Source organism: Lactuca sativa, chromosome 5 (assembly GCF_002870075.4).
Source record: "Lactuca sativa cultivar Salinas chromosome 5, Lsat_Salinas_v11, whole genome shotgun sequence".
In the NCBI taxonomy this organism is placed as follows: Eukaryota; Viridiplantae; Streptophyta; class Magnoliopsida; order Asterales; family Asteraceae; genus Lactuca; species Lactuca sativa.
The window spans coordinates 33358805-33430893 of NC_056627.2; the positions used below are offsets into that span (position 1 = coordinate 33358805).

A 72089-nucleotide genomic window follows, 5' to 3' on the forward strand; every position below is an offset into this window, starting at 1 on the left:
ACGCATAGCCCAACTCCAATAGGATGGAGTGTTAGAGTCATTCGACCTTAGGGACGATGACGTGTGTGAATCTTGTTTTCTTCGGAAGATAACCACGTCACCCTTTACTGGCTCTTGTGAAAGGGGTGAGGGTCTATTGGATCACATACACACCGATGTGTGTGGGCCCTTTAGCTCCACCACGAGGGATGCTTGTCGCTTCTACGTGACTTTTACAGATGATTATAGCTGATATGGATATATCCACTTAATCAAGCAAAAGTCAGAAACCTTTGAAAGGTTTAAAGAGTTTAAGAATGAAGTGGAGAATCAGCTGGGCAGGAAGATCAAGATGCTTCATTCAGACTAAGGAGGAGAGTATCAAGTCTTGAATTTAACGACCATGTAAAAGAATGCAGAATCGTTTCGAAATTAACGCCTCTGAGAACCCCGCAATTAAATGGTGTGGCTGAGAGACATAATCGGACCTTGTTGGACATGGTTCGTTATATGATGAGTCAGGCTTCATTACCAATAGCTTTCTGGGGGTACGCCTCAGAGACGGCCGCCCATATCCTTAATTTAGTTTACAACAAGAAAGTTGTTAAAACACCTCACGAGATGTGGACAGGGAAAGCTCCGTCGTTGGCACACATCAAGGTTTAGGGTTGCGAGGCTTTTGTAAGATGAGAGACTCACGACAAGCTCGAACCTCGTAGTGAGAAGTGTTATTTCATCGGCTATCCACAGAAGTCTTTTGGCTATCTCTTCTACAGACCGAGTGACAATGTTATCTTCGTTGCGAGGAGAGGGGTTTTCCAAGAAAGAAAACTCATAAGCCAAGAGGACAGTGGGAGGCAAATTGATCTCGAAGATATTCAAGAACAAAGAGATGAAGGAACTTCTAATACTGGCACTCAACCTGAGGAGGAAACTCCTGTTGAACCTGTTGATGAATCCTTACCTCTTCGACGTTCCACTAGGGCTAGTGTTCCACCCCAGTTGTATGGATTCCATATTACTACTGAAGCGGATACATTTATTAGTGATAGTACACTAGTAAATTTGGACGAACCTAGCAGCTACAAGGAATCCATGGCAGACCTAGAGTCTGCTAAATAGAAGGAGGCAATGGACAGCGAGATTCAGTCCATGTACGACAACCAAGTTTGGAATTTGGTTTATAATGTGTCGGGTCGTAAAACAGTCGGGTGCAAATGGACCTTCAAGAAGAAGACAAACATGGATGGGAATGTGCACACTTATAAAGCGCGATTGGTTGCGAAGGGCTTTACTTAAACTCCTGGAGTTGACTATGATGAGACCTTCTCACCAGTTGTGAAGATAAAGTCTATAAGGGTGATGCTCGCAACTGCTACGTTTCATGATTATGAAATATGGCAGATGGACGTGAAAACCGCTTTTCTTAATGGAAAGTTGGCTGAGGGTGTTTACATGAATCAGCCAGAGGGTATTGTCGATGCGAAGCATCTGAATAAAGTGTGTAAGCTTGAGAAATCTATTTATGGTTTAAAGCAAGCGTCTCACAGATGGAATCTTTGTTTTGACGAAAAATTCAAAGAGTTTAGTTTTCTGCGAAGCGAAGATGAGTCATGTGTGTATGTCAAGGTCAGTGGGAGTATAGTAAGCTTCCTCGTATTGTATGTCGATGACATACTGCTGATAGGAAACGACGTCCCGACCTTGCAAGAGGTTAAGTCCTGCCTTGGGAAGTGTATCGCTATGAAGGACCTCAGAGAGGCTGCATATATTCTGGGAATAAGGATAGTAAGAAACATAGAAAAGAAACTGATAGGACTTAGTCAGGATACATACTTGGATAAGGTACTAAAGCATTTTAGTATGGAAAATTCCAAGAAAGGGTAGTTACCAATCCAATGCAATACCAAGCTGAGTAAGACTCAGAGTCCGAGTACAGAGACAGAGATAGCTGATATGAGCCGAGTACCTTACGCTTCCGTAGTAGGCTCTATCTTGTACTCTATGACTTGTACTCGCCCTGATGTGGCCTTCACTTTAAGCATGGTCGGCAGATATCAAGGGAACCCTGGTAGAGCGCATTAGATTGTTGTCAAGAATATTCTTATGTACCTTCGGAGGACCAAGGAATGGTTTCTAGTCCTCGGTGGGAGTGATGACTTGAGGGTACGAGGGTAGAGTGACGCTAGTTTCCAGACGGATCGGGATAATTACCGTTCGCATTCAGGTTGGGTCTTTACCCTTAATGAAGGAGCAGTGACTTGGAAAAGTTCCAAGCTGGAGACTGTGGCTGATTCAACGTGTGAATCAGAGTACATTGTAGCAAGTGAAGCGTCGAAAGGGGCAATATGGTTGAAGAACTTCATTGAAGACCTTGGAGTTGTGCCATCCATAAAGGAGCCCATGGAGATTTTCTGTGATAATGAAGGATCGGTTGCCCTAACCAAGGAACCAAGGTTCCACGACAGATCCAGACATATCGACAGAAAATACCATTTCATCAGACATCGAGTAGAAGAGGGACTCCTTGTAGTGAAGAGGGTATTGTCAGAAGATAACCTAGCAGATCCCCTTACGAAGGGACTGGGCAGGGTTAAGCACTTACAGCACGCTAGGAGCATTTGGCTGAAAGACGATATAAGTTTAGATTAGATAGGAAACATGTAATGGATAAATTTGTACTTGACATTTGATGAATAAATAAAGGTGTGTTATTTATAAGTAAAGATACTATCTTTTGTTGATTTATATCTATTGTTTCAATTTTGCATGTTTTGACTTCCTGGATAATAAGATTATTCAAACAGTCCACAGTCGCTCATATGTTGGAAGTAGATATGAAAGAAAACTGTCATGAATTTGTTTGTAGATTGTCTAAAAGGTTTTAGACATGGAAAAGGTTTGCTGCAAAGTTCATGAGTGCTTATGAATTGTGATTTGAGCATTGGAATAAACCCGTGCTTGCTTGTATCACTTCATGGAATTTATCACGAATGATCGCAAGACGATAATATCATATAGTCTTTAAACCTAGAGATATGGTTATTATTTATTGGTTAGTTATGAATTGACAATGTGTAACGCATCAGTAACTTGATGTTATAAAACACATTGTTGTGTATGATTTAGCCAGTGAGTAATAAATGCATATAAGTCGAAGTTTATCTGTTCCTTTTATTCTAAGAGGATAAAAGCGATGTTTGGCCACTTGATGATTTGGTTTGACTTATATATCGGGCCTGGTCAGGACAAAGTTGATGCGTTCAACTATGTTCTACGTCAAACAAATCAGAGATCGAGGAACAATATGTTGAACAATAAGTATGACTATGTTCCATGTGATTGTTAGCATGATATCTAGAACAAAGGATTAGATGATCCCTTATCTAAAGGACAAGATTTTGATCAGAGTTGACAGCAGCGTATAAGAGTTACAATTGCTAAACCAGATTCTGAAGTCATGTGTGAGATATAGCTACTAGACTTATCCAAGTGGGAGACTGTTGGATTACTGTCTAAGCTCGTAACTATATTTGGTATGTACTTGACCCGATTGTGCATGGTCCTTTTGGGTTGCCTTTAGCGAAGCAACTTGACAAGGTAATTTGATGAAAGAGAGAGAGAGAGAGAGGATAAAATGGTTTATTAATATATTATAAGAATAATATATTAAAGGAGAAGTCATATTTATTTAGTTAGTATTAGTCATAAATTAATTAGGAATTAATTTGGTGACTAAAAGAGACTAATTGAATAAAGGGGCATAAACTATCAAATGTATGATAGTTGGGTTTTGGGCTGGGAAACCTAATGGACTAAGGGGGAACGAAATTATGATGAAGGATCCTCATATTTTCGTCCAAGGCCTCATTCCAGAAGGTTCCTAGGGCTGCTTGGTCACTAAGCTGTCCATTAGGGTTTAGACTGAAACCCTAGCAGCCTACATTATAAATAAGACCCCTAAGCTTTGATTTTCGGCCACATGCTTTTCAAGAGAAACCCTAGGCCGATTTTAAGCATCCTCTCTTCTTTCTCAAAGTTGCCTTCTTGCTTGTGGTGTTTGTAAGCCATTAGAGGAGTTACACTTGTGACTCTAGGCTTAAGAACAAGAAGATCAAAAGGATTTCAAGCCAATTGAAAGAGGTAATCACTTAGATCTGTTCTTATAGTGTTTATTTCGAATTATACATGATAGATTAGGGTTTGAAAATTTTGGATTCATTGCAAGTTCAATGGAGAAACCTAGATCCAAGTATTAGGGTTTGTATGAGCACCTAGGATTGTTCTTATGCATAATTCCCATCATATAGATCTATACGGGGGTAACTCCCCCACGCCTAAGCTGTTTGCTACAGTTAGACTCGGCCAGTCTAGGGCGACAAAATCTAAAGATCAATTCTGGTGTTCATTAGAATGCCAAGACAGACGAACTAGTCATTATCATGCATGGTTATAACGACTCACATAGAGATCCAATTCCATCTAAGTAATCATGGGAAATCATATTCATTCGCTATGACGATACAATAATACAAAACAATCATAATATTTTATCGGAAAACATCGGGTTTTTCGGGGAAACCAATCATGTTCACCTGTACTTTTAATAACTATAATGCAAAACTTCTCATTTACACGTTTTGAAATCATTCACGCATATACTTACAGGATCATCACAACATTTTCATGAAAAGTCTTATTTATTAAAAAAAATATCGGATTTCTGGGTTTTATGAACGACATAAACTATTTTACATTAAACATACTTATGAACTCACCAACATTATATATGTTGACCGTTTTCAAAATAACTTGTATTCTAAGTAAATCGTTAGAACGAGGAAGCATTCTAGTGTGTTGAAAGTTTCTTTCATAGTTGCTAATCATCAAAAACTTTATATTTTTGGATCATGTAATGTAAACCATTTACTTGATGTAAACAATGCTAGTTGTATTATGTAATATTTGGTGATGAATGTGTTATGTTTCATATATACTCATTGTGGTGATATTTCAATTTAAGTCACGCGAGCCCTCGGACATTTCCGCCGTCTGGTTCGGGGGTGTGACAGGTTGGTATCAGAGCTCTGTTTATAGTGAATTGGCATATCTAACCACACATTGATATGCAACTATAAACCCAAAGAGGGACTAAATAACTCTGAACAAAACAAACAAAAGATAATGATAAACCCTCTTACTTGTGTGACTTAGGAAAATGAACATAATACCAAATTAAATAAGATGATCCTGACATCTCGGGTAAGCATGGACTGTTCACAGTTGTATTAAGGGGCGAATGTAGCCTGATCAACTACAGTTCCTCCATAATACAACTATCAGATGCCCTAGAGTGACCGCGATGGTCGGTAAACCTAAAACATATCCTTTTGATTTCCACGAAGAGAGCATCAACACAACTTAAATAACAACTAAAATATCTTAGGAGTGATAGTAGTTTATACACCCAATGCACACACTTCTCACACCTACACCTCCCACGAAGTCAATATGGCGAGAATACAAGAAGATGACCCTTACAATCAAGCTCTTGTAGTCTATGGGGAGATTGAGGTTGGTCTAGATGACAATCCTAAAGAAAACCCTGAAGTAGGCCTTGAAATGGGTCAAAAGGTGGGACCCGGAGTGGGACCGAAAGATTACGTGGTAACTGATTACGAATATGATGATTCTGACCACGAGTCAGATGAAGGAAAGGACGTTCAAGAGACACCTAGTAAACCCCACCCATCGGAACCCCTATCAGGCCCACACACGATTCAGGAAAGTGATACAGACTACATACACTCTCTTGAGAAAGAAATAGCGAATCTCAAGCGTCAACTCTTTGCGACGGAAGCTAGAGCCGTTCGAGACGAGCAAAGGGAAGAAGTAATCACCGAGGAGGTGAACAAACTAGCTGAAATCTTGATACGCCAACTTGACGACTGAGTGTCATCGTCATCATAACTGCTAAGACTAGAATATTTCCTTCCACATAAATAACGAGCAAACCCGTGAAGCACCAGTCTTGCAAATTGGAGTTTACTACATTCCAAGTTGCTGTCACCACTGCCGTAACTGCTGTTATGGCACAACTCAATGCAAACAACACCAAAAGAGGAGGAAATAGTGTCGACAACACCAGTCGAAGTAACGACCACGGAAACCAACGAGTGATCACATATCAAGGCACTCCAAACCCCAAGATTAAGAATAGTAAGCAAGAGTCAGAGAATAATAGAAAAGGATAGCCAACTCAAGGATCCTCAAAGAAACAACATGTTATTGTTGTCAATGCTGCCATGACAACTACTACACCAACACTAGGGAGAACATATGCTGGAAGTCTTCCAAAATGCAATAAATGCAATTTCCATCATCATCGAATATGCAGAGAGATGCAATGTACCAGTTGCAACAGAAAAGGCCACACGATAAGATATTGTAGGACTCATCCCTAACAATACCAATGGCTGACCAACAACAACAACAAGACAAAGGATGAATCCAGTTGTACCTGTTATGGGTGTGGGAAGACCGGACATCTCAGAACAAATTGTCCCAATGCAAACAACCAAGCAACATGAGAAGTAGGAAGAGTGCTGACTATGGGTCAAGGAGAAGCGAGTCAAGATCCTGCTGTTTGTCACTGGTACGTTTCTCGTTAACCACTCATATGCATGCATCCTGTTTGATACCAGAGCAGAGCGAAGCTTTGTGAGTAATAAATTCAAACACTTGCTAAAACAACAACCCCAAAATCTTTATGAAACCTTTACGGTGGAAATGGCTAATGGGAGAACAGAATCAACTGGGGAAATCTATGTAGGATGTACCCTAACCTTAAAACAACACGATTTTCAAATAAACTTGACGTCTGTAATTATTTGGAGTTTTGATGTGATTGTCGGCATGGACTGGTTAAGCCCCCATCATGCCGAAATTATGTGTTGCGAGAAGCCCGTTTGCCTTCATATCCCTAACCACGAAACCCTAATTATATATGGGGACAAACCCTGTACGAACCTTCGTCTTATCTTGTGCATTAAGGCACAAATGTTTCTACAAAAGAAGGGCTTGGCGTTTCTGGCTCACATAGTGGATTAGTCCAAGGAAGAGGTCAATATTTGAGAAATCCCAGTGGCGTCCGACTTCCCGGATGTCTTTCCTGAAGATCTTCTGGGGTACCCCCAGAAAGACAAGTCAAGTTCCAAATTGACCTGGTTCCGAGAGCCACGCCCATTGCCAAATCACCCTATAGGTTGGCTCCTGCGGAGATTCAAGAACTGTCAAGCCAAGTTAGCGAACTCTTGAGCAAAGGATTCATCCGACCTAGGTTCTCACCCTAGGGAGCTCCGGTCCTTTTTGTTAAGAAAAAGGATTGATCCTATAGGATGTCCATTGATTACAAAGAACTAAACAAGCTCACTATCAAAAATCGCTACCCACTTCCGCAAATCGACGATCTATTCGACCAGCTCCAAGGAGCAAGTTACTTCTCTAAGATAGATCTGCGATCCGGATACCACCAACTCAAAGTCCAGGAAGAGGATATCCCCAAAACCGCTTTCCGAACTCGCTATGGAAATTATGAATTTGTTGTAATGCCCTTCAGTCTAACGAATGCTCCTGCCGGATTCATGGACCTGATGAATTGAATCTGCCGACCATTCTTCGACAACTTTGTCATTGTTTTCATCGACGATATCCTAGTCTATTCTCTAATTGAAGAGGAGCAAGGCCGACATCTCCGACAAATCTTGGAAACCCTATGAACCAAAAAGTTATACGCAAAACTCTCTAAGTGTGAGTTCTGGCTCCGTAGTGTGAACTTTTTGGGTCATGTCGTCAGTCAAGAGGGGATACATGTGGATGCTTCTAAGGTCAAAGCCATTGAAGGATGGGCGGTCCCAACGAACCCCACAGAAATTCGTCAATTTTTAGGTCTGGCAGGCTATTACAGCTGATTCATTTAGAACTTCTCCAAAACAGGCAAGCCACTTACCATGCTTACACAAAAGGATGTGCCATTTGAATGGACAGAAAAGCAGGAGGTTGCTTTCAGAAATCTGAAGTGAGCACTCTGTAGTGCACCAGTACTATCACTACCAGAGGGAACAGAGGACTGCGTAGTTTACTGTGATGCTTCGAATTAGGGTTTAGGCTGTGTACTCATGCAGCGTGGAAAGGTGATAGCTTATGCATCCCGACAACTAAAGACACATGAGGTGAATTATACCACCCATGATCTCGAATTGGGAGTTGTGGTCTTCGCAATTAAAATTTAGAGGCACTACCTTTATGGTACCAAGTGCACCATTTTCACCAACCACAAGAGTCTCCAACACATTTTGAATCAAAAGGAGTTAAACATGAGACAGCGAAGATGGGTTGAGCTGCTAAACGATTATGAGTGCGAAATCAAGTACCACCCAGGCAAGGCTAATGTGGTAGCTGATGCCTTGAGTCGGAAAGAATACTCAATTCGTCGTGTGAAGACTCTTTCAGTAACCATTAAATCCTATTTGTCCTCACAAATCAAAGCAGTCCAATTCGATGCCATGAGGGTAGAAAACAAAAGGAGTGAAGCATTATGTGGAATGGAAAAGAACTTCGAAGTCAAGGAGGATGGAGCATATTATTTCATGAATCGAATTTGGATCCCTAAACTTGGAGGATTAAGAGAAGTAGTCATGAATGAAGCCCACAAGACACAATACTCCATCCATCCGGGTTCAGATAAAATGTACTTGGATATCAAGCAACAGTATTGGTGGCCTAACATGAAGGCAGAAATTGGCACTTACGTTAGCAAGTCCCTCACTTGTGCTAAAGTGAAGGTAGAATATCAAAAACTCTTGGGACTATTACAACAAAAGGTAACACCCGAGTGGAAATGGGAAAGGATTACTATGGACTTTATGACCAAATTACCCAAGACAAGAGATAGATTGGATGCCATATGGGTAATAGTCGACAGATTGACAAAATCCACTCCTTTCCTGCCAATAAAGGAGTCATACAAGATGGAACGATTGACGAGATCTACATCAAGGAAATTGTAAGACTCCATGGAGTACCAATATCTTTCATCTCAGATCGAGATAGTAGATTTACTTCATGCTTTTGGCAATCGCTTCAGAAAGCTATGGGAACACAACTCGACATGAGTACTGCCTACCACCCATAAACTGATGGTCAAAGTGAGCAAACCATTCAAATGCTTAAAGATATGCTTCGCACATGTGTGATAGACTTTGGAAGATCGTGAGATACCCACTTGCCTTTAAATTGAGTTTTCGTACAACAACAGTTATCACTCAAGCATCAAAGTTGCTCCTTTTGAAGCCTTATATGGCCGTAAATGTAGATCACCATTGTATTGGGCTGAGGTAGGTGACAAGAAATCATACGCGAAATGATAGACAAGATAGCTCAAATCAAATCTCGACTTCAAGCATCACGAGACCGACAGAAGAGCTACGCTGATAAATGGCAGAAGCCCTTGGAATTCCGAGTCGGGGATCTGGTGTTGTTAAAAGTCTCTCCCTGGAAAGGGGTGATTCGTTTTAGGAAACAGGGATAACTAAACCCACAATACATTAGACCATTTGAGATTCTTGCTCGAATTGGTCCAGTGGCTTATAGACTGCAGCTACCAACCGAACTTCGCAATGTACACCCCGTGTTCCATGTTTCAAATTTGAAAAAGTGTTTATCCGAAGAGACTCTCGTCATCCTGATGGAAGAAATCAAAATCAACGAGAATCTCATGTTCGTGGAAGAACCCATCGAGATCATAGACAGAGAGGTGAAGCGTACTAAGCAAAGTTGCATTCCAATAGTGAAGGTTCGGTGGAACGCGAAACGTTGACCGAAATTCACATGGGAACACGAAGACCAGATGAAGCAAAAGTACCCTCACCTATTCTCGCATTCTCAAATCTAGCTTCAAAAAGAATTTTGGGATGAAATTCCTACTAACGGGGGGATGATGTCATAACTAGCATTCTAGCTAGGAAATTATGTACTCTTGTAAACGTTATCTATAGTAAACTCGTAACCCTAATTCATGTTATGCTTAAAGCTCAACCTATGGAAACACATTCAAACCTAGATTCATCAAGTAAATTTAAAAACCCTAGAAATCCCAGTTTAAGTCCTATATGGACTAGGGTTTTCCTTATTGGGCCTAATGGGCCAATAAGCTTCCATTTTAACTATTTTGGACTTAGAACTCTTAAATGGGCTCTAATTGGACCCACTCTCATGAGACTTAACCTTTTTGGGCCTTATAAGCCTAAAATGGACTAGCTTATCTTTAATGGGCCTTATTAGGCCACAACTAATCCAATTAGCTTTAATGGACTCAAATCCATTCTCTTATACAAAAATTGGGCCGTGAGCTACCTTAAGGGCCCAATAGGCCGTAAGTTTTCCTTATAGGCCTCATGAACTCGAGCCAAGACAAGAATGGGCCAAAGTGATTCTTTCCTCCTTCCTTAGCCCATTTCAACCTAAGTAAAACAAATATATATATATATATATATATATATATATATATATATATATATATATATATATATATATATATATATATATATATATATATAAAAGGATGGATAAATGAGCGTTGACAATTGTAGTGCCATCTCACAAATACACATAGGGTATCCATGGACCATTCTTATGTTTCCATGTATGTCAACTCATCTCACTCTCTTCCCTTTCCCCTCTTCTTGTTTCGGCCGAAGACACACAACACACACACACACGCACTACACAAAAATTCTATCCATTTCTCTCTAAGGCCATCTCTTTTTCAAAACCGAACCCACAAACCTAAGGTGATTTCATACCCCTCTATTTTCGGTTTTCATATGATTTATGGGGGAGAATACAAGAAAAATATGAAGATCTGAGTGTATTTGTATGTTATGTGTGATTTCTTGTGTTTATTTGGTAAATATATGCTAAAAATGTAATATATTTCGAGATCTACAGGTCAAGAAGGAAAAACTACCATACAAGCTTTTTAATAAACACACTACAAGATAAAATTTGTTATTGGACCATTTTTGATAAATAAACAAAAGATGGGGAAAAAGATGACATTCACGGTTTCTACAAGGATCAAAAGGTCAAAACAGCTAAAATAAGAGTTTTCATAAAATGAGGCTTTTTAAGGGACTAAAAATGTAAATTTTAGCCTAATGGGCTAGAATTTGAGCTTTCCAGCTATTTAGGCCCAAAAATTCGAAAAATCAAATTTAGGGGGATGAAATGGAAAGTTTTCTCAAAACAGGGGATATAAACGTATATAAACCTATTTCAGGGGTTAAAATGGCCTTATTTATCAAAAGGGAGTAAAAATGCAAAGATTTTGGATTTTGGGTAAAAATTGTAAAAATTGCGAAAGGTTTGGATCTAAATGTAAATCTTTTAACTAAGGGGTTTAAATTGTCCTAAATAAAATTTTGGGCTTAAAACATCATTTAATTAAGTGTTTAGGTCAAAAATGTCAAGAAAAATAGTTCAAGGACCTAATATGTCATTTTTCATAAAAAGGGCTAAAAATTGCCAACTTTACCAAAATAAGGGGCTGAATTGGTCAAACTAATATTTTAGTCAATTATGTTAATAATAAAATAATTCGGTCAAATTATACAAAACTTTATAACTTAAGGTTTTTAAATAGAATAATAACTATTTCTATAAATATAAGAATTGTTATAAAACAAATTGGTGATTATTATGACATACCGATTAAACAACTTCGCAACACTAATACTATACAAAACAACAAAACATTTTAATTGTAGGGCTTGAAAGATTCTAATTATGCTTATTGGGCTTTCATGACCCATTAACATGACTTCTGGGCCAAACATAAATAATACATGTTTTCGGGCCTCCTGTGACCCAGTTACATGCTTAAGGGACCCTCAATGGCTTTTACATGCTGTTAGGCCTCAGTGGCCCATTAGCATTGCTAGTAAGGTCCAAATAAATCTTATGAAAAATGGGTCAGTGCGTCTTTCGTATACTCGATAGCCTTAAATAACATACATGATTAGTAGGGTCTAGTAGTCCTCTTCTCGTCGTTTGTTAAGGCTTACCTTATCTTCAAGTAAACTAAAATCAGTTCATTAACCAAGGTTAATCAAATTCATTCGGATTAAGTGGGTATTAACAGGCGACACCAATAAGTGTCACTCGTAGTCTGTAGTTGTAATCAAAGTCTCCTGGAGGGAGAGCGAGTGTTTGTGTATAGATCTATACAGGGGTGACTCCCCCATGCCTAAGCTGTTCGCTACAGTTAGACTCAGCCAGTCTAGAGCGACAAAATCTTAAGATCAATTCTGGTGTTCATTAGAATGCCAAGACAGACGAACTAGTCATTATCATGCATGGTTATAACGACTCACATAGAGATCCAATTCCATCTAAGTAATCATAGGAAATTATATTCATTCGCAATGACGATTCAATAATACAAAACAATCATAATATTTTATCGGAAAACATCGGGTTTTTCGGGGAAACCGATCTTGTTCACTTGTACTTTCAATAACTATAATTCAAAACTTCTCCTTTATACAAGTTTTGAAATCATTCACGCATATACTTACAGGATCATCAAAACATTTTCATGAAAAGTATTATTACAGGAAATATGGGAATTTTTGGGTTTTACGAACGACATAAACTATTTTACATCAAACATACTTATAAACTCACCAACATTATATATGCTGACCGTCTTCAAAATAACTCGTTTTCTCAGGAAATCGTTAGAACAAGGAAGCATTCCAGTATGTTGAAAGTTTCTTCCGTAGTTGCTAATCATCAAACACTTTTGTTGGGTCAAAAATATGGTTTATACTTTGTTTTTCTAGGCAAATGTATTTTTCTGTAATGTTTTATGAGTTTACGGTCAGGTTTACGGCTAGGGAGGTGTTTACTGCCGTAAACCCATTTTCGGCCCATGTTCCTTATGTCTATATATATATATATATATATATATATATATATATATATATATATATATATATATATATATATATATATATATATATATATATAGGGGGAGGAGTGTACGGGTAATGTTTTTTTAGTGACGAACAAGAGAATAGAGAGAAAAGAGAGTGTGTGTTAGTGTGTGTGAATCTTGTATCCGGATCTTCATTCATATCAACACATACAAGATTCATCATCTTCTTCTTCTCTTTCTCTTCTATTTGATCTGACATCATCCGTTTGATTTGGATTCCGCACCATGAAACGAATATGATTGATACACAAACAGATTAGGGACTTAAAATTTGTATCAGAGCTTGGATTGTATCAGTCAATTTTGTCAGATTTGGAGCTTATTTGATCTTCTTTTTGAAGGATTCTTGCGTTTTTGGATAGATCGTGGCACAATAAGGGGGATTTGTTCTTCACGTTTTTCATAAAAACGAGTTCTGAATCGAGTTTTGGAGCAAACTGGAGAAAAACGTCGTTTTTCGCGATCTGAAGCAGTGTTTACGGCCTTTGAAGGGTTTACGGCTAGGGTTTCTCAGAGTTTACGGCCGTAATCAATTTACGGCCCAAGGACGTTTACGGTCGCCGGTTTTTGCGGCCCGGCGAGTCTTTAATTCTTTAAATCGGTGTCTTACTAGTTGAGCTACTAAGGATGACTTTAAACATCTCGCTTGTTTAAATCATATAGCTTCACAACAGCTTGCTTACTTAAAAAAAAAGGAAGGAACGTTTATGGGGCTGCCAAGTTTCGAACTTGGGTCCCTTGATTCATCATTCGAGCGCCTTGCCAACCCATCTAGCAAACATCTTGGTTTATTCCTTCGAAATTTAATTCAAAACGAGCCTTTTCTCGGTTCCAAATTTCACAAAACTTGATACTTTTAACCCAAAATTCAATTTCTTTTAGCTTTAAATTCCCATATCATCCAAATAAATAATAATAATAATAATAATAATAATAATAATAAATAAAAAATTTTAGTTTTTACTTTTTGACTTTAAATTTTTTTTTTAATTTTGACTTTGACTTTCAAGTTTGACCTTTGACTTTAAACATTGACCTTTTTCGTTTAATTTTTAAATTTTCAAATTTAGTTTTTTGGTTTTACTTTTGAGTTTGACTTTTCAAGTTTGACTTTTGAGTTTAATGTTTTAAATTTGACATTTAAGGTTGACTTTTGAGGTTTATAATCAAAGGGCATTTTTGAATTTTAGTTTGTCGTTTAGGTTTTATTTTAGCTTTGAGTTGTGCTTTTAATGGCTTTTGAGGTCAACAAAGGAATTGAAGACATGAAAGAGAATCGTCAGTATATGTTAAGACAAAATTTCAACATGTCCAATTACATTCCCGGAGAAACCCTGGAGGCTCAGCTGCAACGATTCACCACACTTACTAATGACATGAATATAGTTGGGATCTTCTTGACTAAGTCGGAGATAAACAAATATATATTGAATTCACTTCTGAAATCGTGGGATATGAACGTGGCTGTCATCATGAAGACAAAAGATCTCAATCGTCTTAGTATTGTTGATGTAATTGAAGAGTTTGATGCTTTGAAATGTTGAAAAACAATGAGTTCCACAAACATCCCGGTCAATGAAGTTTCATGTACTCCATCTTGTGAAGATTCGATTAAAATTCTTTGTGAACATAATGACTTGCAAAAAAGGGAAGTTGAGGACCTAAAATACGAAGAATATTAACTTAGGAAAGGACAGAAACTCCTGAAGGCTGAATTAGAAGCAAAAACCAAAGACTTTAGGAAACTTCAGGAATAGTATAGCAACAAGTGTAAAAATTATGTCTATATTAAGAGACAACTTGCTGCTGTAACTGAAAAACTTGACACTTTGAAATTAAGTTTGGAAAAATAGATGTTAGTTTCAAAAATTATACTGCGTCAAGTCAGATAGTCGAGTCCTTATTTGAAACCCAATTAAAATTCAAAGATAATCAAAACAAGGGTCTAGGGTATGATAGTGTTCCTCCACCTTTTAATCATAACTACACATCCATCCCTATAACACAAGAATAAATTGACAAGGAGGCACATCTTCAATATGGCAAACCAACTGGAATTGTGTTAGGAGGTATTCAGGTTGAAAATACTAATATTTCTACTTCATGTGTAGGTAAAGTAGCAGAAGATGAGAACAATGAGAACACTACTGAACAAACCAATGACTCCTTGAACTCAGAATCTGTTGCTTCGAATTCTGTTACTCCTAACAAACTTACCGTTGAGAAATACAGGCCTCCAATTCCAACGCAACAGAGTGCTTGTTGCAAGTGTGCATGTGGGATCAATAAGATACAAGGCATGGATACGCCACTAGGGGCAGGAAGAGACAACTTCCCAGTGAAGAAAAAGACATGTTTTCACTGTGGAACACGTGGACACATTGCCAGAAATTGTCCTAAAAGCACATACATTCCGTACTACGCACAAGGATGGAAAAACGCGCCAAGTGGGAGATACTTCAAAAGAAACCCTTCCACGTCACGTTCATACAATAGTATCTGGAACGTGCAGAAGGCCAAGAATTAAACCCACAAGGCCAAGAATACAAATCCAAAAGGAAAGAAGGGAATGCCTGCCAAGAAGCCCAATCCAAGAGATGCTCCAATGATACAAAGACAGGTTCGGTCAAAGTCATCTCAACGGCTAACATCAAGATCAAAAGCAAGTATTGAGCCACCCATCAGATCGAAAAAGAAATGGGTTAAACCCAACTACAAAAGGGTTCCAAAAGGCTCACTCTCCCAAATCTTCTAATGCTTCTAATATTGCTACATCTTTTGTTTGTGATAAGCAGGATATGTCATGGGAGAGAGTACCCTGCATTGATGACAAAGGTCGACCCAATTTAAAAATGAACTGGGTTCCAAAGAACAACTGATCCCGCTCTGTGCTGGAGCATCTATGGAGGCATATCATCAACTGTACAACACTCGGAATTTTTTTTTGAGAGTATGTGTCCTTTGCCGGAAGGGAAGAAAGGAAGGAATCACTCATGGGGTTTGAGCTTAACAAGATGAAGAATTTTCAGATCTGTTTTCAGATTATGCATGCTGTTCTCAGACCTTCTGGATGCAAATTCAATCGGTGAATTACGGTTTGCGTATTCTTCTCTATACTCCTGAGTTTATTTTACTCTGATTCGTTTTAAAGACAATTTTTCATTTTCATAACAGTTTTTGTTTGTAAGTATTGTTTGGGAAGTGATATCAAGAAAGTGATAATGGGCAGTCTAAAACATGTGTAAGGGACTGAATCTGAATTGTCTAGACTATGTGTTCAACATGATGGTAGGCACGAAGGATTCGACAGTGTGGATTTAGATTAGATTGTTTGGACTGACCATACGACGCTCGGGTAGATTGGGCAGTGAGATAAACATGGGAACCTACAGGATACACTAAATTAATACGCATCTAGAACAGTGGTTCGAATTTCCCTTCATGTACGGACTTATGTCCTTAATTCTGGTTCTGATAGGGCGAATGGGGGTTCTGATAAAGTAGGTCTGTAGCAAATTATTTTCTTGCTTTCTATCTGTCAGTCATATGTTGCTTCCTCTGTGTAATTGGAGGAGATCCAACCTGGAATGCAACATATGCAACACTATTTCTATGCATCTTCTTTATCTATGAAATTCTTTCTATCTGTTAGCCATATGCTATCCCCTCTGCATGATCGGAAGATCCGACATGGGACACAGCATATGCAACATTCTACCTCTTAATCCATCTATCTCTGTTAGTCATATGTTGTCCCCTCTGCGTGATTGAAATAGATCCGACCTGGGACACAACATATGCACCTATCTTTAAATCTGACTTCCTTCTTAACAATTGTTTACTCACCTAAAGTAAGGAGTCCTTAGGAAGTTCTTGATAACCAGGGTATATATTGGGAAGTGGGGAACACGTTCTAGTGCAACTAAAATTGAACCATTTAGAGGTTGTCTGTAGATCTCGCTGCTTAATTTAAGTGGACAACAATACACGTGGTCGTCGTCAGCTAAATGATTTATTTAGAAAAGTTTGCCAATACTCTTTGTGTTTAAGTGGACCACAATACCGGCAATTGACCAGATCTATTCATGAAAGTAAAGGTATTGATAAACAAGTTCAGCCTGTCTCACAACTTTGATCCCAAATATTTTTCTTTTTGTTAAATTTGTTCATAGTTTTCCTCTATGCACAAATTTAGGGGGAGAATTAAAAAAAATTCAAAAATCAAAGAAAAATCAGAAAATTTCTGAAATTAAACAAAAATCAGAAAATTAAAAAATCCAAAAATAGTGTTATTTTTGTTTTACCTTTTGTTCAGAAAATATCAAAAATCCAAAAATATTTTTGTTTCTGTTTTTTTTTTTTTAATCCAAAAATATTTATGTTTCTGTTTTAATTTGTGTGCTAAGTTTTTTTTAGTTTTGTTTTCTCTTGAAAGGTGAATTCAGGTGAAGATGAAACTCATAGAGTTTGTGTCAAAGATTTCTGAGCCAAAGCTTCATCTATGATCATCAAAGAATTTTCATTCGAAGGAGCAAGAAATGAAGATTTTTCTTTCAAATTCGATCTTTCAACCCCAGAAGCAAGGTGAAGCTGAAATTGAAGATTATGTGACGGATTGCATTGAAGCCTCATCAATCAATCTACTGCTATCTATGAACTTGCTGAAGTGATCCAGAAAATTATTTCTCTCTGAAGTTTTCTCTGAACATTTTCAAGCTGAAAGCACCAATTTTCAAGAATCTCTACAAGAAGCCTCCTCAACCAATGTGCATTAAATGTCAAATTCTGAAGAAATTCCCAACTGCTCAAGATGAAGTCATTTATTGAAGATTCATTGTAACACCCAAAGTTTTGAAGGCCAAGAAAGGAAAGAAAACCCTAACTTTAAAGGGGGACTCGGTGAGTCCAAGGAGGAACTCGGCGAGTCCAAGCGGGATCCGGGTCGAGGAGTAAGTGACCGACTCGGCGAGTCAAGTCTGTTTGAGGAAAACCCTAAATTCGGGACTTTGGGCCTAGTTAAGCGCCTCATTCTCTCCCCTAGGGTTCCTTTACAGCCCCTCTAACCCAGAACACCAAACCCTAGCCGCCATATCCGTTTTTGAGCTAATTATTGTCTTGAGGAGTGCATTAAAGCTTGGAGAAGGAAGAAGGATCTTGAAGGTGCAAGGAGGGGGCTATAGATCTAAGATTGGGGAGATATTTCTAAACATCTAAAGGTATTAAGTCGTTTCCCTTCCTTTAGATCTATTTTGGTTGTGAGTTTTGGGGCTTTTAGCCATGAGTAGTGATCCATTTGAGTTAGAAGCCGGATCTGGAGTTGCTACTTCAGATCTAAGTGTATTTTGGTCTTGAAAAGCATAAAGTTTCAGCCCTTGAGTTGATTATGGAGCCTCTTTGCCTTAAACCCTAGTTTATGGTGTATTTTGCCTAGATCTCCTTCTCTACACGTAAAGTTTGCAACTCGGCGAGTCTGTTGAAGGTTGTCTTGGACTCGGCGAGTTTGTTCTTGGACTCGGCGAGTTAGGTCACGAAACCCTAAACCCTTCGAGTTTAGACTCGAATCAGTGAGTCGATTGGAGACTCGGTGAGTTCGACAGGTCAGGACTCGGAAATCGATAGGCTCGGCGAGTCATGGACTGACTCGGCGAGTCAAGTCGCGAATATAAGGACTCTGAACATATGAACTCGGCGAGTCACTAGGGTGACTCGGCGAGTAGGGTTGACCTGGAAGGTTGACTTTGACCAGGACTGTGACTTTGACCAGAGTTCACTTGGTAGTCTTTCGGGGGTCAATTAGACTCAGTGTTGCTTTGATATTGGTAGTTTGGGGAGCGAGTGGAGCTAAAGTTCAGAGAGTTGTCGGACAGCAGCTAGTGGGTTCATCAGCCAGTGCAGGTGAGTTTCCCCTTGTATGAATGGGTCTACGGCCACAATGTCGGCCCATGTAGTTGTGAGTAGAAGACCCGGGGGTTAGCCCTAGGCACAGTATGCTAGTATGATATTCGGGACAAGGTCCAATGATAGAGGGCAGGTTCCCAAGGAATGGTTTATGTGATAGTTTATACTTGTTATCTGTGTGATACTCGTATGTGCCTGGTAAGGAGGTGAGTGTGGGCGAGGTCCCGTATCTCACCAATAACAGGGTGTGGATGGTGTTCCGCATCTCAGTAGCAGCAGATCAGCGGCTAGGCCCAAGTTAGGGATGAAGTGAGGGTCGGCTGGGACCGTACCTCACTATCAGCAGGAGTATGGACGAGGTTCCATGACTCATCAGTAGCAGGACAAGGGCGGGGCCCAGAGATAGGCGAGGCCTTAGGACAAGATCCATTAGGATGTGTTTAGCTTATGTGATGTTATGCGATATGTTTATGTGCTATTATGTGTTAGTGGGCGGGGCCCCGTGATAGGCGAGGCCTAAGTGAAACAGATCTATAACCGAGCGGGGCTCGAAGCCAGGCAGGGCCTGGAGCATCGGGGCTGTTGTAGCGGGCGAGGCCCAAGATAGCGGGCGTGGCCTAGTATGTGCAGTATGTGTTTATGTATGGTATGTGGTAGGGTGGGGATCTCACTAAGCTTCGTGCTTACGGTTTTCAGTTTTGGTTTCAGGTACTTCCGGTAGCGGAGCGAAGAGATCAGGGTGATCGCATGGCACACACCATAGATTAGACAGCCTGGGAATGTTTACTCTGATAACGAACATGTATTTTGGAAACTAGTATTCTGTTTATGTTTTGAATTGATGAATTTGCTTAAAGTAATGTTTTATTAAAATAAATTTTTAGCCTTAAATTTTGGGATGTTACATTCATCAACGTCATCTTGAAGTTGTGAAGTCAACGAAGATAAACGCTGAAGCCAATCTCCAACTGAAGATTAACAAGAAAAGTGAGCTACTTTATAGGGGGAGATTGTTGGGTCAATTAAGAAAAGAAAGCTATAAACCAAGGGTGAGATTGTTGGGTTAAAAATATGGTTTATACTTTTGCTTTTCGAGGAAAATGTATTTTTCTGTAATGTTTTATGAGTTTACGGTCAGGTTTATGGCTAGGGAGGTGTTTACGGTCGTAAACCCATTTTCGGCCCATGTTTCTCATGTATATATATAGGCGAGGAGTGTAAGGGTAATGTTTTTTTTAGTGATGAACAGGATAATAGAGGAACTTAAGTGTGTGCATTTAAAGGTGTTCTAGAGAGAGAGAGAGAAAAAAGAGTGTGTGTGTGTGTGTGTGAATCTTGTATCTGGATCTTCATTCATATAAATACATACAAGATTCATCATCTTCTTCTTTTCCTTCTCTTCTATTTGATCTGACATCATCCATTTGATTGGGATTCCGCACCATCAAACGAATCTGATTGATACACAAGCAGATTAGGGACTTACAACTTTATATTGTGGGATCATGTAATGTAAACCATGTACTTGATGTAAACAATTCCAGTTGTACTATGTAATGTTTGGTGATGAATGTGTTATGTTTCATATATACTCATTGTGATGATATTTCAATTTAAGTTACACGAGCCCTCGGACATTTCTGATGTCTAGTTCGGGGTGTGACAGTAACCAAGGTGAACATAATCAAGTAGGAACTACACTCTCGGAGATTAGATTGTTATTTATGCTTAGAACATAAATTACTTGTCATGTAAAACAATATTTGTTTTGGAACAATGTATGTTTTAATTTAGCATGTCTAAATCTAAGTCTCGATTATTTTATTCTAATGTTTGATAATTTAATTAATCGTTTTCCGTCACGATAATATTCATATTCTAAAATGATTAACTTCTAGTTATGAGACTAGATCCCTTAATACAATTTTAGAGTGAATATCAACATTTTATAAATCAAATCAGGTTCTATATGCAAACACTTTTGACATAAACTTGTTTTAAGTCAAACTTATCTTGGACATTATTATCTTTATTATATAAATGGCATTCACATATTCCAACATCAAGAAAGGGATATTTGAAGGAAAATAACGTAGTTTATTTGACATATGTCAACCTTATTTATATGTAAAGGATTCCTAATGATATTTTCACTAAGGTGTAGAGAAAATAATGAAGGAACTATACACTTTTATATATGACTTCTTTTCTAATGAATGTCTGGGATTAAGCACAAGATACCAAATTAACTTTATTAACAACTATAGTAGTTTTTATTATATTTTATGTGGTAAAGCATAATTGTGAAATATTTGTTGAAGGTTTCAAAAGTTGAGATGCAAACCGGTAAGAACCATCTAAGGCCTTAATAATAATAAAGGATGAATTAAATCTTACTTGGTATGATTTAATTTATAATCGATAGAAATATTCTCCTTTAATATTTTTTAGGATAATACTTCAATCACTATTAATTGTATCTTGAATACAAATACCAACTAATAAGTAGATTAAACACTTTATAAGATTTAGTATGGAAAGGCTCCATCCTCATCTTACTTAATGTTTTGTGGATTTGAAGTCGATGTTGGAATAAAGCTTCTAAACCCAAAATCTACTAAACACATATTTGTATAGTACTCTAAATGTGGCTTAGATTATTATATGCAAACCCGCCAAGAATAAGTTCTCTTATTCTTGTGAAAGCTAAGTTAGTAGAAAGTAATCTTCTAATGACAAAGCAAGTTGGAGGTACATGGAACTTGAAGCAGCTTAAGAACCATAACCTTATGTAGTAATAGTTGGCACTAGTATTAACAAGAATTGTTAAACTTGAATAATAGCTATTAACAACCACAAATTGTTCGCATTAATAGTAGTAATCATCTACGACTTAAGAAATGTGGAATCTCTCATTTATGAGCTTTTATTGATGGTTTCTGGAAAATCCATCAAATACCAAGATGTTATGATAGATCTTGAATATGATAAATGACTTTGAGTCTTGAACATGAGATGTAATCCATGTATAAGAATCAAGTATGGGCTTGATTAAAATTTATCCCTATAGCAAGGCTAAAAGGAGAAAATCATTTTTCTAGAAAGAATAAATTACATGGATAACCATACACATTTAACTCAAGACTTTTTGTAAAAGGATTTTCTCATACTTATGTCATTGACTATGGTCCTCATCATACTCATGACATTGACTATGATCAAACCTTTTTACACAAGTAGCTATGATTAGATCAACAAGGATATTATTTACTATAAATTCATATTCTTAATATGAGATATAGTAAATAGATTTCAAGAAAGACCACTTTTCTTAATAGACATCTACTAGAAGATATCTATCTATCTATCTATCTATATATATATATATATATATATATATATATATATATATATATATATATATATATATATAGATTAGCGTGGAGGTTTTCTTAATCCAAGTAATCCTAACAAAATGTGTAGAGCTTGAGATCCACTTGTGGATATAAAGAAAATATCTCAATATTACAATCATCATTTTATGTAAAACCACAAGGTATGTTTTTATATCAAAATGAGTAGGACATGTGTGTTTACTAAGAACTAGTGTGAGCATAGTGAAATTCCTAATCTTGTATGAATGAGACATACTTAATCATTTCAAATCACATTTGGACTAAGAAAGGTCGTTTTCGCCTTGACTCGGAAAGTGTTTGTAAAATGAAAGACTTAGGAAGGAGAAGATACATTCTTGCAATGTAAAATCTATAATAGATAGATAAAATGAATGTTAAAAGTTTCATGTCCTTATACATATATTGGAAATATCTTGAAAGGGATCAAGATACAAGATTCTTTTGGAAAATTCTTAGCATTATCATATGGCAACATTTTGAGCTAGCCTCAAAAGTACATAGTTCATAGGCTCGAACTAGATGAAATGATTTATATTTTCTTGGCAAGTGATTTCATCATTTACACCATATTATGCATAAGACATGTTATTTGATGATGTTGTAAGCATGTCATAGGATACTAATTAAATACATGGTTAAGTCACTAGATGACTCATAGAGCATTCTAAAGAGTACTTGAGAAGAACTAAGAGAATATACATGAGACAATCAGTTTAGAAAGGATCTTTATGGAAAGAGCTACACAAGATGTTAATTTCTAAACGGATATAAATAATTATGAATTATAATTGGATTTTGACTTCATTATGGAATGAAAGGTAAGTTTTTTTGGAATGAGGTCCAAGCAAAATATAATAACACAAGCTACTACAAAATAAGAATACACTACATTAGAAATTGAATTCAAATATGATTGGATGAATGGGATCATTAATAAACTATGTTCATTTCTTCCATTTAAGTATCACATAGAAATCTTTTTGACTTCGAGAGTATACTTAATCAAACTAAGAGACTCTATGTCACGAAAGAACACCAATCATATTATCCAAGATATTTAATTATAATTAGAGTAATGTTATGTATGTAGATGATGGAATTTTGTCAGATCCATTGATAAAGTCATTCTTTTGAGCTATGTATGATTGGTCACACTTTAACTATAAGATTTTACTATTCTAGAAATGGACTTTTGATTTGAATTTAGTATTTGGATATTGGAACATTATAACAACAACTATTAGATAATGTTATGATATATTGGGATATAGTCATCACATTAATACCTGTTATGTTGTATATTAACATGTTTAATCCATGAATAATGTTATTATTCTAAAAGTTCATATTCGGTTATAAAATTGTGGGAGAAATTATAAAATAAGACTTATATACATACATACATATATATATATATATATATATATATATATATATATATATGTGTGTGTGTATGTGTGTGTGTATTTCGTGTGTTTTGCGTAGCCAAGAATTTGGCAGAGTAACACCATGTACTAAGCTTATCCAAAGATGGCTATAATAATGAATTTTTTTTGTTTCCTGACAACTTGCTAACGTGATATCTTGGTATGATCTTATCTATCATAGTGATTCATAAAAACAACTAGGCATAATATTAGTCAAAGGGTTTGAGCAGAGTAACTACCAGCTATAATATCATCCTAATGCTTTTGCATAATTATCTCACTATAGTTATTGATAATTATTAAAGTTACATTTTAGACATGTATCCCCCCCCCCTAAAAAGAGTTGGAAAATTACTCTCCTATGGGTTATGAAACCATTGATTTAGGGTAGAAGATCCACAAGTCCGACACTAGACAGACACTTGGGAGTCATTGGCATGGGTTTTAAGAGAGAAAGATAGGGAGAGAGAGATGTGTGTGTGTTGAGGTGTGAGAAAGAATAGACCGAGACTTGCTATTTATAGGGATTTTGAGCTCCACGCGCATATTGCACGCCATATATGTCACACCCCCGAACCAGACAACGGAAACGTCTGGGGGCTTGTGCGTGACTTCATCTTGAAATATCATTACAGTGAATATAAATGAAAAGTAACATCATCATCATCACACATGTAATATAACAGCATTCATTGTTTACATCGAGTATTGTTTTTGAATATTACATGTCAAAATAGTAAGAGTATGATCAAACAAAATATAACACAATATCCATTAGTTTGTTTCATTCATCCTGCTTCAACGGTTTCCTGAGAATACATGTTATTTTGAAAACGGTCAAAATAAAAATGTTGGTGAGTTCATAAGCATGTTTGTGAAAATGATTTGTATAATTTTGAAAACCACCAGAAAATCCTATATTTTTTGCAAACTGTTTACTGTGTTTGTGTCAGATCTTGTATTAATGCATGTATGTTATTGTTTATTTGACTAAAAGGGTAAAGAGAATGTAAAGAGCATGTAAAGAAAATGTTCCCAGACAACCCGATGTTGTCTGTAAAAGAGAAAGCTTCCATACCAGCCCCCGGGGTTAAGTACCAATACGAGAATGTTTCCGAGTAATCCAAGAGAAAATAGAATGGTCTTCCATAAACTTGATAACGTTAATTCCTCTAAGCGAGTCGTCATAACCATACTAAATAATGACAATTTCACCTGTCTTGGCGTTGTTGGGCGTCGGTTTTGATTTTTTATTGTAAGGTTTTTGTCACCCTAGACTTAGTTAGTCTAACTGTAGCGAACAACTCAGGTGTGGGGTGTCATCCCCGTTTAGATCTATACACAAATCCCCGCTCTCCCTCCAAGAGACTCTGGTTATAACTACATTCTACGATCGTACACTTAATAGGTGTCAACTGACAAAACTCACTAGATCCTTAATCGAATTTACGCGAAGAAAGGTATAATCTCATTCCATGCCCAATGAACCATGTAAGTGAACCACTAAGGCATCGCTAAACATGTAAATCATTTAAAGGCCCAAATTGAAATGAAATTATATAACATGAGCCCGAAATATATATATATATATATATATATATATATATATATATATATATATATGAAAGGACAACAAAGGCCCATTTCACATATAAGGTATTTATAGGCCCAAATAGCATACAAATAGTATCCAAAGTCCGTCGCACATGTTAATGGGTCAATGAGGCCCAATAAACATATAAATAGTATACAGGATCTATCACACATAAAAAAAATGGGCCACTAAGGCCCAATAACCTAGAAAATGATCAAATTAATCCGTTTGTTAGTTTATCGTTGGTTTTAGTTCAAGTATTAACTAAAATAGCATAAAAGCCCACTTTTTGTAAAAATGACGTTCTTGGCCCAATAAGCTAAATATTTACAATTAAGGCCCAAGTTTTGTAAGAAATACACTTTAGTCTCCATTTTGTTCAAAACTTGTGTTGATGACTAGTTTCTGGTAAAAATAGCATTTTAAAACCCATTATTGTCAAAAATATCATTCTTGGCTTGATTTTTGCGAAAATACACATTTTCTGGTTTATGAGCTTTTCCGACCTAATTGTTGGAAAATTTGTAGAAAAATCATCGTAAGTCGAAATTTGGATCCGTAAATTCTGGAAGTTTGGAAATTTTGTCTACCTTTTTTAATATTTTTCTCATAATTTTTATTGGCCTCTAACAAGTGTGAAATTGCTCAAGTTCATAGGTTGGTCCGAAATTATTTCAAATCTGATAGGCAGTTTTGTAAAATTCGCCAAAAATAGTAGAAAAATCGTATGAAAACGTGAGAGTAGTCATTTTAAAGGTATAAATCTGAAATTTATCCATGTAAAACAGTTTTGAAACATAATTCCATTAAGATGGTAAAAACAGTTCGAGATTGGGCTAAAACTTTCCTGTCAAAAGCTGATTTTTGAATACAAGTTATAGATCATTAAGCACAACACTCATTTTTGCTATTTTAAGTGTATAAATCCCAGATCTACAAGTTTATATGTAATATATGTGACAATACATACTTTTCTCAACGTTCTTATGAATATCCAAGTGATAAACTTCAAGTTAACATATTTTTAGATTAATGAAGTAATAAACACATAATCACCAAATAATTCATGGAAAACACACATAGTCATGCATATACACATAGATCTACACAAAGCAACTTGTATTCTCCCCCAAAATCATATGAAAACCAAAAACAAGGGGTATGAACTCACCTTGGGGTGATGGATCGGCTTTGATGAAGAAGTGGAACAAGATTTTTGATCCTAGCAAGCTTTCTTGAGTAGATCTTGAACTTAGATGGTTCTAAGACCATGATCCACAAAAATATGGGTGTAAGAGGAGATTTTTGAAGAGATCAAGAAGTGAAATCATAGATCTAAGTGAAAAACTTACCAAAGATGGTGATCTTGAAGAAGAATCTATTGAAGACACACACAAAATCTTGAAAATGTTAGAGAGAATGAGGAGAGTTCTTGAGAGACTTCTTGTGAGAGTTTGAGAAAATGAAGATGGTGAGATGTTGGTGTTGGCCGAGAGTTAGAGGGAGGGACAGAGAATGAGAGTTTTTTTTTCTTGTGAAGGGTTTGATAAGATGCTTGCCTAAATACATGCAAATTATGCATGGATATCTACTAGACTAAAGTGAGGTGTCAAACTCTTAAGCACCCTTTGTTTTTTTTTCTTTTTTTTTATATTGTTGTTGGGCCGAGAGTTGGGATTGGAAAAAGGGAAATGGAATAGTTTAGGGCCCATTCTACTTTTGCTCGATTTTTATGAAGCTTAATAATATTTTTCGGCCCATTGGGCCTATTATTAAGTTTCTCGGCCCACTAGAAGTCTAATAGGTAATTTATGGTCCATTAGGACTAATGGAAACATTTATGGCCCAACAAGGCCCATTTGGGATAAAAGAGCCCTTTTAGGTCCACATGGCCCAAAATGCTGAAGTTTTATGAATGTGGTCCATTTACAGCCGAATTACGGTTCCTAGGCCCAAGATAGTGAGGTTGGAGGTTTATTGGTCCATTAGAACCAATAAGAGAATCCTAGTCCATAATGAACTTGAGTCGGGATTTCTAGGGTTTCCATCCCATATTTGAAAATATGAGATGTATTTGAACGAGAATAGGGTATGATATTTGCTTAGAGTACCAGTTATTATACTAGTTGAATGATTATATGAGAGTGGAATTCCCTAACAAAAATGCTAGTTGTGACATCATCCCCCCGTTAAAGGGAATTTCGTCCCGAAATCCTTTCGAAGCATAGGTTCATGAATGAGAAAATATGTTAGGGTACTTTTTGCTTCATCTATTCCTCGCCTTCCCATGTGAATTCCGGTCCGTGCTTGGCATTCCATCGAACCTTCACAATTGGAATGCAACTATGTTTTGCACGCTTTACTTCCCTATTCAATACCTCGACTGGTTCTTCGACGAACAAGGGATTCTCGTTTATTTCGTTTTCTTCTAAAGGAATGATAAGAATTTTGCCTGGTAGGCACTTTTCCAAATTTGAGACATGGAACACGGGGTGTACGTTGCTGAGGTCGGTAGGTAGCTGCAACTTATAAGCTACTAGACCAATTCGTGCAAGAATCTTGAACGGTCCAATGTATCGCAGGTTAAATTATCCCAGTTTCCTAAAGCGAATCATTCCTTTATAGGGAAAGACTTTCAATAGTACCCGGCCTCCAACTTGGAATTCCACAGGTTTTCGTCATTTTTCATCATAACTCTTATGTCTGTCTTGTGATGCTTGAAGTCGAGTTCTGATTTGGATTATCTTCTTTGTCATTTCGCGAATGGTTCCTGGTCCCGTGAGAGTATCGGTGAGTGATCTGCACTTACGACTATAAAGAGCCTTAAAAGGGGCAACCTTGATGCTTGTGCGATAGCTGTTACGGTATGAGAATTCAATCAAAGGTAATTGGGTATCCCGTGACTTGTTGAATTCAAACACCCAGACTTGGAGCATGACTTCGAGTGGTTGAATGGTCTGTTCACTTTGGCAATTGGTTTGAGGGTGGTAAGCAATGCTCATGACTAGCTGTATTCCTATAGCCCTCCGAAGTGACTGTCAAAATCTTGGATTAATTTTGTTATCTCGATCCATGGAGTGCTTTGTCCGCGATATTCTCCAGCTTTGATGCTTTCCAAGGTCGTTCGTAGGTGTTGACAATGTTTTATTCTTGCTTCGTGAGCAGACGAGTATGTTATTGATGAAAAATAATGATAAGGCTAACTAGGAATGGTTGGGAAAACTCAATTTGTAGGGTCCATGAAAACCGTGGGAGCATTCGTTAGACCGAAGGGTATCACGACAAATTTGAAATGGTCGTGACGAATTCGGAAGGCATTTATTGGAATGTACTCTTCTCGGACTCGGAGCTGATGATAACCGGCTCTTAGATCTATTTTGGAGAAGCAACTTGCTCTGTGGGGCTGGTCAAATAGGTCGTCAGTCCGAGGGAGTGGGTATCGGTTTTTGATAGTGAGCTTATTCAATTTCCTAAAATCGATGCACCTTCTGAAGGATCTGTCTTCTTGAAGAACAAGACCGGAGCTCTCCTGGGCGAGAAACTTGGTCCGATGAATCCTTTGCGCAACAATTCTTCTCAATTGGCTGGATAACTTCTGAATTTTCGGCGGGAGCTACCCTTTAGGATGAATTGGCAATTGATGTGGTTCCCGGTATGAAGTCGATTCGAAATTCGACCTGTCTCTCTGGGATACTCTCGGAAGTTCTTCAGGAAATACGTCCGAAAAATCGCATGCTATTGGAATACCTTGTATGCTTACTTCTTCCTTGGTCTTGTCCACAATAAGAGTGAGTAAAACCTAGTTCTTCTGGTGCAGGCACTTCTATGCCTTGATGCACGAGATAGGACGAGGATTTGGTGCCATGTTTATCACCATAGATTATTAGAGTTTCGTCATTGGGAAGGTGAAGCAAACGGCCTTCTCACGACACATAACATCAGCATGGTGGGGGCTTAACCCATCCATGCCGATTATCACGTCCAAACTCCTAATATTTACTGACATTAAATATATTTGAAATGAATGGTTGTTTAGTGTTATGGTGTACCCTACATAAATATCTTTGGTTGATTTGGTTTTTCTCATTAGCCATGTCCACCGTAAAGGCTTCGTTTAGCTTTTGGGGTTGTTGTTTTAGTAAGAGCTCGAATTTGTTACTAACGAAGCTTCGCTCAGCTTCACTATTGAATAAGAGGTAAGCGAAAGAGTTGTTAAGTGGGAGCATACCAATAACAACTGTTGGGTCTTGGACTACTTCGCCATGACCCAAGGTCAGGACCATTTCTGCTCCTTCTACTCCTTGATTGTTAGCCTTGGGGAAATTGCGCCTGAAGTGAGCGGTTCCTCCACACCCATAGCAGGTGTGACTGGTCTCATCATTGGTGTTGTTGTTAAGGTTGTTGCAATTTTTGTTGTTTTCGTTTGGCTGACGATTCTGTCATGGATAAGTTTTACAGTATTTGGTGGTGTGATTCTTTCGGTTGCATTTCTTACAATGCAACTCCCGGCAGGCTCCCTTATGATGGAAATTGCACTGGTTGCATTTTGAAAGGCTTCCAGCATATGGTCTCGTTGATGTTGGTGTAATAGGGGTCATGGTTGTATGAACAGCAACAACATGTTGCTTCTTTGAGATCCTTTGAGTTGGTTGTCCCTTTCTCTTACTTCCAGGATTTTGCTTCCTGCCCTTAAGCTTGGGGTTTAGTGTGCTTTGATAAGCTGTCACTCATTGGTTCCCATGCTCGTTCCTTCCACTGGAGTTATCAATGCTATTTCCGCCTCCATTGTTGTTGTTTGCATTGATTTGTGCCATAGCAGCGGTTACTGTCGCTGTCACAGCAGCTTGGAATGTAGTAGACTTGATGTGTGTAAACTCAACTAGTTGTAATCCTACTTTTAATTATAAAATAAACACATAAAGGCAGTGGACCTATCAATTGTGGTAAAGCTAAATAAGTGTGGTATCGAACACAGGTAACGGATAATTAAAACTAAAGACTAATTTTATCTAAAATTAAGTAATAAAAAGAGGTTTTATCTAGTTTTACAAGACTAGAAAATTACCAACTAATACCTAAACTAATTAACTAAAAACTAGATAAGCAAAGATTCAACTAAATTCAATTACGAAGGGAACTTCTATTTAGATCAACTCAATTGATCCTATGGTTGATATTATGGAAATAGTGCAACGGATTAATTCTTCTATTGGCTACCGATTCAAGTGATTAGATTCACGTTTGCTACACTAATACTTAGAGAACAAACTAACTCAAACAGTGGTCAGTTGTCTAATTTAATTCAATTCACTAGGTTATTTATTCGGGTTAATTTAGACTTGTAATGGTTAAATAATTTGGTCCTTTAATTAACCTCTTCTTGATGGTCATCACACAAGCTCACACATGAATTTACTTATTTTTCTATTAATTCTAGTTTCACAGTCGCTAATCCTAGTCATATAATAAAGTGGTCACATAAATTATATGAGGTAACAATTAAGAGATGTTCATGCAGCTTAATTATCTTCGTATTAACAGAAAAATAGTTATCATTCGCACATAAGGTTCTTTAACAAGCTAGAATTAACAAAATCACCAATATTAAATCAATCCTGTCATAGATCAAACCATAGTATCAATATTGTCTCCCCAAACAGAAGTTAAAAGGTGTTAGCTCATGATCGAGGTAATTGACAACACAAAAACGAAATCTAAAAGTCTAAACATGATGAAGAACAATAGATTAAAGTAAGAATGATGTAAATTTGCCTCAAATCTCCTTCGGGATTGGGTTTAGGGTTGTACCTTCGTTCTCCAGATCTCTCTTGACTCTAATTCACAGCTTGTTCCTCCCCAAGGGTTCCAGAATTCCTTGTGTCGATCTAAACAGTCGTTTTTATAGATTCATACCGACTCGCCGAGTCCATGACTGACTCGTCGAGTCTATCACTTAATTCTCATGCACGGTAAGTCAGAGACTCCTTATCTTCTCGATTCTTCAATGCAACTCGCCAAGTAGTCGACCCTACTCACCGAGTACCTTGTATTTTTAGCATTTTTTTTCTTTGTTCAACTCTTAAGCTCCCAACCATTTCTCCTGCTTCCTTTTGCTTCCGAGCTTCGCTTTTGGACTGAAAACATAATTCAAACACTTTTAAGTATCTTTTGTCCATGATATGCAATAAATTAGCTAATAAATGATAAAAATCTATACCTAATATAAGGCTAAATATGCAAATATCAAAATACCCCACACTTGACTTTTGCTTGCCCCCAAGAAAAATTGAATTTTAACACATTAGAATCACATAGGACAACTCCAATCGAACCCAGCCATTATGCCAATCCTCATAAACATCCACCCACTTATCCCGAATAATGCTCATTTTATGCATCCCTCCGAATCCATCCGCAGAAAACCTCCTATCCTCAAGGTATTTTTGGTTGAGCAACCCAAGCATACATAATCTAGACAATTACAATTTATGATACCACATTGGAGCTCTTTGGAATTCTTCACTTCATTGATAATTTGATCTTGATTATATTGAATTCACCACCTTCTTTGATTTTACTTTTTGGTATCTTCACCTTTTGAACTTTTGGAATTTTGATCTTTTGATCTTCACTTTGATTGCTCCAAAATTCTTACAACTTTTCTTGTAATTCTCTCTCTCTTTTTTTAAACATGTACCTCACTTTTTTCACTCAAAACCCTACATGCTTAAGCAGAGGCGCTCAACTTCAACATTTATTGGCTAAAATAATAATTTTCCTGGATACATTTCTGGTACACGATGCTAAACATATTTCATCCTTCGGGCTAAGCGAGGTCGTGTTTTTGTCCCATGATTTCACTGGAATAAGGAAGCCACAAATGCACTAGAACGTATATTGGCTCAACTAAACATTTGGGTCTTCATGCAATCATCAACATAATTCTAACATGGAATCCTAATTTAATTTTTGACCAAAATTTTCTAAGTTAAATCCTAAGTAACATTTTTGGTATGCAAAGATTTAAAAATTTTAAAGTTGACCTAAATTAGGACATTAGGATTCTAAATTTACTAAGATGAAATCAACCCCCTACCCCACACTTAAATTATGCAATGTCCTCATTGCATGTAATGCATAAAAACATATTAAATATAGAGAGAATTGGAACAAACTCCCCTTGGGTAGCAGTCGCTAGGCTGATCATCTTCTATTAAGCTCCTACTTCAATCGACTTTAGACATGGGAACAGCTCATCCATGTCTTGGGCATCAAATCGCATGTGGGTAGCTCCAAATGTACAGGAAAGATATTGTAAAATCTTTAGGAATTGATTACAAAGATAACGTGGTCAAATGGTGTAGCTATCAGCATGAAATCAGCAGCCCTTGTGGTAGACAAATGAAAGACTCATCGAGTCATATGAAGCACTCGTCGAGTCATTGCGCGATAATTTTGAAGTCGTGGAAATATACTGCGACCAAGGTTCTAAAAAGTTCGCCATGGCTCCGCCATGGCACGCCATGACTCCAAGGCTTGCATGTGCCGCCAAGCTTTGCCAAAACGCCGCCTTGACCCATATATGTGTATAAAAATGAATAATAGTAGAAAATACATATAAAAATATGAATTATATACAAAATTGCCGCCTTAAGTCATGCCATACAAACGACGTGACTCGCCAAGGCTCGGAAAAGCTTGAGGCTTGACATTGCCGCCAAGTCACGCCTTACGTTATTTAGAACCTTGACTGCGACTTGTCGAGTAGGCTAACTGCACTCGGCGAGTCATCGCTGTGTGGAAAATAATTAAATTCTATCTTGAATACAGCTTTTTGTAGACTTCAAAAACTTCCCATTGCTTCAGTAAACATTCACCCTTTAGGACCGGGCTCAACACTTAGACTCAAGACTCAATACGTCGACCTTTCTTGACTCGTTTCCATGTTTTTCTCACATTCTCTAGACTCCTTATGCAAACATTTCCGAACCCAAATTCTGAAAGAAACCAAGGTAAATAGATTATCAAGCATACAAGTTTAAGCCCTAATTAAGAATTCAAAACACACCAAACAAAATAAAAACAAATAAAAATTGTTCAACAAAACACAAAAAGAAACTAGTCTTCATCCTCTTCCTCATCATCACCATGCACAGCCCCACTTCCACCAGATCCTCCTTGCCTTGCACTTATCCATTCTTCCCAACTTGGAACATATGGAAATTGTCCCCCATCGAGATGTTGGATATGGAAATGTCCAAATAATTGGACGAGAGATTGGTTTGTGAAATTTGAACTCCGATCCAAATCATCCAAATATCTCCTTCCTTCCACATTATACCACTCCTGAGGAACATTGTCTTCGATCGGAATAACCGATGGATCATGGCGTGCTTGCTCCCGTCTTGGTCGTACCCGCCTTCCTGGTGCCTCGGGTCCGATCACGGCATCGTCATGTGGGATAGCGTAATGACCCCCTCCATAATCCCCAATAATGCGAGCCCTGCAAAAAAGAAGAGGATTAAAGGGAGATGTCGGGATCTCCGTTAGCAAGTTCCAAGCACCACTAGTCATTAACCCATAAGAATGGGCTAATCCTGTCACGAACATGCCACCATTAATTTTTGAAGTTTTGCGATCCTTGACCGCTCCCTCTGCCAAGTACGAAGCTATGCACCATGGAATGTTGCAGAAAGTATTAGGTGTAATGATGCTCCAAAGAAAGAAAACATCAAGGTTAGAAACCTTGTCATCATCTTTCCTTTGGTTAATGGTGTTCGAAATAAGACGGTGAATAAGGCGGTGCGTCGGTGATCGTATGCTCCCTTCTTGAGCCGACTTTGGAATGTAAACTTTATTAGCAATGGTGTTCCACCAACTTGAACTTGTGATCCCATCCGGAAATGCTTTATGGCAATGCTCCAAAATGGTACGAAATGCATCCGTGTTGACCACTTGTTGGTCATATATCCCCAATCTCCAATCCAACTCCACCATAGAACAATGACGAACCTCGCCCCCAAGACAAAAAGTAATACTTCCGGGGTTATAATAATCATCCACACCCTGAAAATGTATTGTTGAAAAAACTCCAAGCACAGCTCACGATAGATCGGTTCTTGAATACGGAAGACACGACTCCATCCATCACACGTGATGGATACTCCATTATGTACAAACGTCTTGATTATATAAGGAGCCAACTCCTCTTAATAACAAACTATCCCCAACCATTCCCAATCAATTATGTTGGGAACACAAATGTCTTTTTTCTGAAGTTCCGCAAGCTTCTTCTTCCATATATTCCTTGTTGAATTTGAGTCGATATGTGGAAAATGCAACCAAGGAAAATCTCCTTGACTTCCTCGAGAGCTTTGTCCTCGTGAAAACATGGTTCGTGCAAAACAAAGAACAAACAATCCAGAAGACACAGAAACACATTAAAATAGAATCTTTCTGGGTTCCTGACTGGACTCGTCGAGTCCATGCCCGACTCGGCGAGTCTGACGAACTGCGCGAGTCAGTCGACGAGTCGTGTGAAATTCGACCATAAAAACTCAAATTTTGTCCTAGGTTTTGTCCAGGGATGTCCATAAGGTGTATTAGAGTAATAACAACCATTCAAAACACCACAATTAATCCAAAATCAAAACCCTAAAAATTCACTAAACTTCAAAAAACGGGTGTTCTATCAAATCGACTCTTCTAAACATCTAAGGATCATGACTTTAACAGAAATAAAGAAAAAATATAAGTACCTTGCTTGAAGAACTTTGAGAAATTTGAAGAAAATTGGAAGAAGATGGATGAATGCTTGAGAGGGAAAAAGGGGCGCACGTCGAGTGTGTCGGCTGATACTATGTTGCAAATTAGGGTTAAAAATCTATTTGAACTGGTTGTAAAAGAAAATGTTTTTATTTTTTTTTCAGTAAATATTTTCGACTCGTCGAGTCTGGTCGCGAATGAAAGGAATCCAGAATCGATTTGACTCGTCGAGTCAGTACCCTAACTCGCTGAGTCACTTGCAAACATTTCAAAAATTACATCATTTTATCATCTATTAATAAAAATTGTTCAATTCACCCCACACTCAGACCATGCGTACCCTCAAGCAAACATTTTGATGAATTAGAAGAGGAAAATAGAAAAGTCCTAAGAAAATCAAAACAAAAACTAGAACTAGAAAGATAAAAGAAAACAAACTCTCATAACGGGTTGCCTCCTGCCAAGCGCTTCTTTTTTAGGAGTCTTTAGCTGGACTCCTTCCAATCTACGTTTCCTCACTTTCCTGCATCGGGAATGCACGTCTAATCTTTTGTGGTTTATACTTTGTCTTGTAGGCGTTTCTATTATATGCCCGTCTCAATTCTTCTTTCTTTTTCCTTGTTCCATCTTCTTCAATTGCATGCGTGTTCCGTTTCCCATCCTTCTTTTTCTTCACCCCACTCTTTGGCACCTTCTTTTGTACTTCCCCTTCCTTGAAGGTAATTACTTCATAATTGGAAAAAAAACTCGGGCTCGAGGTTTGGTTGCATGTGAATCAATGAACGAGTTATTAGTGTCATCATTCCCAGCCTTTGCATTCCCAAGCTTGCCTCCTTATCAAGTCGCATTTCTTCATCTCCTTGTATTACCATGTCAAGGTATGCTACTTGAGCCTTTTGGAATTCACAATACATTTTAACAATTACGCCTTCTGCTGCTGGATCTTCTAAAGAATTAGGAAAAATCTTCAAGTCAGAATCAGGCAAGGGACTGGTAACAAGCAGATCAAGATAATCTGAATTGCTGAAATTTTCGACTGGACTCGTCGAGTCTGTCGATGCGACTCGGCGAGTCGATGCGCATTCCTCACTTTCCACCGATTTTTCTGAATTAGTTCCCTTCAACAGCTTCTCTATCTCCTCTAAGTCTTTCTCAGCATCACCATTTCCTCCAGAAGATAGTAGAAATTTATTTGGATCATCTTTTTGTAAGAGTGCAAGTTCTTTTTCTAGTATTTCATCATCCAAATCAATGGAGGAAATTTCTTCTTCTCTTGATTCTTCTTGCTTAACCTCTTGTATAGCCTTAAACACTGCTGATTCATCTCCTACCCTCAATGTCAGTGTGGACTTGCATACATCTATCAATGCCCATGCAGTATTCAAAAATGGTCTTCCCAAAATAATTGGAATTTTGGGGTCTTCATCCATGTCAAGCACTACAAAGTCCACGGGGAATACAAATTTGTCCACTTTTATGAGAAGATCTTCACAAACACCTCTTGGACGACTGATTGTCTTGTCCGCTAGATGGATCTTCATATTAATAGGCTTTGGATCTGGTAGATTAAACTTCTTGAGGAAAGAAAAAGGCATTAGGTTAATACTTGCACCCGAATCAGTCAATGCTTGAGTAGCAAGTATATTTCCAAATTGACAAGGAATCGAGATGCTTCCCGGGTCACCCTTCTTTTCTGGTAGCTCATCTAATACTAACTCCACTACTTCAGCCATATCTTTTCTAGTAGCAAAGAGACCCTTAAGCAAGTTTAAATATTTAGGTGTTTGAAGCATCGTTTAAGCAAATGGGATGTTGACTTGAATGGCTTTAACATGTTCCATGAAAGTTCTGTATGCTTTAACCTTTTCATCAAGCATGACTCGAATTGAAAATGGCAAAGGTGGCATGTATAGCTTGAAGGAAACAACAGTTTTGTCATCAGACCATGGACTCGTCGAGTCCATTAGAGGGACTCGACGAGTCTTGTCGGGTTTAGCTGCACTCAACTCTTCTGTCTTTTCTGCATGCACCTTAGTTGAGACCTTATGTGCAGGGGTCAGAGGAGTGAAAATTTCCCCATAACTAGATGTTATAACATTCATATTCTCCATTCTCGGATTATTCTCGGTTTTACTTGGAAGTTCACCCGGACTTCTCTCATTCACTTGGTGTGCCAGTTGCCCAAGCTGTTTTTCAATGTTGAGAATAGATGCTTGCTGACTCCTAAGTATAGTTCTGGTCTCTTATATTTCCGCATCATGATCATTGTGTCTTTTCTCGGACGTAGCTACAAATCTCGTGAACATCTCTTCTAAATTGGCTCTTTTTTCCACAACCGGTTCTTCCTTTCGATAGAAACCCCTCTCTTTTTGCTTGTATTTCTCTTCCTTTTCCTTTTTGTATTCTTCATACGGGAGCCATTCCTTTTTGGGTTTCCGCCAAGTTCCATCGTACCTGTCACCACTTGAATAGAAAACTTGCGCCTTTTTGTTTCCATTCTCATCTATGTCACACTCTTTAGTTAAGTGAGGTCCCCTACAATTTTCACATCCTACCCGGATAACATGGATTGTTTGATCCATCTTTGTCATTCTTCTATCTAAAGTATCTAGTTTAGCCATCATTGCCGCCATGCCATCGTTGACCGTGTTCACTACCCCCCCTACTTACTTCATTTCGTGGGTTGTGGTATTCTCTAGAATGTTTAGAGAACTCTTCAATTAATTCTTTGATCACCGAGGGTGGCTTCTTTGTGAGCGGGCCTTGCGAGTCAAGTAATTGCCTAGTTGTGACATTGACTCCGTCATAGAAGATGGAGACTTCTTGTTGGCTATTAAGGTCATGGTGTGGGCAATTCCTTAGCAGGCTCTTGTACCTCTCCCAAGCATCATATAGTGACTATCCAGCTTGTTGTTCAAAGTTAGCAATGGCCTTCTTCAACTTGGCTATTTTAGAAGGTGGGCAAAAGTGGTCAATAAATTCTTCTTTCATCTTAGCCCATGTGGTGACCGACTCGGGAGGGAGTGACTTGAGCCAATCTTTTGCAGCACCCTTGAATGTAACTGGAAGCATGCAAAGTAGCTGGGTCTCGCGAGGCACATTTGGAACATTAAAGTAATCAGCTACATCATTGACTTCATCCCAGTGCTTGTAAGCATCTTCGTAGTCTTTTCCGTAGAAAGAAATCTCCTTTCGTTGAGCGAGTATGTGGCCCTTTAGTTCGAAAGTAGCAGTATTTGGTATTGTCACGCATCCTCTTCTTCCATTCCCCCATGGGGACTTCAGCGATGTTAGCCATGATAATGGCTAATTTGTCGTCGAAGTTGGATTCTTGCCCGAAAGTGGGGTCTTCTTCTCCTTCGGTTTCATACTCGGTGTCCTCTTTGATCGGGTCTTCTGTTGCTATAGAGGCGCTGGAAGCTCCTGATTTGCTGCTCTTGTTCTTGTTGAAAACGGACTTTAGATTCTTCAATGGTGAGTTCTTTGAAGAAATAGATTCTCCAACGGATTTTCCTTTGTTCTTCCTTAGGGAGGACTCCAGGTCTTCTAGTGGAGGGACCAAAGGTGTCTCAGATCCTCGGGTCATGAAACAACTGCAAATAAAACAAGAGAAAAATGCGTAAAAAGAACAAAAATAAAATAAAAACTAACACTGTGAACAAGGATGGACTCGCCGGGTTGCTTCGAGTGCACTCGGCGATTTCAAGGCAAAAACAGAAAAGTTTGACAGATTTAAAATAAAAACCAATAAATACTAAAACCTAACCTACTCACTAAATTACCTAAGAATTAACTTTGTGTAAGATAAATCTCACACAAAGGATCGATAAAAATAAAAATTAGTGCTAATTTAGAACCGTTCCCCGGCAACGGCGCCAAAAACTTGATGTGTGTAAACTCAACTAGTTTTAATACTACTTTTAACTATAAAATAAACACACAAAGGCAGTGGACCTATCAATTGTAGTAAAGCTAAATAAGTAGGGTATCGAACACAGGGAACGGAGAATTAAAACTAAAAACTAATTTTATCTAAAATTAAGTAATAAAAAGAGGTTTTATCTAGTTTTACAAGACTAGAAACTTACCAACTAATACTTAAACTAATTAACTAAAAACTAGATAAGCAAAGATTAAACTAAATTCAATTACGAAGGGAACTTCTATTTAGTTCAACTCAATTGATCCTATGGTTGATATTATGGAAATAGTGCAATGGATTAATTTTTCTATTGGCTACTAATTCAAGTGATTAGATTCACGTTCGCTGCACTAATCCTTAGAGAACAAACTAACTCAAACAGTGGCCAGCTGTCTAATTTAATTCAATTCACTAGGTTATTTATTCGGGTTAATTTAGACTTGTAATGGTTAACTAATTTGGTCCTTTAATTAACCTCTTCTTGATGGTCATCACACAAGCTCACACATGAATTTACTTATTTTTCTATTAATTCTAGTTTCACAGTCGCTAATCATAGTCATATAATAAAGTGGTCACATAAATTATATGAGGTAACAATTAAGAGATGTTCATGCAGCTTAATTATCTTCGTATTAACAGAAAAATAGTTATCATTCACACATACGGTTCTTTAACAAGCTAGAATTAACAAAATCACCAATATTAAATCAATCCTGCCATAGAGCAAACCATAGTCTCAATATTGTCTCCCCAAACAGAAGTTAAAAGGTTTTAGCTCATGATTGAGGTAATTGACAGCACAAAAATGAAATCTAAAAGTCTAAACATGATGAAGAACGATAGATTAAAGTAAGAATGATGTAAATTTGCCTCAAATCTCCTTCGGGATTGGGTTTAGGGTTGTATCTTCGTTCTCCAGATCTCACCTGACTCTAATTCGCAGCTTGCTCCTCCCCAAGGGTTCCAGAATTCCTTGTATCGATCTGAATAGTCGTTTTTATAGATTCATACCGACTTGCCGAGTCCATGACTGAATCGTCGAGTCTCTCACTTAATTCCCGTGCACGGTAAATCAATGAGTCCTTATCTTCTCGATTCTTCGATGCAACTCGCCGAGTAGTCGACCCTACTCGCCGAGTACCTTGTATTTTTAGCATTTTTCTTCTTTGTTCAACTCCCGAGCTCCCAACCGCTTCTCCTGCTTCCTTTTGCTTCCGAGCTTCGCTTTTGGACTGAAAACATAATTCAAACAATTTTAAGTATATTTTGTCCATGATATGCAATAAATTAGCTAATAAATGATAAAAATCCTTACTTAATATAAGGCTAAATAAGCAAATATCAAGAGTCCATCTGCAGGAGCGGTGTCTTGCGGGTGCGCTTGTTATTCCTACGGGATGGCATTTTGCTGTTGCATGTTGATAAGCCAGATCGTAAGTAATGATCGTCATTCCTGGTTGTACTCTATAAATTTCGCGTCTCATCGTATGATTCTCATTTTTTCCATCTACATCCCTATGATGTTTTTATGGTAGTTAGTAATCACAGATTTGGCACTATTGTTATGTCTATCCTTTGTGTATATAGGTTGTTTTGGTTTTGAGATTCTTAAGTATCTAGTGGTTTCGAGGGATCGGTTGTGCATATAGTTGAATTTATGCAATAACATGAAATAAAGATAGCACATAATTGTTCCATTGGTAAGTACCATCTTAGTACACGAAAAAGAGTCATGTCGGATAGTAGGGGGAAAAAGAAAAGGTTGATCCTAATTGTGGTGGAAAGTGTTTGGTGGTGGTGCTGACGAAGTGGATGCACCTCGGAGACGAGCTATTTTTTGCTCGGTATCACGTAGTCGTACCTCCCAAAATAACTGTCGCGCTCAGGAGTCTCCGTTCACCTCCTGTGTTTGTCTCTCATCTCTCTCAATAGCAAACTGCATTTGTTTCGTTCGATTTGGGTGTCCTGAGCTTGGTTATTAATACCCCGGGTGCACCGGACCATGACTGGGAGGGCCCGGTCAACTGGTCCTCTATAACTAAGATCGAAGAGACCTCGGTTCCTACCGTAGTATGGTCGTACCCCTGCCGATGACTCTATCTCCAAATATCGTGTGCCCAAGGAGGCATGGAGCCACCGGGGCCCACACGATAAGTCGATACTCTGGCCCTACATGGAGGATTGATGACATTGGATTCTGCATCTCAGTCATCATCTTCATTGCCATCGGTCTCTTCCTCTTCGAGGTCCACTATTGACTCGGTGGGTCCATCTGCAAGTTCTACTTCGTGTTCCTCCTCTGGTTGTTCCTCTAAGTCTCCTTCTAGGTCTTCCTCTGGGTCGAGCCACTCTGTTATTCCCTGACTAGGGAGATAGGGGTTTCCTAGCTAATAATACTCGTCTATAGTGTATTGCATGAAGGGGTATAAACACTAGAAACAAATAGCATACCAATTACTCCTATAGTAATTTAATTTTGTTTAGGTTTGGTTCTATAAGCTCTTTGGATAATTAAATGGTGAGTTTTAGATTCATTGTCCATCACGATTACTCCCGAACACATGTTGGTCGTATTTTGAATGAATGTAGTTGATCATGCTACATTCACCCCCAATACGACTACATAACTGCCCGAGTTTATTAGCGATGTTCAAATCCTCCAAAGACTTTTACTATTCTTGTTGTGTTATTATGTTCAGAGTTGTTTAGTCCCATTGTATTTATAGTTCCATATCATGTATGATTAGATATGCTAGTTTAATATAAACAATGCTCTGATACCAATCTGTCACACCCCGAACCAGATGGCAGAAACGTCCGAGGGCTTGTGCGTGACTTCATCTTGAAATATCATTAAAATGAATATAAATGAAACATAACATCATCATCATCACACATGTAATACAACAACATTCATTTTTTACATCGAGTATTGCTTTTGAATATTACATGTCAAAATAGTAAGAGTATGATGAAACAAAATATAGCACAATATCCATTAGTTTGTTTCGTTCATCCTGCTTCAACGGCTTCCTGAGAATACATGTTATTTTGAAAACGGTCAAAATAAAAATGTTGGTGAGTTCATAAGCATGTTTGTGAAAATGATTTGTATAATTTTGAAAACCACCAGAAAATCCTATATTTTCTGCAAACTGTTTAGTTTGTTTGTGTCAGATCTTGTATTAATGCATGTATGTTATTGTTTATTTGACTAAAAGGGTAAAGAGAATGTAAAGAGCATGTAAAGAGAATGTTCCCAGATAACCCGATGTTGTCTGTAAAAGAGAAAGCTGCCTACCAACCCCCGGGGTTGAGTACCAGTACGAGAATGTTTCCGAGTAATCCAAGAGAAAAGAGAATGGTCTTCCGTAAACTTCATAACGTTAATTCCTCTAAGCGAGTCGTCATAACCATACTAAATAATGACAATTTCACATGTCTTGGCATTGTTGGGTGCCGGTTTTGATTTTTTCTTATAAGGTTTTTGTCGCCCTAGACTGAGTTAGTCTAACTGTAGCGAACAACTCATGTGTGGGGTGTCATCCCCGTATAGATCAATACACAAATCCCCGCTCTCCCTCCAAGTGACTCTGGTTATAACTACAGGCTACGGTCGTACACTTAATAGGTGCCAACCGACAAAACTCACTGGATCCTTAATCGAATTTACGCGAAGAAAGGTATAATCTCATTCCAGGCCCAATGAACCATGTAAGTGAACCACTAATGCATCGCTAAACATGTAAATCATTTAAAGGCCCAAATTGAAATGAATTTATATAACATGGGCCCGAATATATATATATATATATATATATATATATATATATATATATATATATATATATATATATATATATATATATATGAAAGGACAACTAAGGCTCATTTCACATGTAAGGTATTTACAGGCCCAAATAGCACACAAATAGTATCCAAGGTCCGTCGCACATGTTAATGGGTCAATGAGGCCCAATAAACATCTAAATAGTACACAGGATCTATCACACATAAAAAAATGGGCCACTAAGGCCCAATAACCTAGAAAATGATCAAATTAATCCGTTTGTTAGTTTATCGTTGGTTTTAGTTCAAGTATTCACTAAAATAGCATAAAAGCCCACTTTTTGTAAAAATGACGTTCTTGGCCCAATAAGCCAAATATTTACAATTAAGGCCCAAATTTTGTAAGAAATACACTTTAGTCTCCATATTGTTCAAAACTTGTGTTGATGACTAGTTTCTGGTAAAAATAGCATTTTAAAACCCATTATTGTCAACAATATCATTCTTGGCTTGATTTTTGCGAAAATACACATTTTCTGGTTTTTGAGCTTTTCCGACCTAGTTGTTGGAAATTTTGTAGAAAAATTATCGTAAATCGAAATTTGGATCCGTAAATTCTGGAAGTTTGGAAATTTTGTCTACCTTGTTCTATATATTTCTCATAATTTTTATTGGCCTCTAACAAGTGTGAAATTTCTCACCTTCACAGGTTGGTCCGAAATTATTTCAAATCTAATAGCAGTTTTGTAAAATTCTCCAAAAATAGTAGAAAAATCATATGAAAATGTGAGGGTAGTCATTTTAAAGGTATAAATCTGAAATTTATCCATGTAAAACAGTTTTGAAAAATACTTCCATTAAGAGGGTCAAAACAGTTCGAGATTGGGCTAAAATTTTCCTGTCAAAAGCTGATTTTTGAGTATAAGTTATAGATCTTTGAGCACAACACTCATTTTTGCAATTTTAAGTGTATAATTCCCATATCTACAAGTTTATATGTAATATATGTGAACAACATACTTTTCTCAAGGTTCCTATGAATATCCAAGTGATAAACTTTAAGTTCTTAACATATTTTTAGATTAATGAAGTAATCAACACATAATCACCGAATAATTCATGGAAAACACACATAGTCATGCATATACACATAGATCTACACACAGCAAATTGTATTCTCCCCCAAAATCATATGAAAACCGAAAACAAGGGGTATGAACTCACCTTGGGGTGATGGATCGGTTTTGATGAAGAAGTGGAAGAAGATCATTGATCCTAGCAAGCTTTCTTGAGTAGATCTTGAACTTAGATGGTTCTAAGAAAATGATCGACAAAAATATGGGTGTAAGAGGAAATTTTTGAAGAGTTCAAGAAGTGAAATCATAGATCTAAGTGAAAAACTTACCAAAGATGGTGATCTTGAAGAAGAATCTCTTGAAGACACATACCAAATCTTGAAACTTTTAGAGAGAATGAGGAGAGTTCTTGAGAGACTTCTTGTGAGAGTTTGAGAAAATGAAGATGGTGGGATGTTGGTGTTGGCCGAGAGGTAGAGGCAGGGAGAAAGAATGAGAGTTTTTTTTGTCTTATGAAGAGTTTGAGAAGATGCTTGCCTAAATACATGCAAATTATGCATGGATATCCACTAGACTAAAGTGAGGTGTCAAACTCTTAAGCACCCTTTGTTCTTTTTTTTTCTTTTTTTTTTTTATATTGTTGTTGGGCTGAGAGTTGTGCTAGGAAAAAGGGAAATGGAATAGTTTTGGGCCCATTCTAGTTTTGCTCGATTTTATGAAGCTTAATAATATTTTCGGCCCATTAGGCCCCTTATTAAGTTTCTCGGCCCACTAGAAGTCCAATAGGTAATTTATGGTCCATTAGGACTAATGGAAACATTTATGGCCCAACAAGGCCCATTTGGGATAAAAGAGCCCTTTTAGGTCCACATGGCCCAAAATGCTAAAGTTTTATGAGTGTGGTCCATTTACAGTCCAATTACGGTTCCTAGGCCCAAGATAGTGAGGTTGGAGGTTTATTGGTCTGTTAGACCCAATAAGAGAATCCTAGTCCATAATGAACTTAATTCGGGATTTCTAGGGTTTCCAACCCTTATTTGAACATATGAGATGTATTTGAACGGGAATAGAGTATGATATTCGCTTAGAGTACCAATTATTATACTAGTTGAATGATTATATGAGAGTGGAATTCCCTAGCAAAAATGCTAGTTGTGATAATATATATGCGTACGAACCGTACAATGTTTCCATGTGTAGTCTCCTCAGTGTGCTACGTCATCCCGTATCTCGATGAAATCGGGTGTCTGTGCTCGCGGCGCACCATGCGAGCACACATGACTGGAATATTAAACTTTGAAATTTTGAAACTCTCTCTTAGGAACTCTGTTTTCTACAACTTTTATATATCATTGTGGATCTCATCGTTCTCTACGAATTTCCTTTTGGTCGTTTTTGTTGGTTTTGAATCTCGTTTTTCGAGTAGTTTTTATTATTGTTAAAAATCATATCTCCCTCATATGATTCCTATTTTAAGCATTATCTACTTCATAATTGTTACATTAAGTACTAGTATGTTTGTCTAGTTGGCAAATTTTTCTAAAATTCAACCGATCTTTTTGTAGTTTTCATCGTTGAAATTTTCTAAGTACAACAGACATTTATTTACTATAAATGACATATCATGCTCATACTGTGTCGGATTTTTGCGAAACTTATATTTCTGGATTTGTGGTAGTGTTGAGTATCTAAATATGTTAACTTGCTCGCAAAGTGATGCAACTTTTTGTGCACTTATTTTTAAGCCTATGGTTTGACGATAATAAGAGTGATGGTTGAAATTTTTGGCGTTTACAGGATCGTATTAAAATGTTTTTACGTTGGTTATCGATGGTGGATAACGATGAAATTTCGGGGTTGTGACATCCTCCCCCTGTTGAAGGAAATTTCATCTCTAAAACTCGTGCTTGACGTGAAGGCACTTGGTTGGGAGTAACATAATGGATTTTAGCATTCGGAAGTTATGCATATGGCGTAGTCTTAGAGGAGTCTTCTCTCTTCTTAAGGTTTATTTTTGCAATGAGGCTTGGAATATTTTTATTTATTGTCGGTTATTTGTTGATTAGTGTAGGGTTGTGAAGTAGTTGGATGTATATTCCCACTTCTATTTTGTTTAACATTAAGAGGAAATCCATTCCTATTTTTTTTACACTAAGAGGAAATCCATTCCTATTTTGTTTCACACTAAGAAGAAATCTATTCCTATTTCGTTTTACACTAAGAGGAAACCTGAAGTTTCTACTGATCAATCATGCTAAGGTTCCCTTGAACCTTTACTTTTTTGTTCCACGATCTCATCGTTTATGTTTTAGGAATGGTTATGTGTTTGCTTTATGTTGTGATTTTCAGTTTCTTTTATATATTGTTTTATGCTAGATGTGGTGGTTCTCCTTATCGGTTTATCTTATGCTAATGTTACCTTCGATCACTTGGCCTGTCTTTGTGGGCTCTTGTAGAGTTCTCTCAAGGTTCTACTCCTAACTAACTGGTGTGGGTTCTTCGGAGACATTTGGGATCTACTTAACCTAGCGGTTTGTCATGAACCTCATAGTTTTGCGTATTTTTGAATGACTGAATCTAATATATTTCCTAACCAAGTCTACACGTAGTAGTTGTTTATCATGAGAGTCGGATTTATATGGCTTTTAGTTGTATGGACTTTCTTGCCATAGGTTTCTAGTTTTTGTCTTCTATCTTCATTGTATGGTTTTGTGGGCATGGGTTCATGGAGTGGGAGTTTCTTTAGGATTACAATTTATCTTTCCCTAAAATGGTGTGTTCTATCTTAAATGGTTTAGGGTCTCTTAATCCTAGAAGGCATTCAAGCCCTTCGGTTTCTATCTCTTCGGGTGCTTTTTCACTCCACAATTTCCTAGTATTGTCGATTGGGAAGCGTTTATACTTATATTGGGTTTGACAAGTGTTTCCAATTTTTGGTTTATCTATGTGGGTAGAGTTCTACTATTATCCTGTTATGCCTACTTTTGTTGGAGGGTGCAATATTTATCCCAAAGATTTAAATCTTAGTGTTTATACTAGTTCAGTGATATACTATAGGTGATAATATAAAACTAATTCTTTCTTAACACATTTGGGGGTTCATATGATGGCTTTTATTTCTATCGCCTAAGGGTTTAAGCTATTTGCTCCATTTTCCCTGTGAACGGATTCTGACTGGTTACTAATGAATTTCAGGTAGACATTTCTTGGTTGCTACACTCTTAAAGATATTTTCCTAAAATTTTGATGGTCGGTTAAAATTTCTTAGCAACTTATCTACTTATCGCTTTCCAAGTAGGTTGTTGACACAAGTTAATTTTCATTCTTTCGTTTGTTGGTTTATGCCCCCTTTTTGGTGCATCTAGAGCTTGTTTAAATTGGAAGGATGAGTATTTTAGTTAAATTTCTATGGTTTCAGACTTGAAGAGGTTAGGCAAAATAAAATAAATATTTTTGAGCTTCTTGGAATGTGTGTCGCGCGTAATAGGGCCAGGTATAAAATAAGCATGTTGGTCCCCCCTTGGCGACATGCACTTTCGATTCCTATTCCACCATTTGTGATTTTTGGGCCACACAAGAGGTTTACACGCCATATTTTTGGGTTTTTTCGTTTCCCCCCATCCAATTCTCCTTCCTTCTAGGTACACGTGCCCTAATCCTTAGCATCTTTCAATTGATAATGGATTCAAATTTCCCATTTTTCAGATTGTGAGAACTTTTGGATTTTTCAAAATTTGGTGTGATAATGTGAAATTTATGGGTTAGATAGATAGTATATCGACCGATTCTAGCAGCTATATAGTCCATTATCATTAAAACTCGTTATGCTGCTCTAATTCGAAGCATTTCGGGTTTTTGTGAAAAACTTGGGGTTTCGGTTAAATCCGGAATTCTATTGTTTTCTAAGTCAAATTGGTGCTATAATTTACCTGTGGGGTACCGATTATTGAACCCCTATGCTTCCTAGGCTGAAATTTGGAAAAAAAAATGGGACTAATTCCGATTTGTTCTATGCATATTGAAGGAACATATAGATTCACAATTCAAACAAAGACAAGATTCACAAGAACACACGATGTAAATAAGATTTCAATTTCATTAATAAGAAAACTTGAACAATTTGATACAATGTAAAGAACAATTCTATACACAGAACTCTTACCCATTCTTCTATCTCATATTCCTTTATATAGGCATCACAAGAATATAAGAAACATCTCTAGCCAACAACTAAGTTGCGAACTTAAGGTAACAAAAATGTGCGAGATCGCAACTAGACTCACACAAACTAAAGACATTACAAACAAGGCCAATACAAGTAGACACAACAAAAACTACGAACTTCGCAATCTCTCCCTTTGTGTCAATTTGCTTCATTTTTCTTTACTTCGGTTTCTTTGTACATTCAAATACTTTCGGAATTGTCTTCAACAACACTGAACGAACTTTGATCCAACACTTGATCATATTTGAAACGTATCTCACATCATCGAAATAACTTTTCTTGTACTTCATAGCATTTGACAAGATTTGATTTAAAGCCACAGAAGAGTACAAGTGCTTATCAATCAAATAAAACATGCACTTCTATACTTATGTTAAATACGTTGTATTCTATAGTGTTTTTGTTTTTGGTAGAGTTAGTGTTGACAACATCAAATAAGGGGAAATTGTTAGGACCCTTGTGATTTGATGTGTCAAAAATTGTATGTCAGCGAATGCTGCTACTGATGGTATCAGTGTGTATCCACTAATGTCATTAGGTGTACCATCCTAAAAACTAGAAGGTAAAAACATCATTTTAATATAATCAAAACACTCATTTATCTGTTATTCAAACATTTAAAAGTATGTGAGAATAAAACAACTATTAGAGTAAAATCCCAAAATCACGAGTTGTAGAAAACACGGGTGTATGCGTTGTGATCAAGCTTGGCCCTTCCCTTTCAAACCGGAAGTACCTAAAATTATATACCACAAATGTAAGCATAAATCTTAGTGAGTTCCCCAAATACCACATACCATACATAATATATGAGCCATATATATATATATATATATATATATATATATATATATATATATATATATATATATATCAAGCATACAAATAGGAGGTGCTATGTGCCAACCATAGTCTTGCCATTATGCAACGAGCCGTGTCATGGTCTTTCCTTGCCAAGCCGAGGACCAAAACCCAGGGTCTTACAGACAAGTGTCAGGAGCTGCCTCTTGTTTTTTCATGCAAGCATCACAAAGTCAACTAGCATACAATCTACCACTACTTATCTAATTAACTTCCAGAGTCCATACCCTTGTCTTGCATATAGATTGTCAGGAGCCACCCCTTGGTCTTTCATACAAATGCCAAGGGCCACCCCTTAGTCTTCCTACAGTACATAAACCAAATGGGCTGGCATCGGTGCCTTCAACCCATAGTACAGTGAGGAGACTCGCCTCGACAACTAAACCCACTGATATATCTTTGACTGCAGATCCGCTAGAATCCCTGCACTATCAAACATGAAAACATTTAATTAACATTTAGGCTCCAAAACCAAAACCATCAATCCATATATAGGGTAAAAGGACTATTTTACCTCTCACCTAGTTTGGTCCAAGACTAAGGGCCAAAATCACAATCAAAAGGCCCTCAAACAAAATAATCATCCAAGGCCTATTTATGGCCTAATTTTCCAAATTGGGCCCAAACCGTTACATGGGCCTTACCATAAAGCCCATTAACTTTTCCTTAATCCAAAACACTTATTCTCAGATGGCCCAATAATGCCCCAAGCAACTAAGCCCAAAAGATAGCCCAAACCCAAAATGACACCACAAGGCCCAACTATCCAAATTGAGCCCAAACCCATCATGGGCCTAAACCGAGAAGGCCCAATATCCAAAAAGGCTCAAAATAACCATTGGTCAACCCTGGTCAAACTTCTGGTCAAGGGTCCATGGACAACAAGTCAATAAAACAAGAAAAGTCCAACAGGCCGAGTACGCCCCGCGTACTCAGCTTGTGCGCCCAGCATACACCCTTTGCGGCCAGTACTCACAGCGAACTTGATGGGTACGTCGAACGTACTCCCCTGAACCCCAATCTTCTTCATTAAGCACTTAACCACTTAATACCTTGCTCCAAATTCTTAGATCTGACTCTTATTGATGACTTAACACGTAAAGTTGGCAAATTTACTTGCATGCATGGCTTAATAGGGCACTAAAGCTCAAAAGAGCTTAATGAAGGGTCTTTACACATGCATGAGTCCAAATAAACCATAAAGACACATATTTATGCCTTTGGGACACCTAAAATGTCCACATCTACAAGATCAAGCCACTAAAACAACCTTAGCTCACAAGGACCAACCATAAGAGGCTAAAATGACCATAATCAAACCCAAAAGAAGATCTAACCAAACAGATGACAGTATCAAAGCTTTTTACCTTCAATAGATTGCAAAAGATGGAAAACTTCTGGATCTACAATCTACCTTCCAGATGGTGATTCTTTAACAAGCTCCAAGCTCTTCAAAGTACACAAAAATACTCCAAGAGCCTTCATAATGGCATAAAAGCTCCAAGATAAAGGCTAAGGGTCGACTTCTATGGTTTAGGAGGCTTAGAGGCTGATAAAAGACAAGGCTCATGAAAGAAATGTTGTTTAAATATAGCCAAGGACCAAAAATTAGGGTTTCATGGCTGAAGGGAGTATGCCCCGCATACCCCTTGGTACACTCGGCATACTTAAAGACCACTCGCGACCGTCTTACTCGGTACCCCCCGCGTATTAGACGGTCCTCCAAAACTCTCAACTGTATCCGGCTCTAACTCCTTCGTCCTAAGTCCGTTTCCAACGAACATTATATCCACGGAAAGGTGACCGAGAAGCCCTACACTTCTAAAAACTCACCCTTGCCTTAAAACTTCTCGAACAATAGCCCAAAATTCATAAAGGCCCAAACCAACAAATTACGATTATGCCCTTAGGCTCGAAAACGCCATCAAACACTCATATGATTTTAACTATAACACCCACATCCAAAAAGGGTCAAATCCATTTTTCCCAAGGCCCTAAGCCTTGTAATAATTGATGATTGGGTTACAGCCCCGAATAATGATGCAAATCTGAAACCGAGTGTTACATTAGGAACCCTAATGAAGTCTGACATAAGATAAAACCCTGCACTGAGGATATGATTTCCTTATTCAAATAATGATTGTATTGAAGAATGGGTTTCCATTTAACAAAAGACTCCTACTTTTCTGTAGGATTGGTTTCGTTTTGTAACTATCTTTTATTAAGATAGAATCTTTAGTCTTATATATATATATATATATATATATATATATATATATATATATATATATATATATACCCTCTTGTGTAAAGGGTTATCGATCATGAGTATGTAAGTAATCAGAGTTTGTTCTCTGATTGCTCTTGATTTTACGAAACTAATCTATCGATAAAGTTTAGTTTCAAATTATTCTTTTTGTTCTTACGGATATTTGCTTGTTATTCTTGATGAATCCGTTGTTAAGGGACCAACACAATCTTGTTACCCCCTTTTATTTGGTAGTGTATTTCCATAGTAGCACATGTAACCCATGAGCAGAGACCGATATAAAGATTTGTCACGAAGTCACAAGGATATAACTCAAATGATATTCTTACAATGTAAGGAGTATTGATTCTATTGAGGCGTTAAATCATTTATCTGAGTATTGGTTGTATTGTAAATCCTATGGCATGAGATAATCATACTAGTATTTGTTTTGAGTTTTAATAACAACCTGTTGTAATTTGGGAATTATAATCGTAACGTATTTGGTCTTGGGTTTTCACTTTGGGAATTGTTATATTCAATTGTAAAGCTTGTGATTTAATACCATTGCACAAAGGTTATCCCGAAATTTTGGTAGAAATGAGAAATACTATAAAAATTTATGATAGCTTTCGTAATATCTACATTGAGTTAGGAAACTTTATTACAAATTAATATATCCTAGCTACCTAGGAGAAGGAGGAAAATTGTGGTTTTACAGGGGACCTACAAATAGGATTAGGGGTGTGTGCAGTGCGGTTTGGTGCAGTTTCGAGTCAAAACCGCAAACCGCACCGCATATGCGGTTTGAATATTTTAGAAACCACAAACCACACCACAGATGTTCAAAACTGCATGATGCGGTGCGGTATGATGTGGGCGGTTTATGCGGTTTAGTTACGGTTTGTGCGGTTTGATGAGTTGTTCAACATTAAATCTATCCAAAAACGAAAAACCTGACCGGGTTAAAAAAATTGATTGCTTTCATTTTATTAAAACAAATACAATTTTCGAGTTAAATCGTTTTTAATAAATTGCTACTCATGCTACTATAGTTTTGTAAGTATCATTGTTATTGCTTTATATTACCATTATAATTGCTATATTCTTGTAAACCATGAGATCTTGATCTAATAGTGATTTAATGTTACGTTATAGATATTTGATTATGTTAGGTAGCGTAGCATTTTTGCATATTGTGTCTATTGGGCTCGGTTAATAGTCCATGTTTTGTTCTCCGGTTTTGGGCCTGTCCAACCGTGAGCTGATAGGGTTTAGTATATAATAATGTGCTTGCATGCATATTAGGTAATCGATTGATAGAGTAACGATTGATAGCTTTACAGATTTCCTTCATCGTTCTTGTAAACCCTAATCCTCTACATTAGAAGTTCTTTATCGAGCTCTTCTGAGGATTGTTTAATAATCATTCGACATCTTTGATCCATTCTTGTGTTCTTGCTGTTTACTCGTTCATTAATTTACCTGTTTTATAGATCTAATCGATCTTCAAGTTAGTTTTTCACTTATCAATTGGTATCAGAGCAGGAGGCTGTGTAATCGATACACTTCTTTTCTGTGAAAAAGGTTTCGATTAGGGTTATTCCGCATTTATTGATATTTATTGAGCCGTCATCTCATAATTGACGTATCTTGATATTTATTGTTTTGCCCTAATTTGATATATTACAAGTCTGATCTTTGAACAGGTTATTCGATCAATTATGGACGAGTCGCAATCCAATCCTATTAATATTTCGAACAACATTGGATCAACAACGAAGATTCCCATCCTGTACACCCATGATTATGAAGTCTGGGCGCATCACTTTGAAGATTATGTTATAGGATCTGAGGATAATGGATACCTCATCTGGGAAGCAATCGTTTCTGGACCCTTTTCTCATTCAGCAACTTCAAGGATTATTAAAACTCAAAAGGAGTATAATGATCTTCTGAAAGATGTTAAAGATATTGCGCAAGACGAAAAAGATAAATTTCAGTGCAATATCAAAGCGTTAAGATTGATCAGATTTGCCCTTCATTCTGATACTTTCAGGCTGGTGAGTTCATGCACGACGGCAAAAGAAATATGGGACAGGTTACGAGAATTGTACTCTACAGATGAAGATTTTGAACACTCCATTCAAACCTTACTCTTGTCCGAGTTTGGTGAATTCAAGCAAGGAGCCGAAGAAACTGTGACTCAAACGTTCAATCGCTTCAATCATCTTCTTAGCAAGATGATCAAACACGACATCGAAAGGAAGCTTATTGAGCAGAAGGTTACATTTTTGAACGGTCTCAGATCAGAGTGGAGAGTAGTTGTGTCCACAGTTAAAGCCCACGAGCAATTTAAATCCTATTCTTTGGCGAAACTGGTGGGCATCCTAAAATCTCAGGAAAAGATCATGCTACAGGAGAAAAGTGTGGTTTCAAGCCTAGGTTCGTTGGCCCTCCTGTCCAAAAGTAAAGCTGTGATGGATGAAGAAGACCTCAACTTGGAGGACTATGACCTCACTTCTGAGGACTTTGCTATGATGGTGTCGAACCCCAAGAGGTTCATCAAGAAGAGATTCCCCACTAACAAGAACCGAAACTGGCAGGGGAGTTATAGTTCTGAAAAGGTCAAAGACGAACCGAAAGCTGAAGAGTCAAAGAAGGAACCGAAGGCTGAAGGAGATTCGGGTGTGAGCTGCTATTATTGTGGAGGAAAGAACCACTATGCAAAGGATTGTGTCCTCAAAAAGATGGCAGAAAAGGATGAGGAAAAGGATGAAGAAGCTTTGTTGCAGAAAAAGTTGGATGAAATCAGGAAGAAGAAATCTACTGCTAACCCTTCTATGAATGCGTTAATTGTGTAGGGTTCGGTGGCTGCTGATGAGTTCGGTGGCGTGGAGGTCTGGTCAACCGACTCTGAAAATGATGAAGTGAGGACGCCTTCTCATGGAAAGGCTTATGTGGCGAAAGAAGAGAGCAGTGGAGGAAGATGCTTGATGGTGTCCGACGTATCTCAGATGAGGGGATACAACACTGATGGTGGGAATGATGAGACGAAGGAGCAACAGAACTTGTGCTTTACAGCTAAACCGCTCAGCGTGCAGTTCAACGAGCTTGATGAACTGATCAAGAAGGTACAATCAGTTTTTGTCTCATTTAAAGTCCCACAATGCTCATATGAAAAAGAATTAAAAAGTGTTAATTCAAGAATCTCTCATCTACATAGTAGTTTAACTCAAACTCGAGTCACCAATTCTAACCTAACTGACCAATTAAGCAGGGTGTCTTCGAAGAGTGAGGAACGACGCATGTGGATAGAACTGAAGGAGTCGGAGTTAATCAAAACAAAAGATGAAAACATTTATTTACAAAGAGACAATTTAAAGATTTTGAAACAGCGAAATGTTTTTTGTCTGATTGCTAAACGTCTTTACACTAATATTACTCAGCTTCATTTGGATTGTGAAATAGGACAAAAGATTCATTGCATGATTCTACCCTTCCTTGAGTTTAAGGAGGATGAAATTGATGCTGAAGCGTATAATTGTGAAAGTGTTATTTCATCTGAGGATGTGAATCCGACGTACATCTATGGACTGGACAAAATCGAATCTTTCATTAAGTCCAAGCACCATAAGGACATGCTTAAAAACCTTTTGGATGAAAATGATAAACTGAAACTGAGAACCGAAACCATACAAAAATTTGACTCTTTAAACGCCAACTTAAGCTCAGAAAATAAAATTGATGTTGAAAATGCATCTGAGCTTAATGAGGACGACAATATGAGTGAAATTTTTGTAGAGGACACAGTTGACTGTTCAGAATTTGTCAAGAGCGAACCTGAAAACCACAAGAATCTAATTTCAGAAAATTCAGTGGAGTTCGCTCGTATGTCCCAACAATAGTCCCCGATTCTTGCAGAGAAGGCAGTAGTATATTAAAAAGTTAGAACCACTCCAAATCAAGTGTACAAGGTCACAGGCGTAACCGAACATCAGACTGCTGAACTCACAGCTATTGTAAATGAGGACAATGCTGATGGCTGCGACGAGTTCTTCTGGTCAGCTCCAATCGATAACGCTGATGAAACGGTAGGTTTGTCTGAAAGGACCTCATGGAAAAGCAAAGGCAGATATGTGCCAGAACCATTGAATAAACCTGATAGCTTTGATGTGCCAAGTACTAGCAGTACGAAAGATGTTCCTCAAGAAAAAGGAATTCCTGCAAAAGAAGACAATCCTTCTAGTGAAACTTCATCAGTTCAGAGTGAACCAGCCAAAGAAAACCAGAAACCGAAAGCTAATATCCATCATCAACCGAAGCAGATGAGAAATCAAAAACGGCAAAGGAATCAGAGATACAGGAAGAATCTCTCTGAAAGAAAACAGTTTTGGCAATCTCAGAATGCCTATTTCTCACATCAAGACAGGAACTTAAAGTCAGAGAAAAATCCTGTTGAATCGCAAGAGAGCAACAACAACCAAAAGCAGAGGTTCGGTTCAGAGAACTACATCAACCGAAATCAAAGGTTCGGTTCTGAGAGCAAAAGAGATCAAAACTCTAAGGTCGGTCCCACCAATGATCAAAAGCAAAAGGGTCACCTAGAGTCTTCAACCAAGAAGTCATCTCAATCTAAGCCCTCTCATTCTAACTCCTCTAATTCTTCTAATTCTTCCAATTCTTCTCCACCTCGTTCCAAATTCCATTCTGTTCCTAGTCAAAAATCTCAAACATCAACTGAACAAAAAGGAAAACAGACGGTTTCATCAGCTAAACCAGAGTCTAAACCGAAAGCATCGAATCCGAATAAAATTAAAGTTTTTACCATCAAAAAGAAAGATGAAACAACACTAATAAAACGAACATATCTTGTTGACATCTCTCTAACTATTCTTGTTCCTGTGAAAGGCTCACGTGGACCCAAGAAACTTTGGGTTCCTAAATCTGCTTAATTTTTGCAGGTTATCAGTGACGAGCAGTTTGACGAAGAACGGTACATTGACAGTGGCTGCTCGCGTCACATGACAGGAAGGAAGGAAGAGCTAAGGGAATATAGGTCTCTTTCAAACGGTGGAAACATCAAGTTCGGGAACAACTCCTTCGGCACCATAAAAGGATATGGAATGATTACAAACGGTGATTTCACGATAAGGAAGGTTGCATACATGGAAGGACTACAACACAACCTCATCAGTGTATCTCATCTTGTTGGTGGTACCGGTCTTAAAGTCTCATTCGACGATGAGGGTTCTGAAATAATTGAGAAGAAGACGAAAAGAGTTATTCTCAAATCCGAGCGTAAAGGTGAAATGTTTCCCCTAAATCTCAAACCCATCAAAGGAAACCCAGCTATCTGCCTGTTATCCAAAGCACAATCTGACGAAAGCTGGTTGTGGCACCGAAGGCTCTCTCATCTTAACTTTAAGGACATCAACAAACTCGTAACTGGAGGTCATGTTCTAGGGCTTCCATTACTCAAGTACAATAGAGATCATTTGTGTGCTGCATGTGAAATGGGGAGGCAGAGTCGTCAAAGTCATCCATCTATAATAAACACTAAAGTTGTTGAACCACTAGAATTACTTCATATTGATTTGTGTGGTCCATCATCTATCGAAAGCATCGGTGGTAGCAAGTGCATTCTTTTTATTGTTGATGACTTTTCACGTTTTACATGGGTGTTCTTTCTGAAGCTTAAATGTGAAGCGACTCACGAGCTAAAGGTGTTCATCAAGCAGATTGAAGTACAACTGAAGAAGGTCATTCGCAACATCAGGAGCGACAATGGATTGGAGTTCAAAAATAGAGAATTCGAAGAATTCCTAGCAGAAAAGGGAATTAGTCACAACTTCTCAGCTCCCTACACACCTCAACAGAACGGAATTGTCAAAAGACGAAACCGATCTTTGTGTGAAGCAGCCCGAACCATGCTAAGTTTCGCTTCCTTACCTTTATACTTTTGGGCTGATGCTATTTCTGCTGCTTGTTTTACACAGAACATGTCATATCTCAACAAGCGCTTCACTCTCACTCCTTATGAGATCATCAACAACAGGAAGCTGAATGTCAAATTCTTCCATGTATTCGGTTCACGGTGTTTTATCTTCAATTCTAAAGAAAACCGCAACAAGTTCGATGTCAAAGCCGACGAAGGGATATTTCTGGGCTATTCTCTCACTTCTAAAGCGTACAGGGTATTAAACAAGCGTTCGAGGAAAATAGAAGAAACTTACTACGTGACTTTTGATGATAGCTATGTCAAAAAGCTAAAGGTCAACGAAGACACAGCTGGAGAAATCTTTCCTCAAATTGGCCAAGTCACAGCCTCGATCGCCAATTTATTCGAGAAATTCATGGAGCTATTTGATGAACCAGAGAAGGCCACTCTCTCTGAAGCCAGTGCAGCAGACAACAAGGTCGATCATATGAAGCAAATTGTTGAAGACGCTGCAAGGAGAATGAATGAAAGAGGATCAAGTTCTGACGAGCCTCCATCACCCAATGCTTCAGTCGAGGGGGAGGATCCGCCATCATCATCCCAGCCGAGCTCACAAGTTGAGGGGGAGCTAAGGTCTCAAACTGCTCCTGAAAGCACTTCACCAACCGAAAGTGCCTCACCATCCGAAGGTGCATCAACGCCCGAAAGCTCAGCTCCACAAGAAACCTCTATAGCTCAAGATTCTCAAGACATTCCTGTAAGATCATCTATCGAGGGGGAGCAAGCCGATATGTCTTACGACTATGAAAGCCAATCCGAACCAGAAGAAATGATAAACGCTGAATTAGATCCAACCTTTGATCCAAACTACCTTCCTCTCATCAAATAGACCAGAGATCATCCTGTCTCTCAGGTTGTTGGTGATGTATCTGCAAAGTTCTGACTCGATCACAACTCAAGACAAAACAGACTTCCTTGTTTTCAAAAGTCGAATTCTGCATGTTTAACTCATTCGTATCAAAAGTTGAACCAAAGACAGTTAACACTGCTCTTGATCACTCCGATTGGGTTCAAGCTATGCAAGACGAACTGAATGAATTCGAAAGGAACAAAGTTTGGCGACTTATTCCAACTCCTCCAGATGCCTCGGTTGTTGATCTCAAATGGGTCTTCAGGAATAAAATGGACAAGGAAGGAAACGTGATTCGAAACAAAGCACGTCTGGTAGTGAAAGGATACTGTCAGGAGGAAGGCATTGACTACGAAGAGACTTTCGCTCCTGTAGCTAGGCTGGAATCAGTTAGAATATTTCTAGCCTATGCTACCCACAAAAACTTTGAGGTCTACCAAATGGACGTCAAATGTGCATTTCTCAATGGAGAACTCGAGGAAACTGTGTACGTGGAGCAGCCTCCTAGATTCGTGAATGAAAAGTATCCTAATCATTGTTACATTTTGGATAAAGCCGTGTATGGACTGAAACAAGCTCTGAGAGCCTGGTATGAAACGCTGACTAAATTTTTAAAGATGTCCAAATTCAAACAAGGTTCGGTTGACCCAACCTTCTTTCATAAGAAGGAAAGTAACCACCTTATGATTGTTCAAATTTATGTCGATGATATCATCTTTGGCTCAATGGATCCTAGCCTGACAGCTGAATTCAGAAAGCTGATGGAGACTAAATTCGAAATGAGCTCAATGGGTCCTATTAACTTTTTCCTTGGTTTAAACATTAGACAGGGACCCGAAGGCATCTTGATTAATCAGGAAGCTTACACGAAGACTCTCCTTGCAAAATTTGGCATGATGGAAGACTCAAAAGTCAAAGTTCCCATGGCGTTTGGCACCAAGCTAACTCCATCCCTAGATAAACCGGCTGTTGATATTACGCTTTATTGCCAGATGATCGGTTCTCTGATGTATCTTACTGCTAGCAGGCCTGACATTATGTTCTCTTTTTGTTACTGTGCTAGATTTCAGGCCAACCCACGCGAACCTCACATGCTTGCAGTGAAGAATATTCTACGATATCTCAAGCGGACTACCTCTTTAGGTCTATGGTATCCATCCAACTCAGGCTTCTTCGTTCAAGCCTACTCAGATGCAGACCTTGGAGGATGTGGACTAGACAGGAAAAGCACCACTGACGGCTGCCAATTCCTTGACGAGAAGTTGGTTAGCTGGGAATCAAAGAAACAAACATGTGTCTTTGTCTACGGCTGAAGCAGAATACATAGCAGCTGCATCTTGCACCTCTCAAGTGATTTGGATCCAGAGTCAACTTCGAGACTATGGACTCAATATGAAAAAGATCCCAATATATTGGGACTCTGAAAGTGCAATTAGGATCTGTCATAACCCAGTGCAACACTCAAAGACTAAGCACATAGCACTGAGATATCACTTCATCAAAGATCATGTGGAAGATGGAAACGTTGAAGTACACTTTGTTAGAACCACTGATCAACTGGCTGATGTCTTTACCAAAGCTCTTCCTGAAGCGTCATTCAACAAAATTCTACAAGGGCTAGGTATGATGGAATCAGAGTCAGTACCACAAACTACCTCTCAATCTCACAAGTAAGAAGCGAAATAGACCAAACGTTCGGGTTCGGTTTTTGTACTCATGTACCGAAATGAACCGAACGCTCAAGTTCGGCTGAATGATCTGCACTTCGCTCCTCAATTAAAGGTAGTTTTCTTGGTTGTAAATTTCATGTATAAGTGTTACTATTTCATTTCTTTTTTGTCAAAGTATTTCCTTTTTGAAAATCTAATTTCTTCGGTATCCGAAATACACCGAACGTTCGGGTTCGGTTTTCCAAAATTTTTCAAAACCGAAACCAACCGAAGGTTCAGGTTCGGTTTTTCAAAATTTTTCAAAACCGAAACCAACCGAACGCTCGGGTTCGGTTTTCCAAAAATTTTCAAAACCGAAACCAACCGAACGCTCGGGTTCGGTTTTCCAAAATTTTTCAAAACCGAAACCAACCGAAGGTTCGGGTTCGGTTTTTCAAAATTTTTCAAAACCGAAACCAACCGAACGCTCGGGTTCGGTTTTTCAAAATTTTTCTCAACCGAACGCTCGGGTTCGGTTCCAAAGTTTTCCAAAGTTTTTTTTTTCCCAAAGTTTTTTTTTAAGTTTCTTTCTCAGTCTTATTTTTTATTTTATTTTATTTTTTTTATTTTTTATACATCAAAAAACTCCAAAATATTTTGTTCTACTATCAAAAACTCCAAAAATATTTTTGTTCTCTATTTACTTTTTGTCATTAATTTTTATTTGTGTGTTCGTTCGTTTATGGGGAATTTGTAGAATTAGTTAAGTGTCCCTAGAAGCATGCTGCTGTATGTGCCCAAAGCCTCATTAGATTCTGAATAATAGCCTTAATGACTTGGTATACACAAACCTTGTCTTCCCAATTAGGTTACCACACTTATTCTAATCGTAAGCTACCTAACTCTCTTCTCACATGAGATAAGAGTTTTCTGCTTGGTCCCACTTTTCGCAGTAGAGGTACTTTGATTTCTTACACCATCTCTATTACATTTCTCCATTAAATTCGTTTCACCAACGTAACCCTTGAGACTCTCAGAAATTACCACTGAGGTTTATGGTTACTCAAAAACTGTGTTTGTGATCTTAGTTTCGTGCCACTACGAGCTGAGTGAAACCCAAAGTTCAATACCAATTCTGAATTGACGGCGAAAATTAATTTGCTCAAGCTTTCACTAACGAATTGACGGACATATCCTCATGAAATCTCAAGTTTTTATTTTGTGTGATTTCTATGAAATTGTTAAGCACCATAACATTTCTTCCCTTGGGATCCAGTTTTTAATTTTTTTTTGAGATTTTATATTTTCCAAGCCACTTTCAAATTATTCCCTACCTACTTGTTCAACAGACTACACCGGTCTCATAAGTACTTTGTTCACTTTCTATCTTATTTCAAGATTAGGACTGTTGAATCAAAGCTAAAGCCACCTTAAGAAGCCTAATTCAAAGAAGCCTTTCAACACTTCTTAATAAGTGTTTGATCGTTATTCAACGGGAAACCACACTAACACTTTAAGGTCTCTCTTGACTTTGAAGGAAGAGATTCGTGCCCGGGATCATTTGTTTCGTGTCTTTATTGACATCACAATTATTCCTAAAGAGATTTGCTTTATTTGTTTTCTTTTTACACCCTTAGCACGAAAATCTTTGATTTTCCATAATTCTGGTACTAATAATTACAGGCTTTTTCTTTGGATTGGTAATTAATTATAAGATGTGGTCAAAATTAATCCACGTGGGCGTGTTATTCAAAAGATGTCGTTACACATTAAAGGGATAAGATGAAGCGTTGCTGACTCAGGCGGGAGATTAATTGATTTGATTTCAAACGGCGGAACAGGGAAAGCGTGTGAATTTGAAGCGTCTAATTCCTATCTGACGTCGCAGACGCGTGTGCGAATTTGAAACGGTTCCTCTCTGGCACAGAAAGGCGCGTGTGAATTTGAAATGGTTTAGCAGAAACGGCGCTTGATGGGAGGCGTGTTCTTCGGAATCTGACACTCTCTCTCATGCGTGATCATCGGTTCCACAACTGTCACGCATCAGTCACTCTGAAAAACTCTTGGTATTTCGATAGAAGATTTGGGAAGATCCTTCTCTCTCCTTAAACCCCAGTATAAAAAGGCGTTAGCATCTACCATTTACCTCTTTACTGCAATCAAAATTCCCAGAGCAAAAGAATTCCCTGAACCCTAACTTTTCATCATCTTCTTCCCTCTCTTCAACAATGGCAGATTCATCCTCCGTTCACGCTACTTCTCATATCCTGCCCATTCGCCCTCAGCAATGTCTCATCATTGACTTAACCCCTCACGCATATGACTCCTACATGGTCCCAGTCATCAAATGTTTGAAGTATTCGCCAATCGCACCTGCACTTTCAAGGGCAGAATCAGTGCCAATGGAGTTCCTCTCACAGATCTACACGATGGCGCATTATGACAAAGTCGTCGACAGGATCTTTTTCGAAGTTGCTCATCACAAAGCCTCTATTTCCAAGCAACGATTTGCCTCACTACTAGGGTTTGAAGCTGACCCTTCAAGGGTTAATCCGAAGACTATTCCGATGGGGAATCTCTTCAATATGTTCTATAATATGGGGTACACGGAGGCGCTCACCTCCGTCGCAAAGTTCAAAAAGTCTTGTTTACCGCCACAGTGGAACGGAATGTTCATTGTGCTCTTCAAGGGTCTTTCAGAATGGAGCTCAGGTTCAGATGGCTCCAGTCGACTATTCCTGTCCATTCTGTACGGAGTTTACAACGGTGTCAACGTCGACTATGGGTTGGTTCTCTGGCAACAACTCATCCAAAGCTTATCTTCTTCTTCACGGCATTCTGAGGTGTCGTACGCGAGGTTTTGGACCATCATAACGAAGTGGGTTATGGAGAAGTACAGCATTCCCACTGCTGCCGGCGCACCGATGTCTTCGATTGGGACATTCCATACCACGAAGATCATCGTCTCCGATGCATCGAAATTCCCTTTCAATGGTTCCATTCCGGAGACCATGTACGCTGATGTTCCAGCTGACAGCAGGATCATCCGGACCTACAAGGAGTTCAAGAAGTCTGGTCCGAGGGATCTCACGCCGGAGTTGCTAAAGTCCATTCACGATGCCGATAAGCCTGCTCCGAGAGGCAAAAAGACAGATAAAGGCAAACAAGTGGCAAAAGGGGCTAAAGGCCCTTCTCCTAAGAAGAGGAAGTCTACCAAAGTTGCTCAGTCCCCGCAGCAGAAGAGGCGAAAGACTCAACCCAAGCGAAAGCTCATTATCGCTTCTTCTTCCAGTGAGTCGGAAGGTGAGAGTTCCGATTCGGACGACTCTCCAAGAGGCAACACCCCACCTAGATCACCTACCCCTGATATGGAAATCCATACCTCTCCACTTCCCTCTCCTACTTAAACCATTCCTACTTCCATTCCCACTATAAACCCCTTTACCCACATACCAAAAACCTCATTCCCAATGCCACCACCCATTTTCACAGATGCTACAACAACATCCACAGCAAAGGTTACAACCAACATATCTGATACGGGGGTTCATACCGATGCAACCGAACCACCACCAGCAACCGAACCCATACACACAACCGAACCTACCCCTACTCAAACACAACTCGAACCTACACCTACCCAAACTCAACCTGAACCCACCCATACCACTACACCACCAGCTTCACCACCACCACCATCTCCCGGTCATGCCTCTGACGGAGATAACCCTTTCCTTGGCAGGGAAAACATGACATTTGATTCGGTCTATTACAGTCCGTTTCAAGTGCAAAGCGACGATGATGAGGATGCTCCGGTAACAAAGAAGCACCTTAAGGAGCTACATGAGAAGGTCGACTTGCTCATTGCCTCTTCCTCCAACTCTCAATCCTCTCTCTCTGAAGCTGCTCTTCAGAAGATTGTTGATGCCTTCTCTAGGGCTCAGCAAGATTCAGTCGCTTCTGCCACCGCCGCCATTGACGCCTCGACGAAAGCTTGTGAGGCAGCGACCGAAAAAGTTGATAAACTATTCTCTGACGCCTCTACCCTGTTACAATCTTTGCAGGAGAGTGCCACTGCTACCAAGACAACGTTGGAACCAATTGTTCAACAGTTGGCCACGTTCATCTCTACAGAGTTGAAGTCATTTGCCACCCTTCGTCAATCTCTAACTGACGACAACTCTGCCTTCCGTGCATCTATTGACGAGCGCCTCTCTAAACTCCAAGAGGATCTGGCCGCTGACAACTCGTTGATGGACGTTTTTCGCAAGGAAGACCACCGCCCTAAAGGTCAAGAGTGCTCAACTTTTCAATTCTCAACAACAAATTGACGCTCTTCGATCCGAATGGGAGGTCATCAAGACGTGTGTTTCGGATGTACACTCTGCTATATCCAACATCCTCGAAGCGCACGATCCGATCCTGAACCACTCTGTGAGGCGTACCCTTGCAGAGAAACTCGCTCCTGCCCTGGATCTACTGAGTAAAATTGAAGGGCTACCTAGTTTCGTGTCCACTCCGAAACAAGGGGGAGAAAAGGAGTCCGGATCGCAGCCACCTCATTCCTCGAAGGCAACCCACACAACCGAACCTTCTCCTGCAGGCCAAGCCTCTGGTTCGTGTGTGAAGGACAAAGGCAAGAAACTTGCAGAGGATGAAGAGGAAGATGATCAAGAAAGCATTGCCGACTTGTTGAAACGCAAAAGTCGTCGCAATGTTGAAGATGATAATGTTCGTGTGGTGAGAGAAGCTGAAGAAGCTGAACGCAAGCAGAAAGAAGCGCACGACCTTCTCGAGAGCAGGAAGACTCTTTTCCCTGCTTGGACTCTCGAGAGGATGATAAAGGAGGCAATCGATACTCCGAGCATCTTATGGCTTGAACTGGTAATCTCCTTTGACTGCTACAACTCCGTCGACTCTCAGTTCGACATGCCCTTAACCCGAAAGGCGTTCATCTTTCACGCCTTCGCCAACGTTGCTGAGTTCCCTCATCCTCATCCGAAGGTTGATCGGGAATTGATTGAGTTCTATCTGAAGGCTGCTCAACCCCAGTACCAAACCTGGATCGCTCAGAAGATCATAAATGTTCGGGTTCTGAAGCCATACACTGAAGGGAGATTTATCAACGTTCGGTTCAAAGTGCTCAGAGGGTCTGCAAAAACCGAACATTCCATATCCTTAGTAGATTTACCGAACCTCAACCCCCATGACTTGATCGTTCTGCACAACATCCTATTGACTAATGAAGCTGAATATGGTCCGATCATTGACCATCTCAAAAGGATGTTGGTGTGCTATATCATGGAGGTAGCCCTGATGGATCAGGAGATTGCAACTGTCTTCAAGAAGAAATCGAAGATCTCTCCTGTTGGCTCGGCCAGTGATCTGAACCAGATGAAGATGGGAAAAATTGACCCAAGGCGAAACTCGGTCATGTTCACTAGGAGTGAAGGACAGAAATGTCTCTTTGCCTTAGCTGATAAACATCTTTATACCACTGCTTGTCTTGAGCATGTGCTGGGGATCATCCACAGGTGCAAAGAAAATACAGCGGATGATATCAAATATTTTGACGATATGATACAATGGTACATCCGGTTCAGACAGACAATCCTCGCGCTCATCTCTCATCTGTTTGAGACTGTAAAGAAGAAGGTTCCTGCTGCCGCTGGCCCAAGTAAGAAGACAAAGTGATCTCGCTCCAATTGACGCAAATGGGGAGATTGTTGGGTAGCGTAGCATTTTTGTATATTGCGTCTATTGGGCTCGGTTAATAGTCCATGTTTTGTTCTCCGGTTTTAGGCATGTCCAACCGTGAGCTGATAGGGTTTAGTATATAATAATGTGCTTGCATGCATATTAGGTAATCGATTGATAGAGTAACGATTGATAGCTTTACAGATTTCCTTCATCGTTCTTGTAAACCCTAATCCTCTACAGTAGAAGTTCTTTATCGAGCTCTTCTGAGGATTGTTTAATAATCATTCGACATCTTTGATCCATTCTTGTGTTCTTGCTGTTTACTCGTTCATTAATTTACCTGTTTTATAGATCTAATCGATCTTCAAGTTAGTTTTTAACTTATCAGATTATTGTAAGAATTATATTTATATACATCATTTCTAAATCGTGATTTGAAGTTATAACAAAGTAAAGAAAAAAAAAGTATATATATATATATATATATATATATATATATATATATATATAACATGTGGTGCGGTGCGGTTTTAACCGCAGTTTTATAATTACAAACCGCAAACCAAACCGCATAGTGCGGTTTGATAAAATGATGAACCGCAAACTGCACCACGAAATTCTAAACCGCATTATGCGGTGCAGTTTCGTGCGGTGCGGGCGGTTTGTGCCGTTTGTGCAGTTTTTTGCACAGCCCCAAATAGGATATCATAACATGCCTTTTTATATTATAATGTATGAATATAAGTTAGTTTAATCTACCGATATTCCTCGTTAGTAATTTGTGAAATTGACTTGTTTAAGCATATGTCTTGGACTTGTCTATTGGATTATACTTTTTCTTACATGGATTGTGCATTTTTCAAATTTCATAGATGAATAGTTTTTATACAAAAAGTGCATGTCTTGGAATTGTCTATATGTTTATATTTGTTCTTTTATGGATTGTGCATTTTTTTAAATTTAATAGATGAGCATTTTTTATACAAAAAGTGCATGTTGAAATGTCTTCCGTTCTCAAAGTAACATACTAGTCATATTTCTTGAACTTGTCTATGCTGCAAAACTCTTCCTTGTACTAATGTTCCCTTCTCGATAAACAAAATCCAAGAAACATATCCCCTTCTCAAAGTAGAGGTATTCCTTGGACTAGTTGTATTTCAATTTTTAGGGAATGACCAAAGGTTTATTTTTGTTGTTTTTTTTAATGTCGAATTAGTATACGTCTAAGTGAACTCATGATTTCCTTCTTTTAGAAACATAATATTAGACACCTTGTTAACCAAATCAAATATGTTTACAATAATAATGAAATTCGACTCTCAATCACATTTCATCCACTTCTGTTACTTCCTTATATATATATATATATATATATATATATATATATATATATATATATATATATATATATATATATATATATATGAAGGATCATTTGAGAACTCAAAGTTTCCCGAGAACCTGAGAACTAAAGGTGGAACGTTGGATCAAAGAAAGGAAGGGTCGAGATGCAAGGTGGCGTTTTTGTAAATAAGTAGACAAAAAAAGAAGGACGGGTATCTTAATTAATTCGGCCAGGGGTATTATAGGAATAAAAGTATAATTAAATGATTTATTAAATCTAATATCTGATAAAATACATTTTCATCTCTCTCTCTCTCTCTCTCTCTCTCTCTCTCTCTCTTTCCTCCCCGTTTTCCTCTCTCGCTCAAAGCTACGATCCATCCTCCGATGACTCACCTCAGTCAAATTGCCTCTAATCCTTCTTCCAATTTCATGCTTTTGATTCTGAAATTGCTTTTACTCACACGAATCTGAAATCCCCCAATGATCGAAGTTTCATTGTTGCTGAACTCCTTGATCTCACGTTCTTGATAGAAAACACTTCACTGAAGATGCTTTGATTTTGAATCGTTTATCGTCCATCAATTCGTTCCCTGGAGTACACCGTAATTTCGACTTCATCTTGGCCTCCACTGTGGATTGAAGACCTGGACGAAGAAGATGATCCCTTATTGATCAAAATTTAGGTATCATCTGTTTCTATAGTAACTCCTGACCTTTGTTTGACCTTTATAAATTGCTTTTGCCTAATCATTAAGTTGAACCTATTTAGTCAATATGTTTTTAAGAAGAGTTAAATCCTTGTGTTTATTGTGGGTATAAAAATAGACACCTGTGTTATTGAAAAATATAGATATTTGTTTGCACTCAACATGTTCGATGAAATGCCTCAATGAGAAATATCACATGTTCACTTCACTTTGACTTCATGAATGATGAACCAATTCCAATTTAGTATTCTGAAGATTTTTTTTGTTATATTTTGAGAAATGTAGGAGATATTTTTATTTGTGGAAAACTACAAACTTTTGAGCATATAATATAGTGTCAGAAACTAGTCGTCTTTTACAAATAAATTTTCATAATACAATTTAAATGGATTACTATAGACTTTTGAACATCTGGTATGCTTGTATTTTCTTGGTACCCAAGGCCTAACATATGCTCTAATGTTGTTAATGATCAGTTTTTTCTCAGCCATTTTTACAGGTAATTTATGAATTTGTAGTTATTTACTCATCTATGTAAGAATAAGGAAGAAAATTGTTTAATGTATATCACTTTTGTTCTTTTTTTGAATGAAAACTTCGTTTTCTTGTTTCATTTCCAGCTTTCCTCTATCAAACATGCGTCGTTAGTTCTGTGGTTTTACCTGTAACCAGTTGCTATGCTCTTAACGACTCTAGCCACATTCATAATTTTGTATCCTCCTCAAGTAACTGCAATTTGGAATTAAATTTTGTATTACTTAGTGGCAAAAAAGTTTGTCTTCTCTAACATATTATACATAGTTGCTGGTTTGGACACCCTATTGAGTATGATGGAGTGGTAATTTCCTTTTGTACATATTGATCTTGATATCATTTTAGTTGTTCGAATTTGGGATAGTTCTTTTCACAGTTTTGGTTGTGTTTTATGTTTCATTTCCTGTAGCTTCATTGAGAGTTTGTTTTTGGGATAATGCAGAGAATTTAGAGCTGTAACATTTCTATTAGTCAAGAATGGGGAAGTCTCCTGGAAAGTGGATCAAGACTGTGTTTTTTGGGAAGAAGTCATCAAAATTTAATCTCTCAAAAGTAAGAAAAAGGTTACTTTTTGTACATCATTTGTCTGTTCTCTTAGTATGTGATCCTAATGTCATCTAATTCTTGTAGGATGCTACTTCAGAAATAACAATATCCATCACTGGTTGTAACGCTCTAAAAATTCCAACCAATTTAAACTTTTCAAAAGCTACCCAATTTCATAAAGTTAATACAAAAAGGTTTTCAATACAATAATTTATCAGAGTCTTCCCAGAACCATATCATAAAACATAATCATGAGGATCAGTACGATCATGCCTTTGCCTTGCCACGGTCTCCTGAAGTACCTGAAACATTTAAACCATAACGGTAAGCCCGAAAGCTTAGTGAGATACCTATAATTACCAAAATACCCCTGGAAGTCAACTAGTCAACTCTTGGTCAAAGTCAAAGTCCTCAGTCAAAGTCAACCCTCTTGACTGACTCTACTCACCGAGTCAACCCGTTGACTCGTCGAGTCCCCATACTCTGAAACTCCCATAACACGACTCAACTCGCCGAGTCGCCCTAAGACTTGCCAAGTTCCATAACTCTGAGTCTACACGTACTCAACTCACTGAGTCATCCCTTGACTCACCGATTCACAGCTTAACCAGAAAAGGTTAGGTCCTCACAACCAGACTCGCCGAGTCCAAGGCTATCTTCAACCAACTCGCCGAGTTGTTCTTCTAACTCGTCGAGTTGCTGCCCATCTTCATAAAACTCGCCGAGTACACCCATGTGACTCGCCGAGTACCACTAGCTCTTAACCCATACAGAGGCTTTCCAAGCCATGCAGGGTCTCAAATCCATAGATCTACTCTTATACAAGCCATCCATCACGTAAAGTGGCAAACTTTACGTGAATCCAAGGAGATCTAAGCATAATACACTCTTGGCTAAGGTTTGGGACTAAAAGGCTTCATCAATAGCTCTTGAACATGGACTATATGCTCTTTTGGATCATCACTACTCTAGATCTGAGGTAGCAACCTCAGATCCAACCTCCAAACTCAAGATAGCACTAGATAGATTCCCAAAAATCCCACAAATGACAGATCTAGATGGATAACAGCTCAAGAAACGAATCCTTACCTCCAAAGAAGACTCCAACAGAAGAATAAGCCAAAACCTTGCAAATCCCCTTGCTCCAAGCCTCTTAGTCTTCAAATATTTCTTCAACAAACACTCCTTCAAGATCCAAATGCTCTCTAATTCTCTCACACACGAATATTACGGTTTCTGGACTTCAAGGGATAGCAAAGAGGCTGGGGAGAGGGTATTATGTTCTTTATATAGGGCTCAATACCTAGGATTAGGGTTTTCTCCACACAACACTAACTCGCCGAGTCCAGCCGCCGACTCGCCGAGTTGGCCACTTAACACGCGACCAGAATCGCGAACCTACTCGCCGAGTCCACCCATGGACTCGCCGAGTTGACCATTCACATTTTCACTTTGAACCCTGAACTTGCACTCCTGAACTCGGGATGTTACACTGGTAAAACACCATCAAACAATTTTGGTGCTGATTCAATGATCATCTCAAGTCTAGTGTGCCCTGTAATTGATTCAAGTGATCATACAGAACTTGAAAAGACCTTAAGTGATAACTTAATAACCGATTCACCTGAAAAATGATAATGCAAATGATTATACAGAACTTGTATAATTGATTGTTGCAATTAAACCCTAAAGTTGATGATGAATTTGATAAATAATAACGCAAATAGGAGCACAACAACCAAGGTATATGAATATTATTATTATAATCTTTTTATTTAAAAAAATGCAGAATCTTTACAAACATTCTAATATTTATATTATTTTTTGGACATAAACTAATTATATAGTGCACTAATAATCACCATCTGCTTCTTTAGTATTCTATTTTTGAATTTGTGTTTTGAAATTCAACAAATCTCATATCGTTATAGAAAAAAAATCACATGTATTTCACATATGGATCACATTTGATTCACATGTAAATCATAAGTGAATCACATATGAATTACATGTGATTCACATGTAATTCACATATAAATCACAAGTGATTCATATTTGGATCACAAGTGATTCACATATAAATCACAAGTGAATCACATATAAATCACAAGTGATTCACATATGAATCACATGTAATTCAAATTTAAATCACAAGTGAATCCCATATGAGTTACATATGAATCACAAGTGATTCACATACAAATTATATGTGATTCACATGTAGAACACAAGTGAATCACATAAGAATTACATGTGATTCACTTGTAAATAAATTACATATGAATTACATGTGATTCATATATAATTCACATATGAATCACTTGTAAATCTTATATGATATATACATATGCATTTTTGTGAGTGTTCTTACATTAATCAATTTTTTTAATTTTCTTGTAGATTTTGAAGAATTTGTGGAAAATATTGAAAATGTGAAAAGTGATAAATTGAAGAATATATGAAAATCTTGATATGAAGAAATCATAACATTGTGAATCTTTGAAGCATTATTTATTTTTTATATTTTATTTTTTAATAGAATAAAACACTTGTACTATTATGTTTATAGATTTATTAATAAAAATAAGATTTTTTATAATTTACTTATGAATATTATAGTATAAGAAATATGCATATATTCATTTGAAAAAAATATGCATATATGCACCTAAAATATTGATTTTTTGTTGAAAAAATTAGTGTTTTTGTAAATATTCTAGTTTTTTTTAAAAAATTTACTGATTTTTAAAAATTTGTATACTTTTTTAAAAATGCAGCTTTATTAAAAAAATTGCAGCTTTTTGAAAAAGTTACACATTTTTTGAAAAAAATTTGCAATATTTTAGAAAAAAATGCAATTTTTTTGAAATAATTACAATTTTTTTTTAAATTATTGTTTTATTAGAAAAATTGTAGTTTATCTAAATACATATTTAAAAAAAAAATTGCAGTTTTTTTTTTCAATAAATTTGCAGTATTTCTTTTCTTTTTTTTGAAAAAATTGCACTTTTTTCAAAAATAAACTCAAATTTAAAAAAAATGATTTCCAAAAATGTTAAAATATCTGCAGTTTAAAAAAAATGATTTTTTTTATAAAAACATCCAAAATTTTGTTTTATAATGTTAATTTGAGAGTTTTTTATTAATATTTCCAATAATACAAAAAATTAAGTGAGATTGGTATTATGACGACCATGCCCTTAATGATTTGATTTTGATCCAACATTCCACCTTTAGTTCTTAGGTTCTCGGAAAACTATGAGTTCTCAACCGATCTCAATCCTATATATATATATATATATATATATATATATATATATATATATATATATATATATATATATATATATATATATATATATATATATGACTAGGTTATAATGTGGATGGATAATTATTATGTAGACGTGTGGATAATGCTATTTTATGAAAATTACTAAAAAAATATGTTGTTTAGTAATGTTAATACGTTCAATGTTACAGAACTATTGTTAT

General features: G+C 37.8%; 1 protein-coding gene and 1 non-coding gene across 2 annotated transcripts; one reads left to right on the forward strand and one right to left on the reverse strand.

The window, feature by feature from the left end:
- Positions 1-35641: 35641 nt before the first annotated feature.
- On the reverse strand, positions 35642-36869 carry LOC111878458 (uncharacterized). The gene is made up of 3 exons (XM_023874958.1): positions 36227-36869; positions 35967-36082; positions 35642-35848 (listed from the first exon to the last, which is right to left on the reverse strand). The coding sequence occupies exons 1-3, from the start codon at positions 36867-36869 to the stop codon at positions 35642-35644; spliced, it is 966 nt and encodes a 321-aa protein (XP_023730726.1).
- Positions 36870-37972: 1103 nt separating this feature from the next.
- LOC111878462 (small nucleolar RNA R71) lies at positions 37973-38079 on the forward strand. The gene has a single exon (XR_002845768.1). It is a non-coding gene; the product is annotated as a small nucleolar RNA R71 (small nucleolar RNA).
- The last annotated feature ends 34010 nt before the right edge of the window (positions 38080-72089 follow it).

Excerpts from the sequence above, each read along its gene's own strand:
- LOC111878458 (XM_023874958.1), bottom strand. The coding sequence starts at position 36,869 with ATGGCTGAAGTAGTGGAGTTAGTATTAGATGAGCTACCAGAAAAGAAG. Across the intron at positions 36,083-36,226 it reads TTCAGAAAAATCGGTGGAAA|AAGATCCAGCAGCAGAAGGC; the intron begins GTGAGGAATGCG and ends CTAATTCTTTAG. Across the intron at positions 35,849-35,966 it reads AAATGCGACTTGATAAGGAG|GAAGGGGAAGTACAAAAGAA; the intron begins GCAAGCTTGGGA and ends ATTACCTTCAAG.